The sequence below is a fragment of the Cylas formicarius genome, unplaced genomic scaffold, assembly GCF_029955315.1.
Source record: "Cylas formicarius isolate icCylForm1 unplaced genomic scaffold, icCylForm1.1 PGA_scaffold_12__32_contigs__length_19106922, whole genome shotgun sequence".
Classification (NCBI taxonomy): Eukaryota; Metazoa; Arthropoda; class Insecta; order Coleoptera; family Brentidae; genus Cylas; species Cylas formicarius.
The window spans coordinates 15,827,892-15,878,892 of record NW_026844225.1 but is presented as its reverse complement, the minus strand read 5'-3'; the positions used below and the strand labels follow the sequence as shown (position 1 = coordinate 15,878,892).

The window sequence follows — 51,001 nt, the reverse complement described above, 5'->3', positions numbered from 1 at the left end:
GGTAGGTACGGGATACATGCGCTAGACATCATGGCACCGAAACAGAATTTTACAGATTTCAGTGCCGTAGGCGAAGAAAAATTACCTCCAAAAAGCACAGGTCCGATTTAAAAAATAAGGTCTGGTATAATAATTAAATAACAGAAAACTTAAAAAAACAACGGCCAAAACACGAGCGTGTAATATTTACGGATCAAGACGTGAAAATGAATTAATTATCTTCACTTACACAACCGATGAAAGCACTAAGAAGATAAGATGTTAAATATATTGAAGTTGCGAAATGGAAAAGAAGGTATGGCAGCATACCTTTTAACGACCTCCATGTTGTTACACTTAATTTTGCAGACGTTCAAGTACTTTTGGCTCAAGATGCATAGGATGCATATGAATCGGAGTTTAATTAACTCAGAGTCTCTGTATAACAAGACAGAAAAGTGTTTGGGAAAATCATTGGTCCAGCAGGTGCGTCATAGATGTGGAGGATGCGAGTAGTGGCGGTAGAAGAATAGAAAGAGGAATCAATGAAGACGTGAGAAGCGAAATTTCAGGGACATCGCCAAGTAGATAGAAAAAGAGAAGACCCGAAAAATGTGTTTAATTGGAGAATTAAATAAAAAAAATAGTAAGTTTAACGAAAGATTTTTTTTTATATTGCACGGCTATCACTAACCAAATCAAACAATTATTGGAGAGAACATTTTAAAAAAATGAGCACTGAAAAGATTATTTTTTAATCTTTGTCAGTGAAAATAAAATAGGAAGTAATATGTCGTTAAATGAGAGCGGTTAAGATAAAACAGTGTTTGATAAAATCCTTAGTCCAGCAGGTGCTTCTTTATGCGTCATAGATATGGAGGATGCGATTAGTGGCGGTTAGAAGAATAGAAAGAAGAATCAATCAATCAAGAATCAATGAAGATGTGAGAAGCGAAATTTCAGGGACAATGCCAAGTAGATAGAAAAAGAGAAGACCAGAAAAATGTATTTAATGAGCACTAAAAAGATAATTATTTTTTAAATTTTATGTGAGTGAAAACAAAAAAAGGATATAATATTTCGTTAAATGAAAGCGGTTATTGCTTTAAAAAATTAATAATTAGTAAATAAAAAATTAAATTAAATTTTAAAAATGATTTACGCGTTGGCTACAATACACATAATAACGAATACCTGGAGGAAATTGTTTAAAAATGCAATTTAATAGATTTAACTTCTTTTTGTATAACGGGGGTTAAATATTTAATTTATTTAATTTTAATTTATTATTTAATTTAATGTTAGGAAACTGTGGATCAAAATTGTTTATATTTTTGTAGCACTGTATAGAAACCGTCACCTCGCTTTCCGCACACAACGATACGTAAAATAATTAGAATTATCATTTTAACCGCACAACAATAAATAACGAAAGCTTATAGGGCGGCTTAATATAACGTGATAATATTATTTTATCTAAACAAAAATCTAATACATCAATAAAACGTTATAATATCAAACCGGCACCGCAAACAACATTAATAACGACCGTCGTACGCGATTGTCATCGATAATATACGAAGCGCGTAAAAAAACTATCATTAAGCTATGTCCGAAACCACCCCGAAAACCGACCTAGCGACATTTCCTCGGTACCCCGCATATATTAAAAAAATTTAGATTTTATTAAGCGATGGGGTCATTTTGATTGATCGTCCCTCGCAGCATCTACTTTATATCGTGCGAAAAATTAAAAAATAAATCGGGTCGGTTTATATTTTTTCCCTTTCGCATGCACCCGTAATAGCGAAAAAATTTGTCATGTTTATAATTGAGCAAATTTATTTGGCTTCTATAGAATGCGAAACTGGAATAATTCAAAATGCCAAGTGTGATACATTATATTCCATTCTGTTTAGTGTGCCCCGCTATTTGTCTATTGTTAGACGATAAATTTGGCCGGATACGACGGGGACCACTTTTAAATGTACACCGGGACAAGGGGTGGAGGGGGTATCGTCGTCCGTTCGCTAATATACCGGGACTTATTTTAATAACGAATTCCATTGGTAAGGAAAACCGAACGGATCGATCGAGTTAAGTCAACGATGCAGAAAATAAGGTAGGGTGTGCGCGACCATAAAGGTGCGTAAAGTTGTTCTCGTCTAAAGGCCTTTTAGCAGCCGGCGTGACACCTGGGTTCTCTATATTCCCTTATTACTAATCACACACAACGCGAGATTTAAAAATTACAGAACCGTAACGAGCGATACCATCTATAGGACCAGTGTTATATTTGATAAAAAAATCAGAACTTTATTTTATAAACTTAATATGTTAAGAGAATTTATAAAAAAAACTATTACAGCCGTTTAAAGTAATGCAAAATACTATAGTTATGAGATTTTTAGTCTACTGCGTTACTTTATAGATGGTGGCAGAGTTAGTAGAAAAATAAAGTTTTTCTACAAATTTAATTAAAAAAATTGCCGCAAATAATATGCAGACTTGTATCTTGTTTCACATTAGTTTAAGGGTAATCTTCCAGTAAAATGGTTTGACACATGCGCCTAATACAAATTCTCTGCTATTTTGAGGTTATGTTATTATAAATATTTTCTTTGCGAAAGTAAAAAAGTAAAAGAAAGAATGTCCATAATGAAAATAGAACCCGGCAAATAAATTTATGAGAATGTTACATAATGGGAAAGCATAAAATTGCTAATTCTTTGATGATATTATTATTATGATGCCATTAAAATTAGTCTAGGCAAATCATTATACATTGAAGTCTATTGTATGTATATCGCTCAGAAATAAGTTCAGGATGTCAAAATAAACCCAAAAGATCATAATTGTTAACAAAAAAAAAAAAGATTTTCACAAATAATTGCGTGAATCCCGTACGAACGGCACTGACGATAAAGAAAAAACGTTGCTGTACAGTGGAAAATGCTTTTCGGTGGGTAGAATGCGTGAAATAAATTTCATAAAAATATCTAAGGTACTTTGGCACGCATGGCATATTCTTTTAACTTCACCGCTATATATTAGAAACCAAGTATTTTCTAACCTATATTTATGGAAAGATTTTTCATCCTTTTCAAGAAGGAATCATTTGTATACAAGATGTTTTCTAATTGAATGTCAATAATTAGTTAAGGAAATCAGTGGCGTGCCACTGATTGTCTATGAATAAATAATATTTTGATTAATTAGTTCGTCACTGCACTGGTTAAATAGAGAACTTTTTTTTTTGTGAAAAATAAAACAAAATATCTAGTTTTGGTTGGTTTGTAGTTACCAACTAGTGTCGTAAGACTGCTATTTTTAATATTAGTCTTAACAAAATAACATAACATCTTAACAACAAGGTAAATAATGAAAGATTGTTATTTACTTTTATTTTATGTATTTTATGTATGTATTCCTACTTCAATTTTTTTTAAATAAAACAGATAGACAATTACTTAAGTAAGAAATAATATTGATTTTGATTCTTTGCAAATCGTACATCGTATTGAAAAAAATTAAGAAATTAAATTTCTTCAGAAGTTATTGAAGATTGTAACAATAACTTTTATTTTAAGAGAGATCGATGGCGTACAATCAATGTCTGCCAAAATATACATTAAATTTCTAAAGTGGCGTTACAGATATTCAAAAAAAATATTTTGCTTTTGAAAACTTAGCCACCCTGTATCTCAAACTTAAGACGATTAGGACATATATTCATTTGAAATTTTCTTTTTAAAATGGGCCCAAAAATCGCTCTCTTGATTATTGACATTCAATTAGAAAACACCCTGCATATATTATTTTAACAATAAATGTACGCCATATTGGCTCGGAGCAATAGACAATAAAAATAAAAAAAATATGAAAGCGTATGTCAGTGAATCAAAGGTTAATTAAAAATATTTGGGTAAGAAATATGAAAATAATAATGTTTAAATCTTTCATTTAATTGTAAAAAACATTTTAAAATCGTAGTTATTTATTGTAGGAAAGCAAAAATAAATAACCCGCATAGCAAGAAAACATATTTTGAACTCAATATTTAAATAGTTGTAAGAATACATTAAAATATAATAAAATAAACCAAAAATAATTTATTGCGTTTGGAGGCACAGTTAAAAAAAATACAGCATATAAAATTAACGGAAAAATATTTTTAGAAATGAATCGAAAGCGAGCAGTTACGGTCCTGTAAAAATCCTAGATTGAATGGAGTCTCCGGGTCTATTCGGCACAGGAATTCATTGTGGAAGACCCAAAGTCACTTTTCAATGGATTTTTACACGAACTTCCTGTTTTTGATGCAATTTGTCGTATTCAATGCCCCGACATTAACAATAAGCCATTGAGAAAGTGACTTTTAGAGCTACTATTAGATTTAATATGAGACTTTTTCCATTGTGCCCTCTTACGGGGTGTTATTTGTATACCCGAATCCGATTAGTATAATCGTTTGGCCATTTATTTTCGGTCTGTTTGAGATGATCAATCCGTATTACTATTTTACACATCCTGCTTTTTGAAATGACCAGCGTGCAGCGGGCTGTATTTTCGATTTATTTGCGATTATTACGATTTTTAATACACCCCACTTTTAATTAACTTGAAAAAAAAACCAATTCCAAATACGAAACCAAAAAGAAATAGAAAATTCTTCAGCGTATAAGGGGTTGCTAATCTAAGCGCACCGCCATATTCACCCCTTTCGAATACGCAATGTGCGCGACGCTTTCGTATCTGAAATTAAGTTTAAATTCGCCTCTACCACTGGAAAACCAAATGGTCCACCCCTTACTTATTAGTCCATACGGCCATTTAATTGGGGTGGTAAAACCCTCACTCCACTATACGAGCACATTAGATCCTCGTACAGGGCGATACCCACGATTAAATCCCTAATAAACTGATTAGAATGTTACTATACCGGATGGCTCGACAATTTACGTTCCTGATTTTTGCTTCTTATGACACTGACTTCTTTCGAAGGTTATGCGGTAAACAAATAAGAGGGGTGAGAGAATAAAACCTTGTATTGCACCTTGATATGGTCGGCTACGACTCTGTATTCACACAACGGCGTGCGTGTATAAGATGGCGATTTAATAAGACTCCGTATATAAATAAGGGGCAAAATGACCTATGCAAATCCACTTAGTTGCCGGGCCGGTATTCTCAGTTGTTCGTTTTTAATTATTTCGCCATAAATGGCGAAGAGGAAAACATGTGTCGCAACACAGCGGTTTGGGAAAGTTAACAAGAAACCCCGGCATTAAACATTTTGCGAACCTAAAGGGAGAATATCGGAATATACAGACGGGGGAGGACGAACAAGATTTCGGAGACGTATCACGTTTTTCGAATACGTTCATTTCTTCTAAAAATTGCAAAATTTGCACGACAATCAACGTAGTGGATACGATTTGTTTACCATACTGACGCATATACAGGGTTTCTCATATAAAATTCCTCTAGTCCCTTATCTCGCAAGATTATTCTGAAAAAAACTAAATGCAATGTACCCTTACTACTCTTAACACCCTGTATATTCCCTTAAATATGAAGTCTGGCTTGCTGTAAAATATCCTGTAGACCGGTTTGAGATATAATATTTATATAGTTTTTTGCTAAAAAACGTTTATCCACTGGGCTGCAAATCACTAGAATGAGGTCCGAAATAATTCGCGGTATATGTATCACTAATAACTCCCGGTATATGTATCACTAGCGGTTTCGATCATTTACAAAAAATATACAGGCAGATTTGCAAATAGCAATTTATTTGATATTAAAGAGTTTCTTATGTAATAAAAATTATCTTAAGTAACGTTGAAGTATGGTAAACTTTTTTTTTTAAAGAAACTTCCACAGGCTACCGTAATACTTTTTACAAAACTTCTGGATTCCTCCTGCGTCGGCATAATCTATTTGCAAAGTTGCCTGTATATATTTTTTTGTAGTTTACTGATATCACCGTAACAAATTTTTAGAGTGCGGTAATATCTCCGAAAACAGCCGATTGCTCTCAAACCCGTGCGGTAATATCCCGGAAATGTCCGAAGTGGCTCCGATCGGTTTATAATTGGGTATTTTACAGAAGGGAGTAAAAAAACTTTTTAAATAACTGCAGGAAATTGTCGGTCCATATTTTAATCATATAAATTTAACTAATTCACTCAAATGATTAGTGTTGGTTAGTATGTAATTAATAAAATGTTCAAACGACCCTAACAATATTTGCGTAAATTTTGTTTTAAAACGTACAGCTTAAATAGTAAATCGATTGCAGTGCTCCGTGAAAATTTGTTCAATTACCATTCCACATAAGTCTACTACGGCAAAGGATATTTTTTCAGTTGAGTAGACTATTTTATTTTAGAATTGAAATCCCCAATGGCACCATAGGGTGTTTCAATTAAAATAATCTAAAAAATAAATAGTACAGTACAGTCCGGAAATGATTCTACTAGAGTAATTAATATTAAAATTCTTATGTTATTTTTTAAACTCAAAAATGGTGTTGGGACTGGTCACTTCTTAATTGACTAGTCAAATTAGATCAAAATATTTTAAATAACAATTATAGAGTGTTATCTATCAGTATTTAATAATAATATGTATTTTATAATAAATTATTATGCATTTGTGATGTCCAATTTACCTATAACACGATACTTAGCGATTCGGGGAATCCCAATCAAAAATATCCACTCCATTTAGTTTCCAGAACCACGCAATGGCGACGTAACGCACAATATAGATAAATAAATACAAAAATTATTTCAGTCAACTGACACAAAAAATTTGAGCGGTCAATTTCGCAACTCACAAACATAAGGAAATTTACAGGGTGTTTATGGATTTTTTCCTATTGACTTTTTTTAGTTTGCCAATTAAATTTAAATTTAACACTCTTATTACTAATGTTGTAGTAACTAAAACTGTTTTGTTATTTTGTTAGTTAAGTTATGTTCCATTGCACGCTTAAATATGCACGAAAATCAATCGGTCTTAATACATTACATGGCGATGCAAAAGGGTAATTCTCCTGGAATTAATTTATTTTATTGTGCTCTTCAACTGTGAACTTTTAAAAAAAGTGATGGGCAGTTTAAGTAAAGTTAAGTTTGTAAAAATTGGTAAAATTGGTAATAAATTTAAAGCTTATCGGCAATTAGAAAAACGTTATTATAAAAATGTTTTTCTACTTCCTTCTGGAAAGTAACAAATTGTACATCGATCTAGCATGCGGAATATTACCGCACGGATTTGGAAGCAATCGGATGCTTTCGGAGATTTTACTGCACGGCTTGAATTTTGATGTTTGTCAATTCTGACGGGCATGTCAGTAAATATATTCGCGTCGTTTTATATATTTAGTATAGTATGCAACACGGTCGGTAAACTTTTTAAGTCATTCGCTGCTCTCCGCTCATGCCAAATTAATTTCTATATTATGCAACATATACTGTTTTTGTTACCCTGTGATTCAGTTATTTTTGAGTTTTTGAATAAATACTATACAAGCTTTCTTAATTTCTCGAGTGGAATCAGCACTTAATTTTTTTTTCTTATTTATATCATTTCTATCTGAGCGGTAGACCAGATAAGAATCCGGTTGAAGGCAGAAATCGATAAGACCGACGATATCATACGCCGAGGAAGTTACGCCACTGTAAAATATGTAGTTCTGAAATCCAGAACGTTGTGGTACATACAGGTCAGTTCTTTGGCTGGGGTATCGGCTGGGTTGGTTTTTTCATAGCGATAATGGGAAAACCACTGATGTATTTTAGAATCAGATTGTTTTCTTCATTTGGGCGACAATGTTGCACTTCTTCCTTAATCTACCAATATGGTGGTTCTCAGCGAGTCTTCTCCTACTCTTCAGCACAACAGACACGTCGTTGGGTCTAGACAGTGTCATTTTAACTGTATTGTAGCCAATACGGTTTGGTTTACCGATGAAAACAACGTTAGTGACCTCGATCTGTGTAAACCCACTCTTGGATAGCAGGGAAGAGATTTGAAGTGATTCGGGAATGTCCACGTCACGGCAAAGATTTAAAATCATCAAATTGTGCCTCTGCAGCACTTCTTGAAGAATGCCGTTTGCGAGATTTTGTTCGGTTGCTGTAGTGGTATTACTGCGATTTCTGTTGGCAATTTTCATTTGGTCTTGATATCTCGCTAGCAAGTTGCCTGCTTCGATCTTCATTAATTTTTCCATTATGTCGTTCAAGGATACTTGGTTATGGGTTATTGCTCTGTTTGAAATATAGCCACCAGAGATATCTTGAAGCGATGCAGCACCCGGTCCAATTGAGCGCCGAGGGTTTGCTGACTGACTGAGATTGTGCAATATCCAATTGTCCAACGGGCATAATTTTAGGATTCGTAATAAGAAATTACAGCTCAGCTACTATTAAATTGTTATTTAACTGTTACATTAGGTAAAAGCTTGACTATGACTTGGTGGTATGGTCACCAATATATAACTGCCACCCCAGTCCATTGAGAGTGTGCAGAAAAGGTTACTGAAGTATTTAATGTTAACCAATTTTTATGATGCTTCAATTCAGGGTGTTTGAAATATCGTTTGCGTCCCGCTGTACATCGTTGTAAAATCTTTGATTACGAATTGATTTTGATATTTTTTTTTGTTGGCTAGATTTCTCAAAAACGCACTAAAATCTTATCAACCTGAAGACATGGCTAACTAGAACTAATTTTTTATGTCAGATATCGAGAGGGTCTATTAGGGATTTCTTTAAGAATAAATCGTCAACAAATTCCTATTCAGGACTACATAAAACCTAACTATATTAATTTCAAAAGAATTCGCTTAAGCCTTATTCCTGTAAAATGTTTGTTTATGGCTCAATTTTAATAATTCTTGAAAATGAAACGGTTTGCTCGTATAGCATCGACTAAAGTGATGGCTAACAGACCCAGTTTTTTGAAGCAGAACATCGAGGAGTAGTTTTAGAGATATTTTAAAATTGAAAATGACAACAGATTCGTGTTCAGGCCTACCTAAAAGTAACTAGACTAATGACTAAAGTTTTTAAGGTTTGAAAAAAATAAATATCGTAAACCTTGTAAATAACGATTATTTTGTATGCGATTTTAACATCTTACACATATAGATAAAAAAAACTTTTTAAATATTTATTTTTTCGTATCATCTTAAAACAAGAGCCTCGCTTAAGCATTAATCCTGTGGAATGTTTGTTTATGGCTCAATTTTGTTGGATAGATTTAACTGAAAGACACTAACGATTTTCTTAAAACTAAATATGATTAGAGAGGATTAGATATGAACTAAACAGCCTTTACAACGTTGAATTTAATTTAATTAAAAAGGATTTTTAATTCTCACCTAATAATAAAATTAATAGAATTATCAAAATAGCCCTTTTCGATATTTGACATCAAAAATTAGTCCCAGTCAGCCATGACTTCAGCTTTATGTAATAAGAAACACAAGGTTTTAGTGCGTTTTTGAGAGATCTGTTCAACAAAAAAATTATGAAAATCGCACTATAAACAAAGATTTTACAAGGGTGTGCAGTTCCAAAGTGGGACAAACTGTACATATCATTTAGAAATTGAAATGCAAAACACTTTTTTTACTATAATATTCTGTACCGATCTGTATATGCTAATGTTAGCCTCCCACCAAAGTTATCGAATAGAGCGACAGAAAACGGTTAGATATGAGTTCTTGTCTGGCCCCTAAAAACAATAACACTTTCTAATTACTTTTTATTTAAGTAAATCTGCGCTAAAGGGTATAGAAGATCTTATGTGTGTAGTTGAGAGAACATGACGCACAAAATAAAAAGTGCAATAGTACAAAGATCCTAAAAAACACTCCCACGCGCACCATTTCTTATTACATAGAAAATGTAAATCGCGTGAATTACTAAGTAAGCAATTATTGAAGAGAAGCTCCCGAATTCTGACATAACTGCATCCAAAAAAAAGTAAAACGGACGTTTTACTGTTTACTCTTTTGTGAAGTCGGTTTTATAGGCCGCTATGGATGCGCGCAATGTTAGTAGTGGAAACAATGTTGAATTATATAATGTATATCATATAGAATCATCTAATATCAAGTAGCACTTACCTTATTTTTCGATTCCACAAAGCATTAATGACAACGTCACCACGCGAGTTACAAAGTCGAGCTCCAATTGAACTGAGGTGGCTTTTACTTGATGAAAATCCATTTATCAAAATAAATAAGAACTAAAAGTTTTCGGGAAAATCTGAACTTTTAGTTCTTATTTATTTTGAAGTCGAGCTCCACTTATGCAGAACCAACTATGTAGAACCAGTAAAATCGTGTCGCCACCGCTACCTTGATTTTTTTGTAATAATTCGGATTTGAAACGTCAAAACGCAGTCGAAGATGTTATACGGACGATAAAATCGCCTGACCTTCGAAACAAATGAAACTTGTGTTACCATTTTTTAACCGTGTGAGAGTTTTTACATAACATAATATGTTTATGTTGTGTTTACGAAATTACTGTATAAGTTTATGCGCCCTGCGTGGTCCAAATATTTGCTTTAAAAGCGTTTTAAAATATAATGGATTGTAGGAAAATTAAATATATTTTTCTACTCCCGTCTGTAAAATACCTAATTAGCCACCGATCTACGGTGCGGGAAGCGTCAGTTTCGTTTCCCACTTCGGATATTTTCGGGATTTTATCGCACGGATTTGGGAGCAATCGGATGTTTTCGTTTGTCAATTCGGACAGTCGTGCCAGTGAATGCATTTGTGTTGTTTTACGAAAATGTACCCAAAAACTAACGGTCGTAGAAGTATAGTATGCAACACGTTCGGTAAACTTTTTAACTCACTCGTTTATTAAACACTCGCTCCGCTCGTGTCAAATAAACTCGTGAGTCAAATACCGTTTACCGCACTTGTTGCATAATATACTATTCTATAACAAAATCCACTAACTCCGCCTGGGGCAATGGTAAAGGAGAAGTCGTTGTGAGCAAGGTTAGCAACTTAGCCACAAACATGATGACGAAATCGGCAAGAAAAAGGAAGATGAGTAGCTATAAAAAAAGAATATAATGCCAAATAGCAACACTAAATAATAAAGATCAGGAAGTTGAAAAAGCATAAGGGATAGAAATATAGAGACATGTGTACTACAAGAAACAAAAAAGAAAGGCAAAGGACAAATATGGTGTAGCACTAATGATCCATAGAAAACTGTCTCAAAATATCTAGGTATGCAAGTATGTATCGGAAAGAATTATATTTTAATAAATAATAATAATAATATAATAAATATAATTTACCAACAAAAACGGAAATTTTTAAGATGTTCTTGATATTTTTACCCATAAACGACACACACAGAGGTTATAGCCCTGGATCTCCCACGTTTCCTGGTATTTGATTTTTTTTCAACGGAGTAAGTTGTTTTCAAGAAAATACTTGTTTTCTGGAACCATGAAGTACGTGGTAATAGTAAATGACGTCATCGCGTCTAGCTTGGAGCGAGAATCAGCGATTTTCATATGGATTTTTTCAAATACCTCTAACAGCGTATGTGATAGACGAAAACCGTAAATACAAAAATTGTTACTCTTGATAAGGCCTATAACACGGTTTGAGCCGATTGGCCCTATGTTTTACGAATTTTGATTTACTGTTAATAATTAATTCAAAAAAAGTACAACTTTCACGGTCTTTTAGATTTTTGTCCACAATTGAAAAATCCTTTATATAATCAAAAAAATGCCTCAAATAAAAGTCATAGCCCCGGATCCCCACATTTTCTGGCTCTAAAATTTTGACCATCGGTTGAATTGTTTTTGAGAAAATCATGTTTTTCTGGAAGACAAAGTAATCTAAGAAAATTTTTTAAATTAAAAAAATATATATTTGGTGACATTTTATTAAGCTCAATTTCTACTGTTTAGATGTGCGTACGGACTTTTACTTCCTTGCGAAATTTGAGACACCTATAACGTTTTACAATATAGCACAGAATATTCCGAACACCCTGCACAATATGTGAAAACCTTAAATACAAAAGTTTTAGCTGTCCATACGGGCTATACAGAAATGTAAAAGAAACTGACAACAGAATCACAGCTTTCTAGTTATGGTCAATTATCAATATAAAGGGAGCTCAATTTTGGTTAGTTTTGATACCATCTTTCAAATTTTAAGTGGATGGCTTCAAATTTCGGACGCTTATCGTGTTTCATAGCAATGTCCAAAAAACAGTCGAAAATCTAAAAAAAAAAGATGGACGCCTTGGTTTGATCAGACTCATTTATTGTGTACCTCGTGCACGAATTAAAATATATAGCCAATTAATGGCAGGTCTACAGAGAAACGGAGAACCGAGAACAGAAAAAAAAATTTTTTTTCGACTCTGATCATTCCTGTACCAATGGCGGTCCGGTAGGACGTACCGTTGCCGAGACGTAACTTTCGTTGCCAATTGCGTATACTTTCGAAACATTTGAGATACAATTTCTACTTAATTTTTCGATAAAAACGCAACAGAAAACAAGCGATATATAAAATCACCTAAAAGTCGATTTCATTGGTGATTCCGATTGTTCACAAAAAATATACAGGTACTTTGGAACTAGCCTGTACACCTATCTTTCCCACTGTTTTAAAAATTATTTGGTATAGGTATAGATAAAAAAATATAACTTTAAAATGACATCAGATAATATAGCTATCTGATTATAACTAATACGTCTAATTTTTGGAGAATATAACTCACTGAAATGGTGGTGTCTCTTAGATATTGTTAATCTGTAGTTCACCTAGAAGCGCTTCCTCGAACATTTAAGTAAAGAAAATAATAATGTTTTTTTTGTGATTACTAATAGGGTGTTTAAAATTCGACTCTCACCATTGGTATCTCACCGGTACCTGTACCGCACTTATAATTAGTTTAAAACCCTGCAATTGATCCCCCGGATCCATCAAACTAAACCAAATGAATCGATTATATACATACAATGGGGGGCTGATGATTAGCCCAGGTATCGGTGAAATGGGGTGCGCGAATGTCCACAATTCTCCACCCTTTCGGTATAAACGAAAGTCAAACACGTTGTTTTCCGTATCAAAGTGACGAAATTTTAATTTATGACATTTCCGAATTGCAAGGCCCTTCGATTTTAAGGGACCGTGGAGCATAAAAAAAAGCGTTTTAACAAAATTTTATTTTATATTCGACCCTCGGTTTTATTCATCCGTCGATATTAACTTGTTGGATTTTACAACAGGGCTTTTAATGTCGGGTTTTTTTAGTTCATTTTATTGAGGTATGCTTTTTCGAACTTATATGGTGCCGTAAATATATTTAGGTTTGCTTGGGACACTGATGTGGCTTTAATATACGAGCTGGTTTATTTATATTTTATAGTTGATGCGTGTTTGACATCACGGGATATCCAATTAAGTATATGTTCTGATTCGTCCAACAAAATACAATTCGCTTTAACAATAAATTTTAGTTAAAACAAGTAAAGCCCAAGAGATAATAGCATTTGATGATAGGTATTATTAATTTCTATTTTCTTCGACTCAAGGTCTTTTGGAAATTAATTAATTAGGTTAATATTACTTCAAAGAAGTCTATTATACTGTATACTATATACCATTCATTATGTCAGTCCACGTCTTGACCGTTCCCTGATATAATAATGTTCTAAATGTTTATACCCCAAAATAATTTGCTCGCTTTGCCAGAAATAATTCTCTGAGTGGGAATTATACAAAGTCGTTATTCATGTAAATTGCGCACATAAATTTTCTTCGAATCGTTATATATATATATATCGTTTATTGACCATTTACAAATACAAAACGTATTTTTAAAGTCAGCAAAAGAATAACAATTTATAAAATAACTTAAAATAATTTAGATCTACTGTGCCCGATAAGTAACAAATTCGTTTATGGAATAGAAACAATGCTCTTCAAAAAACTTTTTTGATAATTGTTTGAATTTTTTGATGGAAAGTCGTTTAATATCAATATTTTTGGACCGAAAAATAGTGTTTGCAAAAATATTATACAATTCTAGATTAAGTTTATTTTTTTGTGTAGTACACAACCTCGATCTTAATGTTTTGATATTGTCAGCTGTTCGCGTCATGTAACTGTGATATCCACCATGAGTCGGAAAAACAGACAAATTTGAGTGGATTTCAACTAAAGTTTGGAGAATAAACATACATGGTAACGTAAGTATTTTCAATTCTTTGAATATTGGGCGGCAGTGGCTGGACGGCGGAACACCCCCAAGAACCCGAACCGCAGACTTCTGCAATCTAAAGGCTCTCTCGGCCTCCGTCGCGTTCCCCCACAGTAGTAGACCATAAGATAAGATACTATGAAACAGTGCAAAATAAACTATACGGAGAGTGCTTTGCGAGATCGAACCTCGCAGTTGTCTCAGAACAAAAACCTGAGATGACAATTTACCGCACAGGTAGTCTATATGAGGCGACCACGTTAAAAACGCATCTAGGTAAACACCAAGGAGTTTGACCGGTTCAGATTTTTTACTTCTTCGATTGGTATTGAAAATTAGAGTCTTTGTTTTATCGGAATTTAATTTAAGTTTATTAGCAGAGAACCAGTGCTCAATCATAGAGAGTGTAGTGACAGCCTTTTTATTTAAATTAGTTAGATCTTTCTCCGATTCAATCAATGATGTGTCATCCGCATAGAGTATACTGCGAGCAGCATTTGTTGCAAATACTACATCATTGACATATATTATAAACAAAAGTGGACCAAGGATGGAACCCTGAGGCACTCCATTAGTAATGTCCAACAGAGTGGATTCCCGATTATTCCAGACAACATATTGCTTTCTTCCGGTCAAATAAGATTTTAAAAGGGCTAAGGTATTTTCACGAATTCCGTAGTACTCAAGTTTAGACAGAAGTATATTAGTATCCACGCAGTCGAATGCCTTGGTGAGGTCGCACATCGTTACCGAAGTCGACAGGCCCTCCTCAAACCCATCAATCACATGCTCAATCACTGTGTATAAGGCACGGATGGTGGACCTACCTGACCGAAAACCAAATTGGGAATCTGTTAACAATTTCCTTCCCTCAAAGTAAGCAATAAGTTTATCTTTTATTATCGACTCAAAAATTTTTCCAATGATAGGAACGATTGCTATTGGTCTAAAATTATCTAAGATATTAGTATCCCCTTTTTTATGGAGTGGAAGAATTTTTGTCACTTTTAATTCATCCGGAAAACATCCCTCTTCAATGCTATTGTTTATTAGTAACGTAATAGGTTTCAGAAGTGAAGATATTGATTGCTTAATAATATTGGCATTTAGACCATAATAGTCAAGACAACGAGAGTTTTTTAGTTTTAAAATCGCTTCCCTAACATCACTCTCCACAACTGCCGACATAAAAAACGAGAAATTGGGTCTAGATGATCTGGAGATGTAGGTCATAGCATCTACTACTGAAGGTGTGATGGTTTTCGTTATCTCCGCTGACACAGAAGCAAAAAATCTGTTGAACTCCAACGGAGTAATAGATGATTGAATAGAGTTACTGTGCTTAGACCGTCTCTCCGAATTAACAATATTCCATGTCGTTTTAGATTTATCATTTGAACTCAGAATTATGTCATCATAAGTCTTCTTTTTCTCCACCTTTATAGTGTGACGATATTCTTTGTGGAACCGCTTGTAAGCATGAAAGTCTTGGTTACTTTTTGAACTATGGTATTTTTTTTTAAGGCATAAAAGATGCTGGCGCATTTGTTTAAGGTTTTCATTGAACCATTTAATTGGCGAGCAATGGATGGTAGAGTTAACAATGGGAAAGAAACTGTCGACAGCTCCCCTAAGTTGTTCAATAAACATAGAACAAAACTCAACGCCACTTTGTTCGTTACTGACAAGTTTGGACCACTCAATGTGCTCCAGACTGTTGCCGAACGCAGTTATACGTTTATTATTTATTAACCTTCTTTTAATTTTATCATGATTACGACAAAGCACTGACGAATTAACTTTTATTAATTGTCCCAAATGATCTGACAAAACGGGGTCACAGGCTAGGACACTAAACCGGTCACTAGGAAAATTGGAAATTACATTGCTATATATATCTATTATATCCTTTTTCGATAGTTTTAAATATTACGAGTAGTATTAGCTGTTCCTTATTTTATTTCTTATTCTACCACTGAACGAACAATAATAGTTTGTAGTTGTTACATTCTGTTAATAAAAATAAACTTCGACAAATAGTATAATCGTCCTAAATTTAGTATTTGATCGATTATTTTTTCTTATTTCAAAGGCGATGCTGCAGTCTCTGCCTCTTGCCTTGACTCAGTGGATAAAAGACGTGTACAAAAACTTCAAAACTAATGTCACAATTAAATTTACGTGATATGAAGGATACAGACTTCGGGAAGGCCTAATATGCAGATTTAAGTTATATATGGCACCTTTTTTATTATACCTCAATTAAAAAGAAGTGCCCTCGTTATCTATTTAACAAAGTTTAATTTAGAGTGAGTATTCATGATTTAAATTAATGACACAAAGGTTTACTTACCGCACCGCAGAACAAAAATTAACATTTTTGAGGATCTCTTAGAATATTTCACTTAATTTAATTCACTTACAGAATTAGGTCAGTTTTGACGACAACTGCTGCGTATTCAAGCGAAGACTAAAACTAGAGACTCAGATGAAATAAATTAAAGTAATTTTGGTTAACATCCATTTTTATTAATGTCCCTGCTACCTGCTACCCTCTACCCCCTTTGCATGTCGACCTCTTTATATTGAATTATCTGGGAAATTCCCATATGGCTGACTTTCATATGACACAAGATACAAGATTTTGTTAACTATGCTTTACGATAAAGCAACTGTATCAAGTCAAAAAAAAGTGCAATATAAATTAGATGCGTAGATGGGTACATACATAGATAAAGTATAAAAAACGAAAAATGAAATAAGAATACAAATAACATTAAAAAAAAAATGAATAAAATTTAATCCATAACGAGCTCTGTGTTAAATTTGGCAACGAGCAAGTAGTTTTCTTTTTAAATAAAATGACAATTAATGATCCAGTATCAGTCTTATTAATATTATAATAATAATAATATATATAAAATTATATTATATATATTATTATAGTATTAGTCTTATGCAATAAACGTATTATTATTATTACTATTATTATTCTATAAGAAAGTATTATTCTTTAAGTATATTATAAGTATATTCTATAATTATATTAATAATTATCATTAAATTTTGAAAAAATCTGTAATATAATGGTAGATATCGCGTATTTCTACTGGATTTTGAATTATGCATTTTTTGATGTTTTAGTGGTATGTATATTATATGTAATTATATGCTTCAACGAACATATATATTACATGAATAATTTAAATACAACCACAGCATAATTCTATTATATCAATTGCTTTTATTTATTTTTACAAAACTTCTGTATTCCTGACGTTTCGCCAATCATCCTGTCGGCTTCTCCACAGCTTGACTGAAACTGGCACGCATTTTACTCTGTACCTCCTTATACATTGTTTGAGGAGGCGGAGCTAAATGAGGGGAATTAACACGGTCTGGATGACTGATTCCCATATTGGTGACAGGTAAAGACCTGAGAATAGAATTGATTACATGCAAGAATTTTAGTTTTATGGAATAAAATTTTATGTCTGGTTTCGCGATTGTGTTCAGCAACTGCTGATAAGTTTATTTGTCTTAATCTTAAGACTCTTTCATGTTCTTTGAGCCTAGTTGATATTTTCCGCCCGGTCTCTCCAATGTATTCTTTGCCCCGTATGCATGGAATGCTGTAAACTCCTGGCATCTCAAATGGAATTTTGTCTTTGACGGATCGATGATGATGACAGATTTCTGGACAAGTGGTAAATCTGGTTTTGACGTTATATTTCGTTAGAACTTTTAATATGTGGTCAGTGACGTTTTGAATGCAAGGAAGGACCACAGTGGTAAGTGTAGGATTGCTTTCGGCCTTATTGCTATTGAAAAGTTGTGGTGAAGTGTATTTTGTGATGGAACGCTTAATATCTCTAATGTGAAAATTATTAGAGAGAAGACCAGAGATAAGGTGTCTAGAGCTTTCTTCTCAAAAGCTTCCATAAATATATTCGCGATGACTGGTGATAGTGGAGAACCCATAACTGTTCAAAATTTGACAAAACGTTAGCAAGTTCGACTTAGCAAAAGCCGACGCAGGACGAATCCAGAAGTTTTGTCAAAAACAATATGATCGTAATAATAAAATCTATATTGTCCATAAAACTGCATTTATTTTATTAAATAGTATTTGTACTCAAATGAAACGATACATATATCTTTTTCAAATATTTGGGTAAACAATTCGACTCTTAAAATTAGATCATACTATGTATAGTTAAGTTGAGTACATGTGACATTAGAGAAGCGAATTTGTATTAAATTAAATATAGGAAATATTCAAGAATTTAGAAGACGTCGTCGTACTTTAGTCACACGAATTTTTTTTTATAAAAGATCACGATTAGATTGAATAATGGGATATAGAGGGTGAGCGTTTGTCGAATTAATATTGAGCCACCACCGCTTCGAATTTAACACGGTTTGCGATCATTTGATAACGGGAATGGCAGTTTATTATGCATTATTGTGTTTTTGAGATCATAGATAACGGATAAAAGCCCATTTAAAATAAATGCAGTTCGGTTTTGAACCACGGAAAATATCAACGAATTATACGACGGCTAATTTGTAATTTACATTTTATCCCTGACGGGGTGCAGCGTATATCGCCGATAAGCATAAATTTGCCGTTATCGCTCATATTTTATACGTATACTGTCAATTTTTTTAATGACGATTCGAATTTACTTGCCGCATATACGACATTGGGGAATGGAAAAACACATTGTATACGTTGATAAGTACAGTATTACTGAGGAGTAACTCAATACCGAAAAATTCCGCGTGAGTATCTAGAGAGTATTGCGTAAATCTAAGATTTTGCATAGAATTCTCCTTTTGCTGTGAATTAAAACCGCAGTCTGACGGCATCGAAAACTACTCGTATTCGGATAGACAAAGAATATCTATATTTTTACCTATTTCGGGCCAAGCTAGTTTGTACTAGGCTATGTCAGTTCATTTAAAAACTAGAAAAGCTGAGTGCTAACCCAAACTAATCAAAACGTAATTACTCCTTAGCGAAAATTAAATATGATTACAAATTTGGTTAGCTATGGTCAATTTTTGCTCCTTATAAATTGAGTTAAATATTTACGCAAAATGAGTGCTTGTACAGTACAAATAATAAATGATGCGAAAGATAAATTTAATTTAGAACATTGTATGATGACAAATATACTATTCATAAATTGGCAATTGGCAAAGTGAACGTTTATTTGCATAATTGCGTAATAACGTTAATAGTCTGGATTGAAGACAAAAAATCGCAGTTCTTATAGCACGAAAAACAGCACAACGACTTTCGCAATGTGTGTAACGGACGGGATTACTTTGGGGATGGCGTCTGGTTGCCATGGCGACCAGTGTGGCGCCCGAGCTACCTACATTTATTCCTCCTTATATTAAACTGTTCGAGATAAATCAACTTGCATATCTTACGCGAAAAACTGCGGGATTTACATATGCACAAAACATGACGTGGATGGCTTGGTTAGCATTTTTATCTCGAAGCGAGATTGTAACTATAACAACGTGTGTGAAGATTTTATCCATTATATTGTTTCTCTTGCCGCGAGGTTTAAAATTTCGATTTTCTCCGGCTTCGTTTTTCAAATTGGATATTAGTTTTTCTAATAAAAACTGTATTATAATGTGCCCCCTGTTTAGGTATCTGTATGTGTTTGTTTTTCGCATTGGATAGAAACAAGATTTCCATGAATACCAAATTGAGCGCTTTTCTTGTCGGATTGTGTTGGAATGGAATAAGCCCTTGTAACTCAAACTTGCGATTAATAACGGTAACAAAAAAATATTTAATATCAATTTAAAAACAAGGTGTTGCTGCAACATTCGAATATTTACTTATCAGTTGGAAGCAAACAACTAATTAACGTTTTAAATAAAATAATGTATCTCTGTTGAAAATATATATTTCGATTTATATTGCCAAATGTTGGCTCCAAAACAGATGCTCAACGTCAGCTATACCAGGTAGTGCTTTGTGACGTATGGATTTTTGAAAGTAATATTCTGTTAATTAAATTAACTTTTGGTTGTCTATATACCGTAAAACAAATCAATTTGTGACTAGGACTCTTTCCCAAGAAAACTTTGTTATTTCTTTTTCTTCTATTCATTTCATAGGTAGCGTGTGAAACAAAAAATAAATTTTTCAAAATGTTTGATTACCTAAATGAAATAAAACTACACGTGCAGAACTCACTGGAGCATAATTTATTTTTAAATATTACAAATACAGATACTTTCAATTATAGTACATAATAGTTGCACATCTGCTGCCGAACTATAATATAAACATTGCACAAATCTTTTTTTTTTATACACAATAAACAAAATACGACGCGTAATAAATAAAACGGAATAGTACTTTTCATCATTTATCTAACGTATATACAACTACTACCGGTAGTTTTCTCACCCTGTGCAAAATATATAATTCAATCATTTGATGATGCTCTCTCACGCAACATAATGAAGCATTAGTTGAAGCCTCCAAATGAAATTACAGAAATGCGTATCGTCATTATAAGTGGCGTTTTAATTTATCGCGGCTAGAAGCATGCCTTTGATGAGTGGCGTGAGATATTTATTCATATAAGAAATCAGCATGTTGAGAAATAGTCAAGAAAAAAATATATGCAGGTTTGGAGCAGGATAATGAAATAAATCTGTGACGAAAGCCGAAATTCAAGCTTGCTTAAGGAGTATAAATAATATAGGCCATACGCATCTTTGTAATTTATCTCTTATAGTTAAATCTAAATGCCGTTTATATACGTATACATACATATAATATTTATAAGTTAATATTAACATTTTTACAAGCGTTCGGCTACATCGTACCATGCTAGTATACGTCCGTGGCCGCACATCACTTTCGAAGAAATAGATGAGATCACTAATAATCGTTTTATTTTTTTTTATATTCATATAACTGTATGTACAAATTCTGCTGGAGTCCAAACCGCTCACTACACGAAATTTCATTGCAAATTTTGCCGTTTTGCCGCGTGTTCGTCTTCGTTATCCGAAATAATATCGCTGTTCTCATCGGTTTGATTATCAAGCACCTCCTGTTTTCTTTTGGCCGTCGCCATTTCAGCCGCGTGCTTTTTCCGCCATTTTGTACGTCTGTTTTGAAACCACACCTGAAACAGAACAAATAATACATAATTAAGTTAAACAATTGAACTATACCCCCAAAATCTCACCAAGTTTTATACAGGACACTTTATTATTTCGAATTATTTTCTTAAACGGCGTTACCACACCCTCATAACTTCCGTCGCAGTTCTCCGATAAAACTTTCATTAATTAATTACTTTTCGGGGGTAACGAAACATGGCCGCCCTATAGCCCCCCCCCCCCCCCCAGCAAACCACTGCCCTGGTAATATATTCGGGGCCGTGTTCATTGCTGCGTCTCAGCTTTGCAAAACAACCAAATATAATCTCAGTAACTCATTAATTACGGCTATACATCAAATTAACATTAAATATTCCGCTCATAAATTCCCTCTTCCATTGCTCTTAATACTGTACTTTGTCTTTTTCCATTTTCGGCATGTACAAATTGGGCTACCGATCGTTTTCGTTGCTGGATGCTGTAATGATTTTAAGCAATTTTTATTTTGCGAAGAAGCCTTAATAGCCAAATTTACACTCCATATAGAAATTATAGTAACAGGGGTTTAAAATGTTTTTTTGGCCGAATGATCGCGGTGGTTTGGGCCGATAGGCAGTAATTAAAAAATATGTTGTTTTTGAAATACTTATACTGTTGTACATTATTTCAATTCCGAATACTATGACATATATTAAGATTTCTTAGAGTATAAATTATTTTCAGGATATTGAAATTTTTTAAAATAATTTAATTTTAAAGTATGCAGTAAAAGCATATAGAAAACCGTTTTTGATTTTTAATTTTGTCTCGGAAAACATAGCGAAAGAAAAATACTTGAATTTTGACTTGCTTATAAAAAAAACACAACCAACCAATAGTGTTCTTCTTTTTTAAATTTCAGGTAATTCCCCGGAGAAAGGTTAAAATACATAGCACATTTGTTTTGTTATTGTTTTGATGACAGTGGCGATTTAGATTTCGTGGAGAATATTGATGACAGACCTACAAATGGAGAAGCAAAAAGGAAAAGCATTAACTTTGAAAGATACGATGTTATACAAGTTAAAAGTGGTATGAAACAAAGTGATATTCTCTCGTCCTATGGTCAAGTGAATGCAAGTGCTAAAAGGCTTAGAAAATCAGCTCATGAAGTAGGCAATAAGGGACTTTGACAGTGGTTTACCCAAGAAATAAAAGGAAATGTTTCTATAAGTGATCCATGCAAAAAACAAGTGAAATGGGAAGTAGAATAGAAGGAAGAGATTTTGTGTGTTCCAAAAGTTGGATTGAACGTTTTAAGAAGCGAAACTGTATCTCTGGAGGACAAATTGTTGGTGTTTTTAATAACTCACAACGGTTTGGTTTGATCTTTGCAAAAATTATGACAGTGACAATATTTTTAACGCCGATGAGACCGGCCTTTTCTATAAATTAAACTCTGATAAGACATTGAAATTCGACGGAGAAAGGTGTGGTGGTGGAAAATTGCCCAAGGTTCGAATAACAGTTCTGGTTACTGCAAACATGTCTGGGACAGAAAAGAGAAAGCTGTTTATTATCGGCAAATCAGTAAACCCAAGATGTTTTAAACACAAGACGCTACCAGTCAAGTACAGGTCAAACAGCAAAGCGTGGATGACATCCGACTTATTTACCGAAGAGCTGCTATAATGGGATACAGAATTGAACAACAGAAAAATTATTCTTCTAGTAGATAATTGTCCAGCACATCACAATGTTCCGTTGAACCAAATCAAACTGGTTTTTATGCTACCCAACACCAGTTCAAAACTGCAGCCCATGGATCAAGGCATAATCTATTCCCTGAAGTACCACTATAGGAATATTTTGCACCGTTCTTGGTAGGAAGTTAGCAAAAACACTATTGCAAACTGTTATAAACAAGATGATTTTAACTCTGATGATGAATTGCCTCTAACGGAATGGTTAAAAAAACATTCAGGAGATCCCGAAAATACTGAGGAAAATATCGACACCCAGAAAGCTCTTAAAGCAGAGATTAGGAATAGACGATCAAGTTAATCCTAACGAATCTTTAGCAGATGACGAATTTATCCAGTTAACATCAACAGGTATTTATAACATAAAATGTAACATTAAAATAATGATCTTCGGAAACAAATGCAGACTTGAGTGAAGATGAGCTAAGGCAGGAGGCTATTGAGGAAGTGGCTATGATCAATGTTCCTTCAGTGAAAGACATGACGGAAAACATAATTAACATGTTTATCCAAGAGTAGGAGAATACATGTAGTTTTTTTTAGTTTATTTTTTTTAAATACTATTTGCTTGTTCTTGTTCACTTATTACTTGTTTTGTACAGAATGATATTTAATTTCCACTTTTCCAACATTACGTAATAGATATACATATCTAGAAAAATGCTAGTATATGGCATTTTTTTACAAAACCAACGTACATAATATTATATATTATTATTATTCATCGGGTAAACATCAAGTGTGTACAAAAGTTCATTTATTGCTTATAGTAAACCTCGGATACAGCGAGCCAATTTTGATGCAACTTTCGAATTCACTATATCCGGACCACTGTACGTTATCTACTATGGTCCACCCGGTATAATAAGGCAGGCGTTTTGCTTTTCAATCCATATTGAGGCATCGAAAAGAAACTTCCTCCCTTCCTTTGAAGTTTGTGAGGAAAATCTTTCACGAGTCTGCGAGGCAGCTTTTAACGAATGAAGGGGTGTAAATATATTAACCGTCCGCAAAACTGCTAAACGAGACGATGTTTTCAGCGATTTCCGTAGGAGCGGACCCATTATATATTAAATTTGCGAATTACACGGTATTTAAAGCTATAGTAGAACCATAAATCAAGGAAATAGGGTCTCGAGAGTTAATACAAGCACACCAGCAACGGTCCAACCAGGCTACGCGTCGGCTCGATATTCCACGAACTAGAGACGCGAGAGAATGGAAAGTACAGGAACGCGAGAAGATGAAAATATCATTTAATATGTTACACTATATTGCATCGTAGAAGGCAATAATTATAACGTGGTATATCCTCCGTTTAAATTATGACATTTATTTCTAGTAACATTTGCATACTTCTCAATTCCCAACTAATAACCATCAGTCACATTGCTGAATTCTGAATTAAGAAAGATAAGAGTCTCCACAGACCTGCCGCAGATTTAACTTTAAATAAATTCAAAATTGAATTGATTTCGACAAAAGAAAAAGAGATTTTATATACCGTAACGTTCTTTTTAGTAAAACTCTGTAATGATAAGTGAAAGAATTTGTGATAGTAATGTTTAAATAAGTGCCTAATAGCCTGATTAACAGCAGAATTATAAACATGTTATAGTCAAAAAATAAAAATAAACAATAATAAATAATTAATATTTTTTAAAGTCGCCTTAAGATCATTAGTAAAATATTAATAAATTTGAACATTCGTATTTATTTAATTTCAAAGATTTTGGTAATCACAAGCTTTGACTTTAATTTATTGATATAAAACTGATATATAACATAATTATTACTATATTAAAATAACTTCCGTCTATGCAATTATATTAAATGTGGTATTAGAAAGAAAAGATAGAAAAAGATAAAAAAACATGTGAATTTGATACACGAATGATATCGCCTTGGCAACGGATAAAAAAGGAGAACTGACGGAAATGCTAAAACTGGACAAAGTGGTTAAAAATATAGGTATTAATATGAACTATACAAAAACTAAAATCATAATTGACACAGGTGAAACACAAATTGTTAAACTTAACAATGATAAGTAAATAGCAGAAATTAATGACAGACTTAAAATTTTACATGAAATCTTTTTAAAAAATCGACGTCCAAGAAAAAATAAATAAAATAAAAAATGAAGGAAATTATATATGTACTACCCGGTGCATAAACTTTGTGAAACGAATGAGCATTTGCCGTCAACTCGTAATGAAATTCCCAAATCAGTTCCAATGGACAAAAAGGAAAATAAAAAGCGGGGAGAAACGTCACTACGACCGAACGCAAGATATTTTCGAAGCATTTACTTCTTGGCGTCGCAATTAATTACTTTCCAACGATACGACTGTTAATTTTTTTTGCTGTAATTTATCATACTCTTCCGTTAAATTAAGAGGGGTGAATAAAGAATAAAGGATATTAAATTAAAATCGCACGAACAGGGATTTTTTTTTTCTTTTTACTTGCCGTCTCGGGCGCGCGCAATTAGTCTTAATTAATTAAGAGATAATTTAGGTCGAGGTTTCTCCAATTCCGGCGGTTTTTGTTTGGATAATGCGGCTATAATTGAAGGGAGGCAACGAAACGCGCGCTATTTGTATATAGATACGTTTATAATAAATAATTTCACCCCTTTAGCGTCGCCGCGCCCGGACGCCGATTCCCGAATATGCGACGCCATTGCTGTCTGCTCGACCCCAATTCATCATTGGCTGCGTGACACGTATAGAGATTTTTATTTCTGCGGTGTACGGATATGCACACAATACTCCAACCCCCAATGTCAGTGTTGGATTCAAAAAATAACCCGCCCAATGAGATTCACATTATCATACTAAACTGAACCGGTTCAAAAAACTGCATTGATACGGAAATATATTATAACTATGCTGTTGCACACAGAAACAAGTGAAACAAAAAAAATAAATAAAAAAAGTGATACTTAAAGTACAGATAAAAATCATAACTTAAAATAATACCCACTATTATTTCATTATGTATTTGTTTATTATTATTTATACTATGGACTTCGTATTTTCATATTTTCCTACTTACGCAAATAATATATAGCTTTAATTTTTTGCGTCCATAGTTTACGCATTTTTTCAGCAAAAATGAAGTGTCAGTTAAAATCACAATTTTAATCTTAAAATAATAGTCACAATTATTTCATTATATGTTTTTGTAAAAATGCTCTAGATTTTCATATCTTTCTGTCGTTTATTCTGCATACCTCAAATTTGAGTTTTGTTTTGATTTTTATTACTTTTCTACTCTTACTTACGCGAATAACATAGTAGTAATATATTGAATTACTTGCAACTTTAATTTTTCTCGTCCATGGTTTTTATGGAAATTTGTTACTAGAAAATTCAAACGTTGGTCTTGAAGCACAGATAAAATATCACAACTTAGAAATTAAAATAATATCCACAATTAGTTCATTATATATTTGTGTAACAGCGCCATAAAGTTTCATGCCTTCATATTTGCTAACTAACCAAAACTAACTTTAATTTTCCAGGATTTTTTATGGAATTTTTTCACACAAAAAAATTTAAAAAAGGATAGAAACTGAACAAAGTAAAGTGATAAACACAAAATCTTTCTTAAATATTTGTGTAACGCCATGGATTTTCATATTTTCCTATTTTTTACGGAGAATACTTCATTTTTTTCTGCTTTTTTTTTACTTTTCTATTCCACGTTTACGTTGTGATTTTTTCTCGACTTTATCTGAACCACCTTCAGATTGGTAGGAATGGTTCTCCCTAAATACGATCCTGATATTTTAGCGGCTCTTTTCAAAATGACGCTTTGATTTATCGATGACGTTGCTAATCTACGTGACATATATTTCGGAGTTTTAATGCTTTCGCAGTGCCAAAATGTCCAGTTTTAAAAATTCTCTATGAAATACGGCAGGACAAGACCGATCATCCCCGTGTATCTACGATGAAATTTTAAAAAAATGGCATTTATGACGTTATTACTTAACACTATTGTTTAACCCAAAATACGTAACTATATTAATAAAAATTAAAGGCATATATTGCCAGAAAATTATCCAAAAATATCTCTCTCATCCAGTCACGTATCCTATCTTTGCAGTTTTCGTTTTCTTCTGTTGTTTCAAAAAACATTAACATTTTCAAATGGATTTGCGATGCACAAGGGACAAATACAAATACGTTTTCCCAAAATCGACGACTTTTATTTGAAAGTGTCCTAATAACAAAAATGAAATTCTGCTTGGAATGCCGACAAACATAATCCTCCATACTTGCCCCCTCCACTCTCCGTGCCGGTTTCTATGTAAATGTGAGGTCATTAGTGTGTCGTTAAACGTTAACGTAAGGCGACCGAATCGATTAACGCTAAGTGACTGCGTAATTAGCTGTACATGCGGACTAAAGTATTCTGCCCCGGAAGGCGACGTTACTGCGAATCTCCACCCTGTTCAGCCCTCCAATTTAGGTTTTTGATCGTCGTTCGCTTTAATTAAGGATCGCTCAATCTCAAATTGGCCTTTTTTTTTCCATCGACTCTTTAAAAGTCAGTAGCGCCGCCTTCACCCAATCATATATTGCCTCATCACGAGAATTAGGCAAACGCGATTATCTACAGCGCATTTGCTTCGTTTAACGCATTGTTTGAATTATAGCTTTGTAATAATGTGGCCTATTAGACAGTACATTCGCAGATGAGCGGAAGAAGCGGTGTCTTTCCGCCCCCTTCACGCTAGGATGTCAATGGGGTTCGAGAACCAACTGTATCTCGCATGATGTATCGTTTTTAAGGGAGGGTCTTCCACGACCACGGGCATAATCTTCTGACAAATTGAATGAGGGCGGCAAAACCGTTAGGGGGGCCGACACTTGTTTATAACAAACATCGTCATAGCTATTTAGCTTTAGCCACCCTGATTGATACCATACTTATACCGGGCGGATATTTTTCCTCTGACTCTGACTGACTTTGCTCTATATTTTTCCTTGGGCGGTTAAAATGTTTTTGTTTTGATAATTCACAGCTTTTGGATGCAAATAAAGTGTATTGTTTTATTCTGCTCGATCACAGCAGAGTTTTAATACTGTTGATACTGAAATTCTTTGTAAAACTTAGTATAGATATATATATATATATATATATATATATATATATATATATATATATATATATATATATATATATATATATATATATATATATATATATATATATATATATATATATATATATTCTCACGTATTGATTCACGGATGGAAAAATGTGATGACACTATATTCCGGGATATCATCCGTTCGCTCGTTGAACTCCGACTGGAATCCTGCATCCGACTGGAATCCTGCAAATCTTGCATCCGACTGGAATCCTGCAGACGTTTCGCCAAAATCTCACTTGGCATCTTCAATGCTCGCGCTCCGTGTTTTCGGAGGGCTATCCGTGGATTCACAAAACATACCATTTCTGTCAATACTCCAATGATTTGCTTAAATAGTGGGTTCCAATCTAAAATTATTTCTATGTGAGTCATTAATTATATCCAGATTATTATATGCTGATTCAGTTTAATGCACGGCTTTAACGGGAGTGATAGTGATAGCCTCCAGAAAATCCAGAATGCTTGCATTAGGTTGTCATACAATATGACAGGATCGGTCACGATACGCAGAAACCTCTGAAGCTTAAATCATTTGAGCTTCGCCTCCTCAATATTAATTACACCAAATTAAAAGCTATCTTATTTGCCTTAAAAGTTTTTATCTTTTAGGGAGCTAAATAGTACCAATGCAAGAAAAAAACAGTTACTACTTTTACTTTGACATAACACTGCATTATTTCAAAAATCTTTTTTTTAAATTTAAATTACAAAAAAGATTCAAAAAATATTTATTTTTGGTAATGAGAACGATTTTTTATTATAATGATATGACCTCTATTATTTGTTTTCTTTGTATAATGAATAATAAAGACAATTCGAATAATAATATTAATAATAATAACAATAATAATAAATGCTTGCAAATCGATACTATTAATTTTTACTAAAAAAGTGAAAAATTAAAAGCTAAGAATTTGGAGATGATCATCGACATATGAGTGTTCTGAGCACAGATATTAAGTTCAGATTAACAGAGAACCTCGTTTGAAATCATTTTAAGAGAACGCGAACTGAATCGAAAGAGTTCAGAGAACCTGTTTTTCAACATTGGAAAATATGGCCCATGCTATGTGGTTATCTATAAAAAATAGGCGTCAGCATCATGCACACAAAATTATTCAGAATGAGTATCCACCATACTTGCTTCAGTCTTATATGATGAACTTGATTAATTGATCTTTTACCTACGACATATTTAAATACCTAATATCTTAACACATTCAAGTAACTAAACCTTCAAATCAACTACAGGTGCCTATTGCTAAACATGTTATATACTTGACGACTCTGTCTGAAAGATGGCTTAATGTCCACTGATATAGTATATCAATTTTCTGGTTCTTCTGTCAATTGATTAATTATTAAGATTGTCTACTTCACATCACATTACATTTTTTAAAATATTTCGCATGTTAGAGTGTTAAAATATGTATATATTGTATATTAGTTTTTGCAAATAAATTCTTTATTGATATTCCGCCGTCTTTACCTTTGATGATTTTGTGCATGTTTTCGACGCTAGTTTGGAGCTTTCATTCATATTTTTTCAGACCCAAAGCGTTTTTTTTTCTAATTGGCGAATTGATAAATTAATTAACTCAGACAATAAATAAATGTAACTATAATTGAATTATGAACAGGGAATTAAGAAAGAAATTATGTGATAATAAAATCTTTTGGATATATTTAAAAGCAACTAGTTTCGTATATCCAAGTATAAAATATCAAATTTAATTATTTAATACCCCAGTCAACTGATCTGGATATTTTAGAGACTAATAATTGGGATTGTTTGAATTGTCAATAAAAAATTTAAATTAAATCCATTAAAAATTAAATTTCGTATAATTTTTTTGTGGTGGTTATATTCTACCTCGTAAGTATTCCGATACATTTTCTTTACTTTTCGGCACCAAATACTTTGACAATGTAGCAAATGCGAGTTTATTAATAGCCCTAAGTAAACCTTATTAAAACAGGAACGTCGAATTAATTTGTGCGAGCATCAATCAATTATAATTAAAATCGAATCATATCATTTACTGCGCAAAAACAAATAGTGAATTATTCGATGCGTGCCTGCATATGTGTACGCGAATAAATAGTAAATGTGCATTTATTGACAATAACAAATGGTACGCATTATGCCGTTAAAATGATTGCACGGCATTACCAAGAATAATAATAACAATATTTAATAGCGACAAGACCGTTAGTTCATTCATATTTTAAGTTTTTGTTTTTGGTTTATGCTTTACAATATTCGATTTATTTTTGACAATAACAAGGTCATAAAAAGTAGATTTGATAGTGAACATTAAAATTGCGACTTATAACTTCTTGAAGATTGCGAAAAGAGCAGTCGGGTAAAAGATATTTAACGGAACTAGTCGCCGCATCTAAATTTGTAAATACGAACCGCCATAAAACGTATAGGGTGGGTCCATAGAGAAATTGACAAAAGGAGCTTGGAAACTAAACCCTATTTGGTATTTTGCAGAACAAACCGATTATTAAAGATAACAAATTAAACTTATTTGCATATGAATTAACCGACTCCAGCGACATATTTTTTTTATTATGGTATTAATCTATTTCGCTACATCAATTTAGATAAAACAAGTCAAAATTAAACTAAGCAGTGTCAAAATATATTAATTGTAATTATAACATATACACCGATTAAGTAGGTACATTTCAAATTCCTCTAATGTATAAAATGTCCCGCTCAACAATAGATTCTTCACTTCTTTTTTGAAAGTTGGAATGTGGGAGATTTCACTAACACTTTTTAGGAACAAATTAAAAAAAAATCGACCAAGATAATGACATGTTTTTTGTATAATATACTCATGATTATGTTAACCAATTCTAAGGTTATTAGTATTTCTTGTGGGATATGGCCGGATAAGCAATGTAAACAGTTGATGAATTTAAATAAGACTTTTGTAAATGTTCGTAAATGTTTTTAAACCAAGTTTCAAATAAATCAGCGGTGGTGTCTTCATGGCAATCCAGAGAAGAATCTTTAATATTTTTCGCAGACTGAGAAAGTCCATTTGGAATCCAACGATCTTTAGAGCCAGCATGCAAAATAGTTATTGTTTTACACAAACCACAAAACTCCTGTAGTCTTTGATTACAATATGGATGGTACTGTCCTGACTAGGCTTGCTACTGTTAAGGATCTGGGGATTTTATTTGACCAGTCGTTCTCTTTTGTACCTCACATTACAAAAATGGTTTCCAGTGCAATGCAAATTTTAGGATTCGTAATAAGAAATTGCAGGCATTTTTGTAGCTCAGCTACTGTTAAATTGTTATTTAACTGTTACGTTAGGTCCAAGCTTGACTATGGTTCACTGATATGGTCATCAATTTATCACTGCCACACTCAGTCCGTTGAGAGTGTGCAGAGAAGGTTACTAAAGTATCTAACGTTCAGGGAGGACGGTTTCTATCCTGAGAGGGGAGTTGATCATGATCTTCTACTAAGAAGGTTCGCTATACTGCCCCTGAGCTTGCGCAGAGACTTGCAATCTGTTTCATTTCTCTATAAGTTAGTTCATTACGGAGTTGATTGTTCGTTTCTTCTGGAACAATTATGTTTTCATGTGCCGCGGCTGGAAGGGAGACATCAATCAACTTTCTTACCGCAGTTACCCAGGTCCAATATCCATTTTCAAAACCCCTATTTACAATATGTGTGCTACCTTCAACAAACTATCATCGTACTGCGATTTATATTATGATGGTCTCCAGGCCATACTTCAGCAACTTCGAATGGTGTCGGGTTATGCGTACCGTTAAGTCTTATCCTTTTCTTTCTCTTTCTCATTCTATCCTTCTTCATTTTTTTTTTTAGTTGTAAGATTAGTAGATTTAAGATTGGTTTCTACGTCCCCATATTGGATGATTTATATTTAATATTTCCTGTAATTGGGTCATGTTACCTGTTGGAAATGAAGAAATTATTTACCTCTTTTTGATGACGCTTTTGTTTTACACTTATCAGTTGAGTCAACCCAATCCTTTTCCGGGGCATCATAAGTGTCGAATCAGGTTTCATCCAAGTAAATAATTAGCCTTTATTTCATCAAAACTTGCTTTTTGTCAATTTTTTAAAATCTAACCCCCCATGTGTTGAATACACTTCCATAAGGTAGTTCTGCCACATTTAACACCGATTTCATCTTTTTCAAGATTCCTAATTAAGATATCTAATGTAGGCACGCTTTGTTCCTCGTATAACTGGTAAATTTTACGCCGTATTATATCTTGATCGCTTTCATCTACACTCGAGAAAATGTCAGCATCGCTTCTTTTTTTCCTCGCTGAAATGGGATTATTCACAATTTTCCATACAGTTGATGTTAGAATTTTCGTCAATGAGGCCGTTTCTTCTAAAGATGCTTGCTTGCTAGCACCACGTTCAATGAGAGTCAAATAAACATTGTTTATAACTTCCTTAGTCTCAATAGAATAGTGTTTTCTACATTTGGGCGGGAGCATCTCCTGAGATACACTAGACTCGCACATGTTTTGCATAATTCGTACACGATTCAACGCATGCTGTATTACACACGAAATAAGAATGATCACTAATAAAAATAAGAATAAAAATAAAGAATATTAAACACTGGTAGGTATAAAATTATTTTTTATTACGGACCACAATTTTAACTGAATTTAAATTCCGAAACTTTAGGTTGTAATCTTGTTGCATTGTATGTTAATGACCACCCTTGGGTAACCCCATTCAAAACCAATTGGTCACTTTCTTATATCTATGAACAGACCATACCTGCTTTATTGATTAATGCGACGGTTCTAGTTTTCATTAGCACCATTGAATCGCTTCAATCAAATGCCAAATGCTTACTTATTTTTAGTAGAGAATCGGACATTCCCCTTTATTACATTCTCTATGGGTGGGTCATACGGGTTATTTTGCAAACATTTACTATGAAAACTATTTGAAAATAAAGGAAGCATCAACACTTAAAAGAATGAAACATTATAATCAAAATTAGAATTAGTTGAAGCTTGATCCAAAGTTTGCTTTCAACATAGTATTTTATATTTCGATTTGTAGTGTCACGTGGTACTGCGTGACGGATACGTTATGGGACATTCTCTATAGGTAGAAATTCCACGTAACTGGTGATTAATTCAGCTGCAAGGTTGGGGCTAAGCATTAAATCCGTCCCTGCACAAAGAAGCAGTTAAGCAGCGCGGTCGGCATATAACCCCCGCTTCATTAAATTAAGCGATCCTCCGAGGATTACAACAAAAAAATATCATGGACAAAACACTCCCCGTGCTGCATTTGAGCCGCGAAAGAAATCATCGTAAAACTGAATTAAACGTTGACTTTTTTAAGATTCCCCGTGCCTTCATTACCTCGCCCGTGCAAGAATTAAAAATTAATTCTATCTTGTTACAAGTTTAATTAAATTAAAAAATGAACGACTCTGGCAGCGGGTGTCGAATTATACTTCAACTCTTCACCACGCGCCCGCTTCTAGTTATATTAAGAGATACAGAAAAATTCAAATTAAAAACTTCTCGGTTCCGAGTTTTAAACGAGACAATTACGTTTGGCTTTTTATCGGACCAAAATAAATAAATATTACGTGAGCCGAAAATTAAATATTAGAAACTAGTGTAAAATATAAGAATATGTAAAAAAAAATAAATTTAAATTACAAAAACGACTATAATATATGATATATACCCGGTGATTCGTTTATACACGGTCTAAAGCTAAGCTAGAATGGCAACATCGTGGTGTATACAAAAGTGAGGTAAATTTTACAACAATAAAATGCTTAGTAATGAATTCGAAATAAACTGTTCTGGTGGTGCTGAAATTATTGACGCATTTATATTCAGACAGTATGTTTGTCTAAGATAAAATTTATAATAAAAAACTTTCCAAAAAAAGCGGATATAAATTGATATATGTACTTAGAAATTCAAAATGTTTAAGTATTATAAGTATATTAACAAATGGCATCATCTATTCCTAAAGTACTCGTTAACAAACGAATTACTTCCAAAAACATGTAAAACAAGTGAGACAAAATATAAACAACCTCTCCGTGCCAAATCCATATTGGATAAGGGTAAGATCTTAAACGATGTGTACCCCAATTTGATTGAGAAATCTATCTAAGAAAAGCTAATTTTTTTTTCTTAGAACCTTTACTCAATGTTCTTTGAGCCTAGTTGACATTTTTCGTCCGGGTTCTTCAATATATTCTTTGCCACATTTGCATGGAATGCTATAAAGACCTGGTATCTGTGTTAAGTGTTAAATCTGAGTGTGACATTATATTTCTTATGAAATTGTGCTTTCGGACCAATTGTCTGGTGAAATGTATTTTGTGATGGAACGCTTAATATCTCTAATTTGCAAATTATTATTGAGAAAAGCAGATGAGTTCGGTGATTCGGGTTGTATACAAGAGAGTTGATAATCGATGATTTTTGGGCCGGATGGTGATGTGACGATGCACTAAGGTCTGTGTGCGTAGGTTTTCTGTAAACAGAATGACCCAATGTTAGGTATGATTTTTTATTGATAAAAACGTCTAAGAAAGGGATTAGTTGCCAACTCAATGGTAAAACGTATGTTAGAGTGTATAGACCTTAAAGGGCTAAGAAAATATCGAATAGATTCAAAAGGCTTCCACAAATATGTTTTTTTAAAAAATGTATCATTATAAGAAAAATATATTCCAGGCAAACAAGTTTGGTTTCAGATTCTGGGACTTTAATATATCTGAAATAATGTTGACAATTTCAGGGAGATTAGGGAAGAGGGATTCTAGGTAGAAACTAACCAGAATATCATGTGGATCTGATTGTTCGATGAAATGAAACGAATTAAGTACGAACCTATCAGTTTTCCGTGGCAAGGATTTTAATATAGAAGCTAGATATTTTGCTCGAGAATATGGTGGAGTTCGTAGAAACTAGGAATTTTAGAGTCATGAGGATTCTAATTCTGAATATAATTCCTATCATATTGGACCCACAACATAAAAATGATTGTGCAAATTGTTGGAGCCTTTCGGGGAACACATTTTGGAAATTTTGCAGGATGAAATCAAAGGAATGCAACTTAATTTACGTCAGGAACAACCTGATCCACCCCGTATATCGGTAACGAAAGCTAAGCAGAGCTCGACTTTCTATTCGGTCAAATCCGTCGACGATTAATAAACGCATAAAACAAATCCGATTAACTTTTAAGTAAAACGGGGATAAAGTTCCCCCTTTTCATAATGCCGGGGGCAAATTTTTTTCGTCAGACGTTCGACCAACTGGCGTTGTAAAATTTAAAAAAGCCTCTATCGATGGTCGCCACAACTCTTGTCGTTTATCGAATGTGTCATTGAATGAGGCGAAACGTCGGAGCAAAGTAAATATCTAAACACGAGCCCAACAAAGTCTTACCTTTACTTGAGACTCGGTCATTCCCAAAGCGTAAGCTAGTTTTGCCCTCTCGGGACCCGCTAGGTATTTGGTTTGTTCGAACGTTTTTTCTAGAGCAAATATTTGTTGTCCGGAAAAAGTAGGCCTTGTGTGTTTCTTCTTAGCGTCTTTGTCGGGTCCAAGGGCCCCCATATTGGACTGGTTCACTGAAAACAAATCGCAATGAATCAAGTTATTAAATCACTACGTAATCATTTATTTAAGTTTTAAAAGGGCTTTTATACCATTAAATCAAAAACTGCAACATTTGCTTTTTAAAGATTGCTGCTATATCGTGTGTCAGAACAAGATGGTGACACTTAAGGCCGCGAATCGTTAGGTGATTTTAAGACTAAAAGTTTGACTTTTGTCCTAAACGTTTTTGCAGTTACACTTGCATTATAAGGTATAAGCTATAAGTAGAGATTGATGGAGTGTAAAGATACTATTAAATATGGAGCACCACAACCATTAGTTTTCAGGATGACACTGCCGTCTTTTGTACAGAGTGTGAAGATGCGTAAAGAATTTGGTTCCAACTATTCCACGTTTGAATTTTCTTCAAAGATTTCTTAAATGCATCTTTGAGAGCTACATGTCCTATATATTTTAGATTGTGTGTGCGGAAACTCTTCCTTTTATACATTGTGAATATTTAGTTAGATAACTATAAATGTATGGTTTGTACATGCTTGGGCGATGAATTATGTTATTTTTTATTTTATTTTATTTTGCAATTAAACAAATTAACCTTATATCCACATATGCAACTCTCCTTTGATATAGTAATGATAATTTTATGAACTTTACGTACAAGGTATAAGCATTTGATGCTTCTGTGATTTATGAACTTTTAATTACTGGAATTAGTTTTTTTTTGTATTTTAAAACGTTAGTTTATCTTTTGCTATTTGTTATAAAATATGGTATATAAAAGTTATTAATACAGACCTTGAATAACTACTTGAAGAATACTTATGTCCATGTAATTTAATTGCATAACCATATATTAATTGCTTTCCTCGACGCTAAAGGGTAGTAATAAATTTCTAATTGAAGAATTCCATAAAAAATATAAAATTAAAACTAATTGTTTTTAAAATTTAGTCTTGGAGATATTTTTAGCGATAGACGCGTTATATAAGAGCGCTTTAAAGACCATGATATGGGGATACTACTTTTAAAACTAAATTCGATATTTAATTTGGCATCCTTGTATCCATCCGAGAAGTATTGTCGTTAACTCTTCACGTAATTGTATGCTTCGCTGCCATAACAATCTGTCTCATAAATTAAGAAAGGCCATAAATTAATCTTTGATTAATTGACAATTAAAAAAGACGTAAAGGGTCGGATATTACCGCCATCAACTCGAGGGACGTTAAAGTTTAATGATCGTGTGATTTTTTTTCAATAAACCCACCTACACTATGTAAAATACCCGAAAATAAACTTGAGCTACTAATGACATTTTCAGGCGTACAAATTAATGCTCCTAAAGTGATGAGATGATCATCAAAATAAACTCCAAGCCACGATCCGAGTTTTTTTTCTAATATTAAACCGTAACAAAAAACCGGATATATAGCGCGACAGTGACGTGTGAAACACGCTTAATCCTTGCTCGTATTATCTGAAAAATTCATAATCCCATATATCGGTTCCAATTATAATTTTGACTCGACACCATACGAGGCATACCTATATCTAACTGCAAGATTCCGATCTTAAACATTTTGTCCCCAGGTTATTTTTTAAAAGGGGACGATATAAAAATAGGCAGCGTGACATCTGCGGAGACAGTTACATTATTTTTTTTGACGCATTTTAATATCGCGTGGCCGGTTGCCAAAGTAATAAGGAATTTTCCGGTTTTAAAATGGAAAACAAAAAAAAACGATCGCGGCAAAATCGATAAAAACAAAAAAATGTTTCGCCCCATAAGTAAAACCCATCATATTTTATATAAATCCAATATTTATTTTCCCCTTCCCGTCATGTTTTCCTGTGGTCTTTAGCCGTGTAACATGTGTTGAAAGAGTGAGATAAAGAGATTGTGCCAAGTAACTGATTCTTTTGGCCCCTGTTTCGTATTCAGATGGCGTTTTTCGTCCCTCGGTATATGCCATTGGTTAACTATTGAATTCTTTTTACTGCTTGTGAAACAATCGCTTTATATAGAGAAACAACTATGAAATTTTATTACCCATCTTCACTTTAATATATTTGCAATGCGCCTTTTCTCTATCCCTTTTTTCCCCAGTTTTACCGATCGATACGACGTATCGAGAAGTGAGACTTATCTTATTTCTATCAAAATTTGTTACTTACCATATCGTGCAAAATATTCGTTTTCTGAAATTAAAACAATAGTATAGTATTATTATTGTTTTGTTTTTTTTTCTTAAATTAAAATTAGTCTACAAGTTTTCCCCCGCTAAATTTAAAAATTTCAACAGTTAGCCCCTCTCCAGCTGATGGGGGAATATAAGACCCAAAGAATAAGAATTGTATTATTTTTCAGTCTAACACATTTAAGCTGTTACAATTCGGAGTAAATATTTTAAAATACTTTTTTTATTTTAAAACATTTGAAACCCCGTTAAAAAGTGAGCAGAAAGAAAAAAAATTATTACATAGGAGGCTTTACTTTACATTTTTACCTAGTTCGTTTTGTAGTGTTATAGATTTGGATAATCATGAAAAATAATAGATTTATAAATAAATATAATATAAAATAGAAGAGAAAGCTCTGGACAAGCTCGTACATTGGAAAGAAAAATCCAAATTTTTTTTTTTACGCGAGATCAGCTAGCATCACTTTTCTGGTGGTAACGATTGGAATTTTGAAATACTTTCAACAAGTCACATTATTTATACATGTTGATCCGTTGAAAGTGATTTATTATGGCAAAAAGATTATGTATTCTTCCGGGATATGCGGTATGCACTAAACACTCTCAACTAAAATGTGTACAGAACATAAAATATTAGCAAAATTAAATTAAGAACATTAAATAATTTTTTAAAAAACAAGAAAAAATGGAAAAAATTGTCCTATATATCGGCTCCATATCCTTATTAAGTAACCTAAATATCGCTGTGTCGAACTGCTTAAATATTGTAGAATGTCTCCACGTTTTTATATCACTCGGTATAACAAATCACATTGCTTAATTAATATTTTTTAAACTTTTTGACGTGTCTTTCTATTAATTAATCTTATTGGCAATAAATGTATTATAAAAAACGAACAAACTGAGAAAGTCAAAGGACAAGCGCAAGCAAAAAATGTATAGCTATATAATTTAATTAAACTCGGCGGTGTATTAAACTTAATTTCATAAATGCCGCGTCGGAGGGCGTAAATAAGTCGAAAACCCTTTAAAACGATATTCCACTCCGTTTAGGAGAAAGGGAGGAATTGTTATCATCTCAATCTATCTTCCGTATCGGGCAGAGTGCCTGTGCGTGTCGTGTAGAACAAGCATCACCATTGTAGAAGTGTTTCTGCGGTTGCTGGAGGCGGTATCCTAGCAACGGGAGCGGCAAGTCAGGATGAAAGAGCGAGATAGGTTGCGTCGGGGGGGTGGGGGTGGTGGTGGTGTTCGACGGGGGTGGGGAGGGATGGAGGCGCTCGGGCGACGAGCTGCCTCCGCATCGCCGATAGAGCAAGCTGTTTTAAGCAAAACACCCTGTCGGAATAATTATATCTCTAGATAACGGGATCAAGAGATTATCCAGTTTAGTATCACCCCATCTCGCTTATCAAAACGCTAACACACTCTTACAAGCTATGGCTATATCTGTTGTGTGTTATCCCTCGCGTTAGACGAATAATATCTTGATTGCGCATTCATGAAATGTTCGTTTTAACTGCCGCCGCAATTTTGGAGACGCCGCGTCGCCATTTGTTTTATCGTATTTCATTATTGCACGCTCGCATTTAGCGAAGAGCGAATTTGAACGATCCCCCGCGTCCCGCCCTTTTATATCTGGCCACGATCATATTTACGTCAATAACGGACTTATAGTTCTCTCAGACGTCGACGAGATATCCAGCAAAAAAGAGTAAAATTTAATTATTTTATATTACTTTATAAAAGAGTAAAGAGTGCAAAAGTCAAACTTAATAATAAACTTCTTTCATGATAAGAAATAATAAAAAAACTTTGGAATCACTTGTAATGGGTTTCTTAGGTAAAGTGATTTCAATGAAGAAGAATTAAGACACCTTGTATAATCCAACAGTGAATAATCTTAAAATTACTTTTTTTTTATCAAATTTCTTGATAACTATTTACAAAGAATTATATTGCTTTCAATAGTCCATTTTTTCTTATATCATATATTCCCTACTACTTAATTAATTATTGTTTTTTTTTCTATTAAAAAAAAGACAAATTTCGCAGGAAAAAGAGAACGTTTCGGTTTAAAAACAAAATGCTTAGGCAAAACGTCTTAGCTTCGTATATCCGCAACTAAATATTTCTTATTTATATCACATATTTTTATATTAAGAATTTCTTTAATCCAGTCGGACATATTAATCGTCTATTTAAGATTGCGTGTTTTATCAATCAAATTAATTATTTCAATTTTAAACTTTGATATTATTGAAATTAAGTGGCTTTATTTTAGAACTCATTTTTCTTAGAATGAGATTTTTTATGTTTCTTTTTAAAATAGTTTATGTTTTCTATTCTGGAGAATAGCATATTTTTAAATGAACAATAAAGAATATTGATTGATATTGTAGTAAATATATATATTTAATTTTAGTCAAACATTTAAGACAATTTGTAAGCCCCGTGATTAAATTCTTTTTTAATGGGCAAGGGATATAAAATTTTTAGTGAATCAACTTTTTTCATAATAAGAAACAATAAAAAACCTTTGAAATCTATTATACTTGTTGATATCTAATATTTCAATTTTGATATTAAATAATGTATGGACTTATTGTTTTTTTTTTAATTTTAAAATTGTAATATATTTTTACTGTTTTACTACTTCCCAATAAACAATTATTATTATCATTATTATTATTATTATTATTATTATTATTATTATTATTATTATTATTATCATTATTATTATTATTATTATTCATATTATTAACTATGTCCTTGTCATAGTGTATAGGATCCGATTTATCAGTGATTATTCTTTTAGACTCCGATAATTCGTTTTGTTCTGTCTTTGCCTTTCATTTGTCACTATTTCTACACTTCTTACAAATTATAAAAAAACAATAGAGCGTGAGAGAGAAACAAATAATTAGGTATCAAGGTGGAAATGATGGCGTTCACTGTCCCTTTTCTAATAATTTTACTTTTATTACATGTCATTATTATTTGCATTTATTTTTTAAAACAGGACTAATTTCCATGATAATTATAACTTATACCATGACAACGACTTTTATTTCATCAGTATTCGCATTTTAGTATATATTGCCAAGTAATATTTGTGATGATCAATTGGAAAACAGACGATCTTATTTAAACCCAAAACTTTACTTTTACATTTTCAAGTACAACAAAAATTTTCAAATATTTACGAAGATTGATGCAAAAAACAATGCAATTAGAAATAAATTTCACACTGAATTAAAAAACCAACTGTTTTAAATGCTAGGGAAATTTAGGAATATAATAATAACAATTATTACTAATATAAATATTATTTTTGTCAAGACACTGTACAATAATTTAGGCAAAATATTTTGGACTTAAATATTGAGAAGCAGAATGAAAATCAATATTAAGAAAATGCTGGTTCATTCTCCTGGTTAAAAACAACAAAAAAAAGTATATCTATGTATGGTGAGCGTGAGTGGTGTATTTGTAAAAATGTTAGTGTCATCTAGCAATAAGTGTATGTATTATGTATTCTTTTAAACCGATCATTTTAGGTTGTGGCCGAATATTGTTGTAAAAAATATACATGTTGTAAGAATCTTGTAAAAAACGTTATATTTTAAATGCGCCCAGAAATGTGTCCATGATACGAGGTACGTTAGGAGTGTACCATTTCATGGAACTTTGTAGCATAGTGTAACTTTCTGCTATCTGGCATCTATATACAGGCTGTCTCAGTCGAACTTATTCAGGCATGGACCACAGACGACGATGAAAGAATAGTAGTAATATTTTTTGGGTTTTCGATTGGCAACAGATAAAAACAAAAACAAAAAATAAACCCCAGTTACAACATGTTGGTGTATATGGAATATCGTACCCCCAATGTCAATGTTCACATTTATATATAATAAATTATGAGAACGCCTAAAAATAAATCTTAATTAAAATATTGACGTTTACATAACATTCGTTTTTGACAAATTTTGATAGGTCGCACCTTAAGCAAACAAAACAAAAATTTACTCTATTTAATTGGCGTTAATCGAATAAAAACATGTCGATTTCATAAATATGAAACGCGATTTAACTGTGAAATGATTTATCAACAAAAACTAAAATTGACATTGAAATCGGAGAAGATTTATGGTCCGCCGGCAATTAGAATTATCGAATTCAATTTAGTAACGAATGCTGATATGCGCATAGATACGAAGGGTGTCCTTTTAAAACAATTGTTTTTATGGTGTAACAGTGCGCGCACCCTATCAGCAGTCGAAATATTGGATCGTATATGTGATGCGATGCCGTATATCCATAGGCGTATCTTTTAATTGAAACCATAAAATCGGCCCTCTTGCCTGACGTGTTCCCCTGCCGCGTATACGCAATTTCATATTTTAAATCGCACATTAAATCAACAAACCGCCCTGTTTGATTTTTGGACGTCGATGCTCACGTCTCCTCTCGATAACTATCGCTCGTAATTTTTAAAAGGTTGTGATTTTTCTATTTTGAAGAAGGAGAGAAATAACAATATTAAAATTACTGGTGGTAAGTTATCAGATAAATCAGAAAAAGTTTGTTTGATTGTTTGAGATGTTCACATACTGTTGGACTCCATTTTGAAGTTTATTCACTTTGATATTTCTGAATCGTTGCTTATTGAATTCAGTGTTAAAAATTGGGGCTAACAATTGATATCAAAATTCCCCAGCCATTTTAACATCTGCTTATGATAGGGGTATTCAATACTGAAATCTTTATAACGCCATCTAACGCAAACGCCAAAACTAACTCAATGATTCCATCCCAATATAACTACTGCGACAGCATCAATGCACCATTTTTAGATTCTTCTGACAAACAGCGCATACAGCTACAAAATTAGCGTGTTCTGTTTATTTTTGGAATTCGACGCCGAGATATATTATATATCATAGCATATATCATAAATTAAAATATTAAAATATAAAACTCCCCCTTACCTTTACAATAAATTAAATTTTATACTCATACCCACGATCAAAGCCCAAATGTATCCGCATTATTACAAAACACAACATTCAAAAAATATTTGAAAGGATGGATTACTGCTAATTGATAATTCGTTACTGTTATCTTGGTTCAAACAATATTGCGTCCCATGTGCACAACATTCCCGCCTTCACCATTATTTAGAAGATAATTAAATCAGTCGATTCAATATGATAAAACCATAGTAATAGATATACAACCAAAAGCGATATTGAAAAAGTATTTCAATACCAGAAGTAGAATTTACTAAGTTGTCGGGAAATGCGGTTGAGACGATCCCACGTCTTAGAATGATTGTGAAGACAATATTCATAGATCACGGAAATAGTTTTGGCACAGATGGCATGAAACCTAACCGAAACTGATCGATTTGATATGATTTACAAGGAAGTGTTCACTATTCTCGCTGCGACAGGCGCGGCGAAACATGGAAACATCATTTAAGAGCATATCGTCTCGTTTTGCCGACGCGAAAATCTATTCCGAACTCGGGAAAGATCCCATAGACGGAGTAGAGGATTTTTCCGTACCTATATACCGAAAAATATCGAATATTGTACGGGCTCTGCGGATGATGGCAAAAAAAAATAGAAAATCAACCAAATCAAATCTGAACTACAAACTTATCACTCAGAATTTTAAGTATTAAGAAATTCCTAGATGGACTTCCAAAAATTAACTTAAAGGAAGGAAGGTTCTTTATCTAGAAAAAAATCTAGATACCAACTGGGCTTGCAGACCTGGGCCTGAGTTGTCTTTTTTTTTTTCTCTTCTTTATTATACTTTTTTGACTATTCTTCGCTCACTTTTATATCTTGCTTTCTCCTTCTAGTTAATAACATTTATGGCAAACTACTATTTTCCCATCTCTCAGTCTTGGCCTTTTTTGCCCAATCCTCTGTTTGTGCATCCATTAAAAGACCAAGTAAAATCATTCCCATCCAATATCTGATGTTTATATTATTTCCGATTTTTTTTGAATTTTGCAATCACCATTATTTTGTTAAAGTTTGTTTTTCATTGTTATTTTTTTTCGTTACTTAGCTGTAGTCTACTCTATATTATTAATTTGACCGTAAATTTAGCAAACAGACGGAAGCGTTTTTTTTCCGTTCCGTTCGACGACTATGAATTCGGGTAAGATGGCTGAGGTGCATTATTGAATTTGCTCGAGTCTTATCTCTCCCACGAGTCACATTGAGCCGCTCCATCCCGCGTTGTCAGCATATATAGATTATTATATAGACATCTGGTCTCTTCACTACGGAATCTTACCGATATAAAAGTATCGACATCGCGAAGACAATGGAAAACTAACCTGTTCTCTTTTGCATCGCACGGAATATTGCCAATATAAACCCAAATAATCCCATAAATAAAAATGACGGTGCCGTGATACTTTTGGAGATTGGGGTATCGTAAAACGCTTGTCCGACATCCCATATTCCCGAATTCTGTTTGCCTTGCATAAAAAATGAATTATAATTTTACAACAGACGTTATAAAAGTAATACGGCCGCATTTACACGGGAAGAATAACCGCAATAAAATGAAAAACCTTCTCTCACGCAGCAAAATGAATTATCCGTTTAACTGCTGAAACAAAAGTGCGTCGGCTGGCGTAGCAGTAAAGCGGATGGGGTCAGAATGACGCTTCAGTTGTATGACAGACCGTTAAATGTAGCCCAGGATGAACAACTAATTCAGTAACAGGGTCTTCAATTAGCAAAGTTGGATGCTGTAATAACCGAAACGTAGACGATATATTATTATTCTCTGTCGGCTATTATATAGGGAGTTCGCTTCGCATGTACGGGTTTATTGTAGAGAGAAGACGTATAAGGCGTTGTTGCGTTAATCAACATTATTGAACGGCAGCTTAATTGGTTTGCGAAATTAAATACTTTAGAAATAGTCTATATGCTGATAAATGTTTATTAGCCTCATTTTCGTGGTCGTTCTACCCTTCATAAAAAACTTTATAATGTCATCAACGTATTTTGTTGAAACATACATAAGATGTTACTGACGTTTATTGGGCTATAAAAATAATAATAATGTCTCTATTGCAAAATAGCAAATGGCAACGTTTTGTCTTACACTTTACTTACACTTAAACAGTTACCAGAAATAGTCAAACATAAAAAAATATAATTAATCAATCCAAAAATGAAAAAGAGAAAACACACAAAATAGCAAATACGGCTTGTTTAGATTATAATTTTTAATTGCGTTGTAAAACAAAACTTCTACTGTAATAGATGCAACTTATTTACATGACCTAAATATGCAATATTTAAAAAATAGACTTCTTCAACTACATGCAGTTGTACAAAGTTAAAAGAAAAGGGTATAATCTACAAAAGCGATGAGAACATTTGCTGGTAACAGCTAAAGGATTTGAGAAAAATGTTGTCTCAGCGAACGCAGAGACAACATTTGTCCTTATTAGATGTTGTGTATATATACACAGAAAAATTGAAGCTTCTTCCTATGTGATTTTTAAGTTAATTAAATCTAGACACTTAGTTTTAGAGGTCTTTGCGGTGAAGTGTTATAACAAAATTCCCACAATATAACATGGATAACACTAGAACGTTTATATATTTACCACATAAATTTTTTGTTTGAAGATAATATTTCGTTATTCCAGAACTTTTTTCAATCTTGCTTTCGTTTGTTTTCCTGATGATTATTTTGAAACACACATCAAATACTAACCTAAACTAACCAAAAGTCTAGTCAGTGACTATTCATTAACCTGTAAGTAATTTACGTAAACAATAATTATTACAAATAACATCATAAAAATATCTCTCACTTTTGTTTATCAGAGACAAAAGCAAAAAGCGAATTCCAAAATATTTTTTAAATTTGAGCGGAGAGTTTGGTTTTATCTCGAATACTGAAAACAGAGAGCTGTTTCAGATCGCCATTCATATTACTGTAAATAGTAAAAGGAAGAGACTTATTTATCCACAAATCTTAAATCCGCATTAGTTTGCCAATACCTGAAAGTAATTTTAATACCTAGCTGGATTGGTTTATAATAACTTGTGTAGAAAAATTATCAAACCAATCTAATTCAATTAAATATATCAAGCTATGGATAATAAACGATAGACATTTTAAATTTTATTATTATACATATAATAATAATAAAGGTGTCATGGATTTATTTATTTATATATTTTTGTTAAATAAATAAATAAACTGTAGCCAGATAAAACATTTGAAATGAATCTCATATATAATCTCATATATAATTATTCTTTTTTTAATTGTCAAAGCCCTCCTTTTAGTAAGTGTCAATTGGTAATTCATTATTTATTTGCTTTTTATTTGAAACTCCCCCTGAAAATTGAATCTTGACATCATAGAGCAAAGCGTGCAGCAAAATGAAATTCGGTCGTTTTTAGTTCGACTGAGTTTTCGAACCGACAAGTTGGGAACTCTAGCGAAAAATTTAGTACGATTTATGCATAAAAAGCAAAACGAAATGGACGTCGCAAAGTGGAAGAACACTTTAATCCCGACCCCCTACAAACTCCAACTGTCCGGCGTAAGTGAATTATAGACGGTATACGATTCCTCGATTAGAATATTTATATTGAATTCGCAAATCCCGTGAACTGAAACGTATAAGTGTAAAATATTATACGTTTGAAAACGTGGACCGGAACGGACGACAGCTATCAGTAATTAATGTCTGGGCTTGTTTGATTTGCCAAGTTAATAACGCAACTGCCAGATGGCGCCAAACAAATAACACATACGTCACCGGTCATTATATAGGACCGCGTATATACGGGTGCTGAGGTGCGAAACAGAGAGACCAAGAGACGACGGTGCTCGTTTCTGTTCTAGCTCTGGCCGCAGCAATCACCTCCGTGATATATGATGTAATAATGTTGCAAACATATGTGCCTCTTTAGCCGATAACGCTATTGCTATTGATACCGTCTAATCAACTCGACTAATGAAGAAAAGCATATGTCGCTCCGCGTTCCCAAACTAATAATTATCATTTCATCAACATACGTGTTTATTTTAGTCGCCGCGTTGATTCTTTCCATTATTACTTTCATTAGGTCTGCACGGCGGATAATGTTCCAATTTATTTGTTGGAAACCCTTAAAACTCAATGCCATAGATTTGACAGATCAGATTTTTAAAATGTGACGTGCTTATTTCTGCTTTTTTAGATTCTTATATGGTCAGTGAGAAAAATATTTAACTCCGGGAAGTGGGTTGGTACCGTCAGATGTAGAAAATTCCTCGACATTTCTATATTTCCTGAAAATATATAAATTTTTGTCCCAAATTCAAATTCAAATAGTTAAAAATAACAATTGAATAATAATAATAATAAATATTAACTGTCTCAATGTAAGTCCCATAAATTTTGGAAAACATTCAAAAATCCGAAATGTTTTTATATATTTTTTCCACTCTTATTTAATATAATGTAGAATCGAACAATGGACAATATGGTACAAAATTAAATAAAATTAAAGATCAAAATCAACAACAATATGGATTCAGAAAATAGTGAGTGCAATAATTAGGGATGGAGCTATAAAAAAATAATCAAATATATGTATGATGCGAATTGATTATTGTTCGGAAATACTATAAAAAAATGGAAAACTTGAACTAGCTATTTCAACCCTGTTAAAATTCAATAAATAAAAAAAAATTGTTTATATAAAAATCAATTCATTTGCTTCCCGTTTATGCGAAACATTAGCAGGATTTTTTCCAGGACGATAATATTTTTGATTTAATCCTAATATGTAGTCTAATATCACAATCGTTGCTTTTTCGACGATTTTTATTTCAACCAATTAAAATATCTTTTATAAACATCGTTTGCTACTTCTATTTGTAGCGGTTTTCATATTTCGTCGTGCGTCAGTTTCTTCTGAATACCTAATTAGAATCCATTTTCCATCAATTATCTTCGAGGTTAACGAGAAACCGAAACAATGACAATTCTTCCTCAAACTCCATAAAGTTTAGTTTTTAAAGTTGATGTTTTGAACGAAATCGCAAGAATTACATTAAATATTCTCCATTGTTATTGAATTCTTAGTTCATTTTTTAACATTTCAAAAACAACTCATAACGGAATTTGACTCTGAAACCAAAACAACGATTATTGTCTGTTGTTGGTTGTAGTAACTTTTTAGTTTGGTAAGTTTATTTATTTAGTGTTCTTCAGTTTTTTTTGGCAGTGTATGATTCCATCCTATGCTCCCACTTCTACGCAGCTCTTAGTTCATTTTTTATTATTCCATAAATATTGCTCGTGGAACTTGACTTTTTGCGATGGTGAAGAAAATATCTGAGCCACTTTTTTAAAAATTTCACAATTCCAGGATCTGGTTAACAAGAAATCAAAACACACATTATATTAATATTTTTTTCTTCCTTTCGTATTATTCTCGGTTGTTGGTATTAATAACCTTTTACTTTCGTAAGTTTCGAATATTCCTCTAAAATCATTCATGATTACTTTCCAATTTATTTATTGTTCCGAACTCAGTAATTTTTATTCCATATATTTACCATTCCATAAACAATTCGCAGTGGATGTCAACATTTTTCAAAAAACATTAGAGGTAAATTCCATGGATCGGGCGTAACGTAAAACTAATAGGGAAAACAATCAGGTAGATGCGTCAAACAAAAACACTTCTACAATATATGCCAAGACCCGATGATATATACAATTGTAGAAGCTCGCCTAAAGCTAACGCTAAAAAAAATCAAACAAGAGCCCTACCACGGCCGGGCTGTTATTTCTCAAATTCGTTTGTCATTTATTTTCCTTTTGCGAAACGAACCGTACGATACAAAGAACGAAAATATTTTCCGACCATTGATTCCCCGAGGCTATCGAGCTTTCGATACAATTACGGGAATAAACAAATGTAGCGGCGATTTACCTTCAGGCAATAACGTCCCCCCTTTGGGAAAACTTCGGTTTTATTTGTTTTGGTTTTTGTTTTCTTATTCGGTACGGTATTGCCTAAATCGCGAGGTAATCACGAATATATTAATATATATATACGTACGGACGATCTGAATTAATTTCCCGGTACAATCCCGACATATGTCGACTTGATACTATCGTTTATATCACGTCGAGACCTCGTTTATGACTTGTAAACGTTTGATTATAAGCGTGTGCCTTTATAGCCGCTAATTAATTCTAATTGGAACGCAAAGATTATTAACAGCGATTCTACATACGTCACCGGGTGTTCCCATATGTTCCAACAACGTGCGAAGTGGTCTCCTTGGTATTAAATTCGCTAACCGTGCGTATTATGTCGCCCGGTGCCGACTAGCATGTTGATGATTTCACGTTCCCGTCGAGTTTACCTATTCAACCCTAATTCGGATCGTAAACACCGATATCCGCACGCTTAAACACCGCCACGACCAATTGTTGATCTCAAATGTTTACTTCCTCCGTCGTCAAACAAACAGCGATAAAGTCGAAATCAACCCTTAAGTTTACCCACCCTCGAGACTATTTTCTAATATTTTCTACGCCTCTACTTACTGCCGCTAAGACGATCCCTCCAGGCGATGGGGTTGAGGCTTTGGATGCCGGGCCAGTAAAGTCCACCCGTGGTCCTTCCCAATTCGACCGGAGGTTTGTTCACGGAATTAGCAGCGTGATGGTGGAAAAAGGCAGCGGCGGCAATGTTAAATCCTCGCAAACTCGTATTGCTAGCGCTCTGGGCACTGTTGGCGGCCATACCCAGCGAATTTTGCGTAAACCCCAAATTATGAGGAAAATGCAACGATCCGGTCGTTATCTGAGACGGTCTGGATAGTATATGGTCGATGCCGTGAGGATTCGCGCCTTGCGAACTATTACTATTACTAGTAGCTCCTAGCGGACTTCTCGACGTCAATCCGGAACGGTCCACGTGCAAGCTAGACCTCTCCAACAACGACTCTGTTTCGCTTTTGTCGTGGTGAAGGTGATCCGATGGACTGAGATGGCCCTGGTGCTGCTTCATCTCCGCCATGGAGTGCAACGCAGCCAACGGTGCCGCTAGCATGTTGCGATGCTCCAAATTGAACAGGCTAAGGTTTTGGTGGCTAGCAAATTCGAGCATTTTCGATACGGGCGGCGGTGGAGTGACTGACACTTCGGAACGATCGCTGGACGCGTCGCTATGTTGCGTCATTGCAACTGGAGACGCCGTGGTTGCTGGATGGTGGACGCGAACTAGCCGCGTCTCTGATATATCTCAGTCCTCAACACGTGCTATTCACTTACACACGCCGCACATCACCACACATCGGTTCGACTCAAAAATGTCCCCGTCTATCCTATGGACAGTTTCGTTGACAATGAACTGACTACGAGCTTTGAAGGGGACTGTGCAACCGACGAGGTGAAATTTTTAGTGGGCGGTGGCAAGGTGACTCGTCGACTACGGCAGTGGGGGGATGTCTATAAACTGAACTGCATGTTAAATATGTGCTACTGTTAAGCTCATTACGGTAGCCTCTATCGCAGTTAGCAATTCGGTGCGTGTCGTGTAGCTGCGTGGTTGCAGTCTGTTCTATTTTTAAAAGAGATTAATGCTTTTTTCATTGGCGGGAAGGAGGACCGCGCAGCTACCGCGCGCGCCATGATTGGCGTTTTAGTCGTTCTCCGGAAACGCCCGCCATTGGTCGCAAGACCGCCCTACCCCCTCCGAATTCTCTAACCCGTATTATCCTTAACGTAAAGCGGGACTCAATCTCTAACGCCGCATCTCCTACTCG

The 51,001-nt window shown here is 33.6% G+C and overlaps 1 protein-coding gene across 2 annotated transcripts; it reads right to left on the bottom strand.

Annotated features, from left to right (window-relative positions):
* Nucleotides 1–20,709: 20,709 nt before the first annotated feature.
* LOC132695618 (homeobox protein Nkx-6.1) lies at nucleotides 20,710–50,415 on the bottom strand. Of its 2 annotated transcripts, XM_060659972.1 has the most exons (4): nucleotides 49,779–50,415; nucleotides 38,136–38,159; nucleotides 35,787–35,971; nucleotides 20,710–21,433 (listed from the first exon to the last, which is right to left on the bottom strand). In XM_060659972.1, the coding sequence occupies exons 1-4, from the start codon at nucleotides 50,413–50,415 to the stop codon at nucleotides 21,269–21,271; spliced, it is 1,011 nt and encodes a 336-aa protein (XP_060515955.1). In that variant the 3' UTR covers nucleotides 20,710–21,268. The 2 variants fall into 2 exon arrangements, with proteins under 2 accessions (XP_060515955.1, XP_060515956.1); XM_060659973.1 differs by lacking the exon at nucleotides 38,136–38,159.
* Nucleotides 50,416–51,001: the final 586 nt, after the last annotated feature.

Coding starts and splice junctions, on each gene's coding strand:
- LOC132695618 (XM_060659972.1), bottom strand. CDS start 50,415: ATGACGCAACATAGCGACGCGTCCAGCGATCGTTCCGAAGTGTCAGTC. Junction 38,160..49,778: donor GAGGGATCGTCTTAGCGGCA/GTAAGTAGAGGC, acceptor TTTTAATTTCAG/AAAACGAATATTTTGCACGA. Junction 21,434..35,786: donor TGACCGAGTCTCAAGTAAAG/GTAAGACTTTGT, acceptor GTTCTGTTTCAG/GTGTGGTTTCAAAACAGACG.